Genomic DNA, 72,089 nt, shown 5'->3' on the forward strand with positions numbered 1-72,089 from the left:
CATGTCATGGCAGTTCCCTGGATTTCACCAGCAATGCATTAATGGGTGTGGTTTTCACTCGGGAGATGAGTCAGAGGAGAACCATCCAGAAGAAAAGGTGAACAGATAAAAGTCCATTCAGACAGGTTCTACGAGGAACAGCCGGTTCCGCTGCAACTTGGTGGGTAACAAAAGCCCCTTAAACTAATAAAATAGTATATCATTACTCCTATCTTCAGTTACCTTCCATCTGGTCCATATGTAACAGTTGTGGGTCATGGAACGAGACGACTCAAGTGATTGTTTTCAACATTTATTTATTGAAGACAAAATATCACCAATGAATTGCCTTCTGATCATTTTCTGCCCCTCTGCTCCCTCAGCAACGTGTGATTTAATTCATTTTCTTCAAATACACACTGACCAATCAGAGCTCGGTACGTGGACCGTTAATGAATATTACATACCGGTATGTGCCACCACCACAGAAACAATATAACGTTAGGTTTGGCCAACAAAACCAACGTTTGGTTTAGACAGCAAAACCACTTAGTTAGTTTCAGGAAAACATCATGGTTGGTCCTAGAAATAATTAGTTTCAGGCAACAAAAATAACGTTAGGGTTTAGGCAACAAGTTAGGTTTAAGAAAAACATCAAGGTTGGGCTTAAAATACGTACGGAACCTAAGTAACGACGTCACAAACGTAACTTTACAATAACTCAACAACACTTTGGTAGGTGACTAGTATCCTGTTTTCATAAAGTCCTGTGTTTGATCCGTCCACCTCCCCTCTCTCCCTCCATCCCGCCACCATAGTCTTTCTCACTGTTTGTACTGAATCAGTAGCTCTGAGCGTTGCCCATTCACATGCGTTTAATTTTTGTGTCTGCCATGACAAAGAATCCTAATTGATTTTCCATTGACATTGTTTCCGTGCTGCCAACATGCTGTTAGGAGCTTGTGGTCAGTTCACGTATTTCTGTGAACTCAGTCTATTTTGTCAAAGACTTGAATTTATAACCAAATACTATCATGCTATTGTACAGGGAAGCCAGTATATGTACCTCCCGTGTTCAAGGTGCACGTCTTTTTACGCACAAGACCTAATTATTGCAATAATTGCATTTAATATAACCTTTGATCTTGTTCCATTTCTCTCTTTCAAGGACAGAAAAGGAGGACACAAGAGGAAGTATAATGACAGTCATGAAGGCGACCTAGTTTGTTGCCTCTGGGCATTTATGGTTTGGTTGTCACCTACTTGGCACCTGCCTCCAAATCACCAGATAACACCCATTATGAACAGGGTGTAAGGGCTGATGGACACTAAAACCGACAGACCAATTTGTAACCACCTTGTTACTTTTACTGCTACCGGTTTTTACTGTAAATTCTCTGGAGCCTATTTTACGGATCGGTGTGAGTAAGGGTCCAATAAGCTGTGAAGATGAGTGCGCGTTTCCTCCGCTGTCACCCCGCTGTGATAAGGGATGCAGCTCCTGAAGTTTATTTATTACAGTGGGTTATCCTAATGTATGCGGCGTTTCTGCTCAGTGAGAGGGAGAGAGTCTTTGCACATGAAAACGCATCAAATGTTCAGTGAAAAGAGACAAAAGGTACAAAGAAAGTTTAGGTTCTGCACCACTTGGGTGGAACAGTGCAGGTATTTTGGCGGTGTGTGTGTCCGTGTGTGTGTTTGCGTGTAGGCGGTGCGCTGACTTGGGAGAGGGAGAGGGGGGGGGGGATTGCACTAGAGAGAGAGAGAGGGAGAGAGGAAGAGAGAGAGAGCGAGAGGGAGAGAGAGGGAGAGAGAGAGAGAGGGAGAGAGAGAGAGAGGGAGAGAGAGAGAGAGGTATATGACCTGACATGTCATTGGGAGAAGTTAAGTCTACTCAAAGAGCTAAATCAGTGATTCACCGAATGGTCACAGGTCATTGTTTGTATGCGGATTTGAGCTCATATATCAGAGGAAGTGGCTGTTGTTTGTTGTGGTGATTGTGGACTCTGTGACTGTTCTTCATTAAAGATTAGTTTCCCAAACTCCCAGACGAAGTGGCTGCAGGCCCATCTTTTTAACAAAATCATCCAACTGGAAAATAGTACATAATCCTTTTCATCTGATATGTAGGAAATGTGATTTAACATTAAGAACCGTTGAGAGCACAGAACATCTCCATTGTCGTCTGTGCTGCATGTGTCTTTGGTTACTTTTGGTTTCAGTTGAGAGTTTAGTGCCAAGAGAGTCAGTAGAGCAAAGAGCCAGCAGACAATTCAAAAAAGGTCAATCATCAAAGTGAAGAGTAGAAATCAAAAAAAGAAACTTAACGTTTTTGACAACTGTGATTTATGTTCATTTGTGAAAAATAGTGTAATTTATTACCAACTCTCAAACAGTGTCAATGTTGATATCTTATATTTTGATTCTTTATAAAATGCCTTTTATGTCGGGGATGATGTGAGTATAGAGTTAATATCTGTAATATTTGCTTCAACATTATTAAAGGTGCAATATGGATTCAGAGCATGAACATGCAAACAGTTATTTGCTATGTACAATATAGGAGCAGTGTCTATCTGTGTGTGGGTTGTAATCCGAGCTTCTACTTGCTTTGTTGACATAGCCCGCTGCTCGATAAGTTAAATAAATAATTATTACTCAGTTATAATCTTTGATTTTCTGTTCATATACAGTACAGAAGAGCGAGGAACTTTACTTTTAGGTAAATGTGCATTTAATCATTAAACTAAGTTTAGGTGATATTGCCCAGCCTTACGATATACTTTAACTTACCGCTAACAGAGCTTGAATAGGAAATGAATGCATGGAAACATGTCACATGGAAACATGTCATTCTGGAAAGGAACGACTCTCTAATGTCATGATTTCGATTCCAAATCAAAAATCGATTGAAATGAACATTTTATTTCGACCTTCAACCTTTTGAATCTTTGTATGTGTGAACAAACTGTACAGGTCTGAACTGTTGCTAATGATACCTCCGTTTCCTACAGGTGGTGCAGGCTGACAGGTGGGGAACGCCCGTCCTCCCCCATGAAGAGTCTGCTAAACATGACCGAGTGAGTTTGTGAGCGCTTTATAGGAGGTGCTTCATATTTAAACAAACAAAAATAGCTTTGAGGTGGATTCAGTTGTCCTAAAATGTTGAACTAGCTGGAGAAAACATAAATTTGTAGTGTACCAAAGTTGCTTTCTAAACACACACACACACACACACACACAGAGTGTAAGGTCTTTGCTGCTTATTTCTTCAGTCGTTCTGAAAGGAAGCATATCAGAGGCCAAGGCGCACACTCTCACACACACACAATCCCAAGTTCCTGAAGAAGTGCTTTGTCAGCAAAGGACTGCTGTTTACATTTACACACACACACACACACACACACACACACACACACACACACACACACACACACACACACACACACACACACACACACACACACAGACACACACACACACACACACACACACACACACACACACACACACATACAGCATCTTGGGCTTTCGGAGCAGCGAGATGATGTGAAGAAGACGATTTATATATTTAACACTTATTTACATGTGTTGAAGGAAAAGTTCAACATTTTGGGAAATCGAAGCAGCTATGGCTCAGTCCTGAGTAAAAAAGCACGAACAACGCTCACTAATTACCAAAAATGTAAAGGCAACAAGTTGCAAATCTTGTGGGAGTTGTTTGGCGTCTGTCTTGGCGAACAACAGCTGGACACAGTGACTCCTGGTGTTGTGTTGTCAGTGAAGTTGTCAGGTGTGGTACCAACATGTTTGTACAGACACACCTGTACCAAAACCTGTGCTCACAAACGAATCTAGCAAACTGTGTTACAGCCGGCGATGCTGCACGAATGTGATGAATTGATAAACGCCAAGTAATAGACTCTAGACATTTTATATTCCTCTAGACCTGCTCTGTATAAGAAGTGTCTGGAGATAACTTCTGTTATGATTTGACGCTATATAAACAAATTTAATTCAATTGAAAAATTGAATTTGAGTTTGAGGACGGATTAAACAAATAAGAGAAATCATGTTAATTAGTAATTAAGAGTTATTGGCAGGGCAGTTTTGAACTTTAGCATATATTTCCTAAAATGTTAAACTATTCTTTTAAAATTGGGATATGTGGAATATAAGGGTGTGGAAAGTCAAAGTTCTGCCCTACATTATTTAATTATCAGATGTTTATCTGGAGGATATTCTACTAAATAACTGGAACTTGGAACATGTTCATTCCATCACATCTGTGGCCTTTCCAGGATTCATTTCTCTGTTTTCCATCGTTTCCTCCTTACAGCTGCAGACGTCTTCACTCTAACATGCATCCTGCATTCATTATATTCCCTGCTGGTTAATTCTGGCAGCACAAAGACAAAAGCGGTCTGTGTCATCGCTCCAAACACACGACCAGGATCATGAATGTGAGCCACACAAGCTGGCACGTGCACACCCACGCAGTCACGCCCACATGCACGAAACACACAAGAGGCAGTGGAGCAGAGGCGAAGGTGGAGAAGCTGAGCCCCGAGTGGTGCAGAAAAGAGGAAATAAGATCAGGAGAGAGAGAATGCCACGCACGTCTTGGCATTTAAACAGAGGATTTCCTCTGTACCTCTTCTTCCCATCCGCTCTCTCTGTTTACATCAGGAGCGACTACTTCACACAGCTTGTATGAGGGCCTGGGAGTGCATTTGTGCATGTAGGGGTGTATGTTCTCTCAACAAACAGGACAGTAACAGCCATCATTTATCTGGAAAATAATGGAAGTGAGAATCATTCACTCTTTAGATATTCCCATTACACTTTCCCTTAAGTAACCTTTTTATGTTTTGTTTCTCTCTATTAATCAAATGTAATAAATAGTGATAAAGAAATGAAAGTGTTAAGACATTTTTGGAGCTGGTATACAGTATCTAAGCATTTTCATCTTCTCTTGTACTCTGCTGTGGTGTCAGCAGACTGTCTTCCTCTGGTGTTTCAGACAAAAGGTGATGGATGTCTCTGGCCACCTCTCAGCTCCCTCAGGGGAATTTCAAAGAACACTTGACACTGTCGGAGTCAGCAGGCCTAAGAGAAAAGATAATATTTTCTTATGTTTTCTTTTATCAGCTGTCTAATGTTTTAGACCTTGTAGAAAAAGTTGCTGGTTTGGTTATTTTATTGTTCGCAAAGTGTGGAATTATCTTTGGTAATTAGGACAAACATCAAGATCACAGCAAAGCAGATTTGTGTTTCTGGCCCCCTGACGAATGTTAAGTTCGATATTCATTGTCTTTCTGGTTCTGTTTTTGATCTCCATCAACTCCTGAGCCATATCTGGCTCTTTTTCTTTTTCGCTTTTTGACTGATAATAGCTGTCTGCTGCTGGAAACAAGCTTGATGAAAGTGGTGGGACTAAAAACTAAAGTTTCAGGCCAGAAAACACATTCATGACCTGAAAGAAGCTAAACATTTTGTTGAGCTGAGGGGATCTGCAGTATTGGGTGATCGTTTTGTATCGGTTAGTCCACGACCGATGCCCCTTCACATTACAAACAGTAATTTGATCCATTGTTAATACAAAAGCATTGATTACTGAAGCTTAAAATCTGAGCTGAGTAATGTTTCAAGTCCACAGCTGCGGTATTTATCCATATTTTAGCAGAAATATTGACAAAGTCACAATTGGGTAGAAAATAGTAAGGATGTGAATGGACAACAGAGAAGAGTATTTTGCTGCGGGAGGGGTTCGAGAAGTTTCTATGGATGTTTCACTGTTTCTCTGCAGTGAAAATTGGTCACCCTTCGAGTCCAACTGACTGGATTAAAGCTATAGCCACATACATAATCTCAGTCTTTGACAAAACTATATATATTTTACAACTTCATTTGTTTAGAATTTTTGACATTCAAACGACAGGTTTTTATGCAGAGTATACGCCTTTAAAGTTAAACAAGTACAGTGCAAACCTTGTGGATTCGAGCCACTGCATATAGAATTGATTGGAGAGTTTGTTTGAGGAAACAATGCTAATAATAGTGCTCCAATACCTGCAGACCACAGCACTTGGGGGAGTCTCGAGGGGCTGCTGCTCAGATTGAGGGTTCCTCTCCGTGGTGTGTGTGTGTGTGTGTGTGTGTGTGTGTGTGTGTGTGTGTCAGGGAGGGGTGGTGGTGGTTGTCAGTGTGCTTGGTCAGAATGTTGGCGATGTACTTTCGCAGAGTTTCAGAGCCGCACTGATCGATAAATGCTTTAAATAGGGACACAAATACCTGCACACAGCATTAATCTCAATAGCTGGATCCTATTTAAGAAGGAAGCATTTTGCTGAATATAGATTACCTGGATGGCAGCCACACAGAGGCACAGTAAGTGGTTCGAGAGGCCCAAACGCCGCGTTAATTAGCAATTGCTCAGGAGGGAAATCCAGACCACAAACACACACATGAAGTTGTATTGCGGTTTTTCCAGACACTGGCCCATGTTTTGGTTTTATTTAGTTTTAGATCACTTTATTCATCTCCAGCAGGTAAACTATAGTTTGGTTGCCCATGCAGCCACCATAGTAACACTAACACACAAACTACCACTTTTTCCAAGTGGATATTGTGTTACAGCCCTTATCGAACTGTGTATTTAATACAGTTGATCAGTCAAGAAATAAAAGACGACCATGAGGGATACACCTGAAACAGGAAAGTATTGGGTGTTATTTAAATGTGTCACGGGTTGACCCACTTTCAGGCCAAATGTTTGTTTCAACGTGATGTCACAGGAATTTGAGAAATGACCACAACCTCTTAAGGGCATTACTTGTTGGTGGCACAGAAACAATGGCAGTAGGAGGTCAATTAGGGTCCTGTTAAGTACCGGTATTTACTATTAAAGACATATTTCCAACTCTATGATTGAGCTATTGTCTTTTCCCATCATAAAAAAAGTGAGTTGTTTTTCTTTGATTGTCCTGCATCACTTAGCTTGATGTCTTTTGATTCACTGTCATTTTATTTTTTGTTTTAATCTCTATAGACTATACACTATTTTTAGAATTTAGTATTTTCCAAACAAAATGATGTAACACAACGAATGAGGGCCGGGTGTGATCAGGTCCAACCCCTTTGCTGCCGCACCAATCCTGATATATTGTGTTGGAGCTGTGTGATAAAGTCAAAGGTGGGGCCTGTTTCATGGTTCCCTAAAGTTGAGCTGGTAAAAGTGCTCATACACATGAACAACAAGAGGCCCGGGGAGCACAATGATTAGGATAAGACGATGGTATGATCAAGAAAAGCCACCGGCAATCTAAGAAAGTATCGACAAGTTGTGAACCCATTCAGGAATGTGTCGGCCTGTTTATCAACTGGAAGCAACTATAGATCGAGAGAAGGCTGTTGTTGGTTTGTGACTCCAAAGAATGTGTAGATTGCTTTTTCTAAGGACCTTTTTATGAGTTTGTCAGACAAGATGACAATTTTATACCAGTAATGGCAGCAGCAAAGAGTGCAAACTGCCAAGTAAGATAAAGAACTATTGAGTCACACTCCAGTCACTGATGGATTTAATCCTGACGAACAAAGTGTGCTACGTAAAACGGTATGAACCAGTGAAATACACAAACCTTTTACTTTTTATTGATGAAATCATTCAAATACAATATACTGTGCACAGATGCAGGTAAAACCATAGTCTCAAAACTTACATTACCATCAAATCAATCATCAATATAATCATCAAAACTATTTCAAACTGTACAGTTGGCGCTCATTCAGTGAATAACTTTGTATTGAAATCAGTGGAGTTGAACCGCAGTTAATCACGTGTAACTTCAGAGGTGACTCGTGCTGAAAGCTTTTATCACAAATGGAAACTTTACTGCAACCAGAACAGCTAAAGGGGATTGTTTCCTGTGTGGGTTCTCATGTGCTTCTGTAAATGTGAACGCTGGCAAAAAGATTTCTTACAGACTGAGCAGCTGAAAGGTTTTTCTCCTGTGTGGGTTCTCATGTGGTTCTGTAAATGTGAACGCTGCTTCAATGATTTCTTACAGACTGAGCAGCTGAAAGGTTTTTCTCCTGTGTGGGTTCTCATGTGGCTCTGGAAAGTTGAACGATCTTTAAATGATTTCTTACAGACTGAGCAGCTGAAAGGTTTTTCTCCTGTGTGGGTTCTCATGTGGCTCTGTAAATGTGAACGCTGGCTAAAAGATTTCTTACAGACTGAGCAGCTGAAAGGTTTTTCTCCTGTGTGGGTTCTCATGTGGCTCTGTAAATTTGAACGATGGCTAAAAGATTTCTTACAGACTGCGCAGCTTAAAGGTTTTTCTCCTGTGTGGGTTCTCATGTGGCTCTGTAAATGTGAACGCTGGCTAAAAGATTTCTTACAGACTGAGCAGCTGAAAGGTTTTTCTCCTGTGTGGGTTCTCATGTGGTTCTGTAAATGTGAACGCTGCTTCAATGATTTCTTACAGACTGAGCAGCTGAAAGGTTTTTCACCAGCGCTACATCTTGAATCACTGACACGGACTTCATCAGGTTTCAAATAGTTTAAACCTGACTGAGGTTCTCTGGTCTTCTTGCAATCACCACCCTCATTAGTGTCAGAAGAGTCTCCAGGCTTCTCATCAGTATCTGGTTCTGGATGTCTATCTGGATCCAAGTTTCTGTCTGGTTCTGGTCCTCCACAGTCTTCTCCATCAGCTTCTGTTTTCATCCGTTTAGTTTGTCTTTGATGAAGCTGTGAGGATTGAGCTTCCTCTTCTTCATCTTCACTCTTCACAGGAGTGAATGAGAACTTGACATCAGCCTCCTCCAGACCTTGAAGCTGCTCTCCTTCCTGACTGGTGCAGAGTTCCTCCTGTTCTTCTTTAATGTGTGGGGGTTCTGGGTCCTCCGGTTCTTCTTTAATGTGTGGGGGTTCTGGGTCCTCCTGTTCTTCTTTAATGTGTGGGGGTTCTGGGTCCTCCTGTTCTTTAACGTGTGGGGGTTCTGGGTCCTCCTGTTCTTTAATGTGTGGGGGTTCTGGGTCCTCCTGTTCCTCTTTAATGTGTGGGGGCTCTCGGTCCTCCTGTTCCTCTTTAATGTGTGGGGGTTCTGGGTCCTCCTGTTCTTCTTTAATGTGTGGGGGCTCTGGGTCCTCCTGTTCCTCTTTAATGTGTGGGGGCTCTGGGTCCTCCTGTTCCTCTTTAATGTGTGGGGGTTCTGGGTCCTCCTGTTCTTCTTTAATGTGTGGGGGTTCTGGGTCCTCCTGGTCCAGACTGGAGCTCCACTCCTGCTGCTCAGAGGGAACCTCTTCTTTAACCAACAACAGCTGCTGGATGTCTGCAGGAAACCAGTAAACACACACACAGAGGTGTTACAAAGACATTTTAGAATTGAGCAAATCGTCTCCTGGACCTAGACTTCCAGAGTATCAATAGAACCAGATAATACAATAATGTAATCAACTTATGTGACCATATGAACCATTTTAAGCTGCCAAATCCATGTGGTGTTATCAAAGAGAACACACTTGTACTTTAAGTTGAAATATTTCCTGTCATCTAGAAGCTGAGAACAAATCAGCATACCTGCAAACTCATAAGAGGTGAAAGAGGTGCCAAGCACCCGAAACCCTGGGGGGGGGGGGGGGGGGGTGACGGGACGGTACAGTAGCGATCTACAAGTATTACAATTTATAAAGTCAAGCATCAACATCACAATATCCCACCGACTAACCCGATTCACAACACAACGAGTTATAAGTTTTAAGCTACCACCTGTGTGTCAGAGCTCCCTCTTTGTATGAGAGTGCCTCACCTGGAGATTCAAACCTTTGCTCTATGACACACGCAACACTATTGCAAATGAGCACACACACACACAATACTGTTATGTTCAAAATTTCTCAAACAAAAGGTAAAGGAAAACGCAAATGCAGTTACAAACTGAAATACACTATCAATAGTAATATAGATAGCGTATATAATATAGTAATAGAAATAGAGGCCCCATCTGCACCACACGACAGACTGGTGTGTCCGCCTCATGGTCCAGATGAGGTCCGATTATCTCCGGGGATTCACAGGTTCTTTGTCCCTCAAGTCTCTGAAATGTCTCATATTACTCATTCCTCAGCCCATCGATCAGCTCAGTGATTGGCTGAACCCGGCGGACTTCAGTGGGACACTTCCTTGACCAATTCACCCCCTTTCTTGAAGGCTGTGCTCAGAAACTCTTCAGCAATATCCCCCTCTCTCTGACTTTATGGCAGTGTCATAAATTCTCTGGTTTCTATCACAGTGCACAACAAATTCAGTAACTCTCCCTTTAGTTTAAACCTTCTTCAAGCAAACCTATTGTAACACATAATATCCATCGCAAGGAGTGCTTTAAAACTTAAATTCCTCACAATACTTATACGTTTAATGCCTGTAAATACCGCTAGCATATTTCTACAGTAGTGAGAACCATCGCCTATACAAAATAAAGTGATTCGTTTTCATTTAACCCTGCTACTGTATGGCTTAATATTAACTTCCACTGTTACTGTAAAGCGGTTATAATTCTGGCCTATCTTCTATTTACAATTAATATGCATTCAATTCAGTTCAATTGTTGAAATCATGAAGGCTCAGGCTCCTTAATGCTCTCTCATTACTTCAGGGCCTTTGGGAGCAACTGCACGTGGGACTGTTGGGACCGGAAGTACACTTGCTGTGGTCATTACAGTGAACAGTGTCTGGCAGTGTGATGAGGGCACGTGAGCCCTTGTTGCTGTACTTCAACAAAAAAAAAACTGCAACCAGAACCGCCAGTGTTCCAGTTTAATGTTAATACGTGACCGCGTGTTCTGAACCGGAACACGGACACGTGTTCATGTTTCATCACGTTAAGCTTTTTCCTCCTAAATCTTGATAATGATGAGCGTTAGCAGTGGACAAAGTTCCGCATGCAGTGGACGTTAACTTAACCCAACAAGTCTGAACGGTAACGGAACTTAAACTTTAACGGAGGGAAATGAAGACGGTGTCGACATCTTAACGCTGATTAGCCAAGGCTCGAAATATGTTTTATTGCGAAGATCACGACATCACATGTTCTCTTCGTCTCACTCCAATCTGAGAAACGCTGGCTGGCCAGTTGACGACCCCCCCCCCCCCCCCCCGAAAAAAATAAAAACTACGGATCTACACTCACGTGGATGATATATTTTGATTCAACACGGCTTATTTCGCCGAAAAGCGACACGTTTGCATGTATTACGTCATGAAAAGACGGTAACGACGAATTGCAACAGAGTCTCACTCCAAACTACGTTAAGTCATCAGCCGGAGGATGAACAGAACTGAGAGAAGAAATAAAGTGAACCCACGTGCTCTTTGTATCCGGACTTCCGGGTTGAAAACAGCGTCCAGACATTCCCGTTGTCGCTTATTCTCCTCTTTTGAACGAGAGAGTTCCTCCTTGTACTCTGCTATCGTACTTTCAAACACACCAAATATCTCTTCATCAGCCGCAGTTAGTCGCCGGTTGACTAAAGATCTCAGCATTTCTAGTTTAGACATTTTCACTAAACCACAGAAAGTTTTCCTCCAGGCGAATTCCGGATAACTTCAATGGCTTTATAGGCTACCAGGAGATGAGTCCTCCTCTTCTTCTTCTTCTTCTTCTTCTTCTTCTTCTTCTTCTTCTTCTTCTTCTTCTTTCACTTTAATGGCGGACTACAACCCAATGTTACAGGCGCCACCTACTGGACCGGAGTGTGTAACATCATGACTTTATGACAGTTATCATTTAAACACAATAATAATGTTATTCATAAATACAATGAAAAAAATAGAAATAAACTTCATATAGCAGTTATATTCTGGCTTTTTAACCAGTTTCATTCAAAATATTAAATAAAGCCCTTTTAAGCTGAACTTGTTTGTCCCCTGTCTCTAACAGTCCTTTGATGCTCCGCTCCCTTCCTGTATCTACCACTCTGTTCTTCAGTCTTTCTCTTTCCACCCTGAACTTCCTCCACTCTATCAGCACATGTTCTACAGTTTCTTTACAGTTGCATATCTCACATTTATCCCACTCTGTCTTTTTCATGATGTGTATAATGTGTCATTGAGTCCTGTATGTCTGAAGCTTAATCTGAAAGTAACATCTTCTTTTCTACTTTTACTTCCATCACGTCTCACTCTGACTGATGTCTGAATTTTGTTGTAATTTCAACCCTTATTGTCATTATTCCAAATTTCCTGCCAAGATGTCCCATCCAAAGCTTTTACCAGAGAATGTCGAGTACTCCCAACCATTGTACAGGATAGTCAATGCTGTATTTCCGTTAAGTCCACCCTGAATACTAATCCAGTGTGATAGTGCTAACTCAGTTCTCCTCACATGTCATGGCAGTTCCCTGGATTTCACCAGCAATGCATTAATGGGTGTGGTTTTCACTCGGGAGATGAGTCAGAGGAGAACCATCCAGAAGAAAAGGTGAACAGATAAAAGTCCATTCAGACAGGTTCTACGAGGAACAGCCGGTTCCGCTGCAACTTGGTGGGTAACAAAAGCCCCTTAAACTAATAAAATAGTATATCATTACTCCTATCTTCAGTTACCTTCCATCTGGTCCATATGTAACAGTTGTGGGTCATGGAACGAGACGACTCAAGTGATTGTTTTCAACATTTATTTATTGAAGACAAAATATCACCAATGAATTGCCTTCTGATCATTTTCTGGCCCTCTGCTCCCTCAGCAACGTGTGATTTAATTCATTTTCTTCAAATACACACTGACCAATCAGAGCTCGGTACGTGGACCGTTAATGAATATTACATACCGGTATGTGCCACCACCACAGAAACAATATAACGTTAGGTTTGGCCAACAAAACCAACGTTTGGTTTAGACAACAAAACCACTTAGTTAGTTTCAGGAAAACATCATGGTTGGTCCTAGAAATAATTAGTTTCAGGCAACAAAAATAACGTTAGGGTTTAGGCAACAAGTTAGGTTTAAGAAAAACATCGAGGTTGGGCTTAAAATACGTACGGAACCTAAGTAACGACATCCCAAACGTAACTTTACAATAACTCAACAACACTTTGGTACGTGACTAGTATGCTGTTTTCATAAAGTCCTGTGTTTGATCCGTCCACCTCCCCTCTCTCCCTCCATCCCGCCACCATAGTCTTTCTCACTGTTTGTACTGAATCAGTAGCTCTGAGCGTTGCCCATTCACATGCGTTTCATTTTTGTGTCTGCCATGACAAAGAATCCTAATTGATTTTCCATTGACATTGTTTCCGTGCTGCCAACATGCTGTTAGGAGCTTGTGGTCAGTTCACGTATTTCTGTGAACTCAGTCTATTTTGTCAAAGACTTGAATTTATAACCAAATACCTGCAAACCTTAGCATGCTACATGCTACAAAGTAACCAAGATTGCAAACATAACATTATTTGCTACAATGTCAATGATAGCATGTGAGCGTGTTGATGTTAGCATTTAGTTTAGCGACAGATTTACAAAGACGCTGGCATGGTTGTCGACTCTTCAGCTGCGTTCGAAATCGCATACTTTTTATTTTTACTTTTATTATGTACTGCAGCTGCCCTTAGAAAGGACGTACAGTTGCATGTAGTATGCATTCGATTCGGACATACTACTTCCTAATAACCTAATACCTTACACCCTGATGCTCTTGCTCATATATCTGCTTCCTGAAGGATTGTGGGTTAGACTAGCCAGAAAAGCATGCTGGCTTGGATGCTGCAAAATGGGACCTGATGTAATATTTGACATATGTGTTGGGACTTACAAAATCTTTTTCTTGCACACTAAATAGTATGGTAGAATGGTATTGGAACGCATAGCCAATTTCACATCAACAAACTCCCAGATATGCTGAGGAAACAGTTACATTCTGCAGGTTTTAAAAAAATGAGAATTGGTGATGCTTCCTCCTGTTATAAAGGTCGATAATCAACTTCTTTCTCTTATAATCTGATGGTTAAGTTTATCACCTGTCTTCGGGACAAAAATCAGGGGTTTGTTGACCTACACTAACTAAACTCCGCGCGTGTCTGAGTGTGCGCGCGCAGCCTCCAGGGGATTTGTGTCCATGCCTCGGGGCGTGTGTAGTGGACAGCTTGCGGATGGATTGATACAGTGACGTCAGCGCGCCGCTACCTCTCCCCGAGGGCAGATTTAATCGGGAGCAGCAGAGACAGCGCTCCGGTAATCTCCCGGTAATACATGGGGGGAGACGGGCACGTTCGGAACTGCCGGTACCAAGTGACACGCAGGCCCCCTGAGAGTCCCGAGATTAGACTCCTGCGTTTGAGGCATGATGGGTCGCTTCGTGACACCGCAGCAAACCGACGCGGCCCGGGCAGGTAAACGCACCAGGTAAACTGTGGCGACGCAGGGTGAACTGGTCTCAGGAGGATTTATCTCGGCAGGGTGTTCACTGGCGGCATTGATTGTCAATAACTGCTGCTGTTATATGTGTGTCTGCACTACATGTGCGTGGGTTGCACTTGGGAGATCATTGGGTATTTGTTGACAACTTTCCAGTCCGTGCAAGATCTTTTTTTTGTGAAAAGACGCCAAGTTTACGTTTTGGTAAATGTTCTTTTCTCAAATGGAAAAGCTGGTTTGGCTTCACACACACAAACACCACAGAGTAGAGGTTCATTCAGTGTCGGCTACTTGGTACCAGTGATGCAGTGGAGGATCGCGAACCTTCTGTTGTTGACCGACAGACTGGTTAAATGTATCTAACGTTGCCAAATTTATAGAAAAAAAACATTAACGAAATTAATAATTAGAAATAAAATGTAAACTCGTCTACAACTGCTGGTTTAAAGTTAATATGTTTATATTTTGTGATTGGAGAACATTCCCCCTCACACCCAAGTTAGTGGGACACATTATGAAGCGAAACACGAAAGTAATTTGTGTTTGATCACCCTCTGAATGTCGAAGCGGATGTTCGGCTCTATTTCTTGACCGACTTACTCTGTTTATGTCATGCTATACTGAATCAGTAGCTCTGAGCGTTGCCCATTCACATGCGTTTCATTTTTGTGTCTGCCATGACAAAGAATCCTAATTGATTTTCCATTGACATTGTTTCCGTGCTGCCAACATGCTGTTAGGAGCTTGTGGTCAGTTCACGTAATTCTGTGAACTCAGTCTATTTTGTCAAAGACTTGAATTTATAACCAAATACTATCATGCTATTGTACAGGGAAGCCAGTATATGTACCTCCCGTGTTCAAGGTGCACGTCTTTTTACGCACAAGACCTAATTATTGCAATAATTGCATTTAATATAACCTTTGATCTTGTTCCATTTCTCTCTTTCAAGGACAGAGAAGGAGGGCACAAGAGGAAGTATAATGACAGTCATGAAGGCGACCTAGTTTGTTGCCTCTGGGCATTTATGGTTTGGTTGTCACCTACTTGGCACCTGCCTCCAAATCACCAGATAACACCCATTATGAACAGGGTATAAGGGCTGATGGACACTAAAACCGACAGACCAATTTGTAACCACCTTGTTACTTTTACTGCTACCGGTTTTTACTGTAAATTCTCTGGAGCCTATTTTACGGATCGGTGTGAGTAAGGGTCCAATAAGCTGTGAAGATCAGTGCGCGTTTCCTCCGCTGTCACCCCGCTGTGATAAGGGATGCAGCTCCTGAAGTTTATTGATTACAGTGGGTTATCCTAATGTATGCGTTTCTGCTCAGTGAGAGGGAGAGAGTCTTTGCACATGAAAACGCATCAAATGTTCAGTGAAAAGAGACAAAAGGTACAAAGAAAGTTTAGGTTCTGCACCACTTGGGTGGAACAGTGCAGGTATTTTGGCGGTGTGTGTGTCCGTGTGTGTGTTTGCGTGTAGGCGGTGCGCTGACTTGGGAGAGGGAGAGGGGGGGGGGATTGCACTACGCGAGAGAGTATGACACAGTCAGTGCTGGTTGGAAATATACGAGGCGGATGTTTCTCGTGAGCAGCAGACACACAGCCGTGCGTCTTTGCGCTCAGAGATCATACAGTCCAGATCCACTCATCGCGTCTTTCTCTTGTTTCTTTTCCCCCCGCAGCAGCCTCACCTGTGAAGCTACAGCGGAGGACAGCGGAGCGCCTCAGCGAACACTTTGCTGACTGACAGCCACCGGGACGGACGGACAGACGGACAACTCAGTGTACTTTTACCATGGAGGACAGCCGGGAAGATTAACTTGCAGCAGCCTACAGTATCCGCAACCAGACTGTCTTCGAGGAGAGCGGTCTTCGCAATGATCCGTTAAAAACGCTGCCGCCAATGCTTTCTTTGGAGAGTGGATAGACCATCTCCTAAGAACAGAGGAGACGAGCAGAGAGGCCTTTTGTTCGTTTATTTCAGTCCTCAGATGGACCGAGTGCCCTCGGCACTGGCCGCTAAGATGCGCTGGATCACGCTGGTGCTTGCCGGCTTGACTTTCTGGGGCAAAGTGACTATTTGTAACTGTTTCGACTACGAGGAGCCAGACTATGATTACTATGAGGAGGAGCGAGCGGAGACCATTGACTACAAAGACCCGTGCAAAGCTGGTGAGTCCTGTATTTACTCCGTTTTAGTTTGTAATCATAACGGTGAAAATAAGGCATTTTACGCGTCTGGTTGCGTTGATCCAACCGCTCTAGCGCGCGCGCTCTGAGGTGGGACGTGTACGTGTGTATGAGAAATGACAGCGTGTGTGTGTTTGCATGTGTGTGTGTGCACACTGGTCCAGATGCCCCGTTTTACCCACGTTGTACCCACGTTAAAACCACGTTTATCGTTATGATCACTCGGTGGTGCCACGTGCAGGTCGGCGACGGTCCTGCTAAGCCGGTGTCCTCCTGAAATACACGCGCACACATTCGGCGCGTGCATTACGTGTCGGCAGAATTTGGGTTCCTATTGTGCCCGAAATGTTGTTGATACAATCTGTGCATGTGCACCAAGTACACCGCTGTGTGTGTTTGCGCGTGCATCCAGACGTTACATCAACCATCAAGGAAGATGAGAAACAGCTGGACTCAACTGTACCAAAATGCCTGCGCTGATGCAGGCTCTCTCTCTCCTTTTCACACAACGGCACGCACACACACACAATTTTTGTTGGACCTTTAATGACGGTCTTGGAGCTGCTGTGGAACAACAGTGAAACCATGTTTGGTCTCATAAAATAGGCAGTAGATGTGTGTATACAATGAAAGAAAGAGCACGTATACAAATTGATCATACACTCGTTTTTAAATTGTGTCAACAAATTATTGTCCGTGATTTAATGCAAGGTATTAAAAATGCAAGTTAATAGGTGTCATGCCTGGTATCTATATGTGCTCCACCCATGTGAAATGGATATTAAGCTTGCGTGCAATCCCAGTTTTAAACTAAGCTCTCTGTCTTTCCTTCCTTCTTTCTTTTACAATATACATGTGTAGTATTTGTTGGTGTCTAGCCCATCTACCTATTGTGGTATTCATGCTTTAAAATTGTGTATTGAATATGATACATGAGTTTCAGTCATGACGCTGGCAAGGTACTTTTTTCCAATATCACAGATAAGTTCCTTGCATTTATATTCATTTCTTTGCATTTATCGTTACATTTGTTTCCCTATTTCACAAAATATGCTACAATACACGTAAGCAGTCATACAACTTTCCAGATGTAGGGAGATATATTGTCAAAAATAAGTAAACAAGACTAAAACCTCAACAAGCAAGTCAAGGCTCAATTGCCAGTCCTAAATCTGTCTTAATCTTGCACTTTATGTTCTTGTGTTTCGGTGTACGGACGTGTGTCAGTTATCTTTTAACATGAAGAACACTCTGTTCACTGCTCGTTGTCCAGACCATGTAGCAAAGCTCAGTAAGGATTGACTGGTAAGGATTATTGTTGCATGTTAACTCTACAGTATACGGATCATTCCTACGGAGCAGGTGGAGGAATCGGAAGATACCTGAGAGATGTTGCCGTGTTGTTCTTTTTCTAGATGTTTGCTTTGGTTACACCTGTCTGACTGTGTGTGTATATGCAGATGTGTTTGTGCACACAAATATGTTCAAATGTGTTTTAATGGCACCTTTGAGGCCTTAATGTTGTCTGTGATGACACATTGGACAGATATGGACTCCACCCAGAACACTGAGTGTCCACACGCTGACAAACACACATTCCTCACATACCAAATACACAAACCTGACAACCCTGGACACTTGCCACTGTGTGTGTGTGTGTGTGTGTGTCTATGTGCTTTTCATGTGCATGTTACACTGTTCTCTCTGTGGGTGATTTAATGTTGATACTGCAATCCCATGACTTTGTGGTTTTTAGTTATGCTGAGACCTGGCCGTGTGTTAGTGTTTGGATTGAAGCCCGGCAGGTTACAGGGAGACAGTCAGTCTACATATGTTTGAGTAACTGAGCGACTCTTGTAGGTTAAAATAACTGAGTGAGAAAACACAGGCAATGCTTTTATTCGCTGGAAATATCAGTGAACATAAAGAATGTATTCATACTTATACACTTCAATTTCTCACAGCAATCGCACACACGAGTATCCCGTTTCCCCTGTAAACCTCAACTGATACCTGTTTCTTCCGATATAATCATGTGTGCATTTTGAAGGCATTTTTTTTGCCTTCATTACATGTATGACAGCATAGATCAACCAATAATTCTGGGAAAGAGAGGTTAGAGGGTGAATGTGCGGAAAAGGTCCCTGTCTGGGAGGATCCCATTTACAAACATCGAACTCGCTTGATTCTGCTGGAGGGAAGTCCTTGTTTCTACTAATAATCAAGGGACAGTATGGACGTTTTCGGTATGTGTGTCAAATTTCAAAACTTTTATTCAAGCACTTTTAACTTTCATACCTTTCTGTACAATAATCACCAGTCATACACCTCAGGATAGCCGTCAATGTTTTGCTTAAGTTGAAATGTTTTCAAATCAAGTGGTTATGTCTGCATGACAATTAACACCAACCAGATCAAATCTTCATCCGTTTGCATCCTTACATTCACTTTTTATGCATCCGTGACATCTCAAATACGTTTTGGTTGTTGGAAAATACGACTACCGATTTCAAATCAAATTTTTTGGACAATCTTTAACCTCATAGATTACGTCGTGCTCAATTTTGACTGTTTCTGAGTGTTTTCTTACTTTTAGACTTGTCGACTAGACTAAGTTTGAACTACCGCTTAAACAGGGAATCAAGTCGTTCGGAACATCCCTGATACACAGATATACACATACAATGTGAGCACCAGGCGGAGTGGACACATGCGCGTGCACATAAGACAATTGTTGGTTGCACCCCGAGAGTGGACCCATTTAGTTGTCAGTGTGTGAAGAGTTGGTGGCTGCGTGTTTCTGTGTGTGCAGCTTGTAAGAAGTGGAAGCGCGGCTCATTCCAGTTCTGACCCTGTGGCATCGGTCTGAGTGGTTGGTATTCCGCCTCCTGTTTTTGCTGGGAAAACACAAGGGGGAATATTTGGCTGTCTGCTTATCTCCTCCGAGTCCCGCGCTGGTAGACAGGAGAACACACACTTCCAGGCCTTTGTGAAGTGATTTCCCGACGCGAACACACATGCACACAGACGCACACACTCGATACACACACACGCAGAGCTCCCTCCATTCACCCGTGCTTATCTCTTCCTGGTTGTCTGCATCCTGCTACTCAGCTGGAGATGACACACACACGCGCATGCACACACACACTCGTACGGACGTGCACAAGCTCCTACGCTCACTCAAGAGTCATTCATGCTTCCTTCCAAATCACTGTTCTCATAAAATGCTCACACAAACGGAGTGAAAGCTAAACAAACCACGATGTCGGAGTGAAGCTGTGGGTCATTTCTTCAGGAGTGACCCAAGAGACCAACTGCCTGTTCTTCAAATACAATAGCGGTGTATCACAGGAGTGTGCAACAGTATAGTACAATACATGATGTCCATTTTCTCATGGATGTACATCTCTGAACTCAGATGTTACAGTACAGGAATTACAATAAGAGTTCACTCTGCAACAGAGTGTAAACAAAACAAAATAAAACCTCCAAAAATAGCATTATGAGTTCTAAGAAAATAAAAAAAATGGAGAATAGTGGTTTTGCTCTCTTCATTGTGCACAATCTGAGCCATTCTGTTTAGAAGAAACAGCAAAGATGCAGCTTGACTGCAACAAAATTTCCCCAAATCCTGGAGTGAGGAGTTCTTTCTTTTTTTCGTCTCCACACAGGGATCAGAGGGCAGCGTCGGGTAAAAGAGTCTACGGTGATTTAAAGTCGAGTTTATGAGCACTTAAGTAACATGAATAGTTACGTCACAGTTTCCATGTGGAGCGTGAAGCAGGACCTTCCACTTGAGGGAAGATCTCCACCACGCTCTCTACAGTACATGAAGTGGTTCACGACGGCTGAAGCTCATTCTGTTGTTCAGATACAGTTAACGTCGCTTCAACCTTTTGTAGGGTCTGGATCGGGTACCTGCTATGCAGACCCATGAAAACCTCTGGTCCTGCTCAGACTCTCACTGATCTCAAAACTTACCAGGAACTCCAGGTCTTTCTGGGACTTTTCTCCAGACCGTCTGTTCTTTTCTCTTGTCTTTGTGAATTCAGGAAGTGAAGTCTTACATCTTCAGGTTAATTGTGAATTGTGAATCCTTTTCAACGTGCATGAACACATCTTTGCCGTCGTCCAAGCGACCAAGAGTGGATCTGTGTCTGTTTGCGTCAACTTATTTTTTTCCGAGTGCTTATATGCTCTCACTGCCAGTTACATGAACACAAGCTTTCAATGAGTCCGACAAATATAAATATAAAAACACACTTTTTGCATTTAGCCAGCGGGGAATCCCTACCTTAATATTATGCATGACGTCACTTGGGAATTCCCCGAAACACAAGTATGGGATTTCTTTTTTTATAGTTGTATACAGTCGTTTATTAGCCGCTGAGCAAATGCGTGGATACCAGTCCTCATACGCAGAGGTAGTAAACACATTGCCGAAATAAACATGAATATACACGGATTCACATTCTGTTGTTACTGTTTCGGTTCCACGGCTGAGAAACAGCTGATTAAATGTCAGGAACAGACTTAAACAGATGAATATCAGCTCAGGGGTTCAGTCATTGGTAACATAACAAGACATGAATATCTCTCCTGCATTGTTTTAACTTCCTGTGGATTCAAGAAGTGAAATAAATACCTGACAGCGCCACTCTGCCATGGTAACCCACATAGTGGTCAAAGGGGGTATCGAGAAAAATCCTGCAATCATGATTTCAGCACATCACCGAAATCACTTAAACACGCAGCGGCAATCCCGTCAAGTGAAACCAGCAACTTCTGCATTTCGGTCTTTTTCTGGGTTCAGGTGACATTTAGGTCTGTAAGTTTATTTGCAGCGACTGTGGCTAAGTGGCCTTCCTTCAATCAGAGGATCGGCGGTTCGATCCCCGGCTCCTGCTCCACTAGTCGCATGTCGATGTGTCCTTGAGCAAGACACGTAACCCTAAAAATTGCTCCCATTGCTGTGCCTACGGTATGAATGTGATGGAATCCGAATTGTAAGTCGCTTTGGATAAAAGCGTCTGCTAAATGACTGTAATGTAATCTGCCAGCCACTTTGGCCAGGAAGCCACAAAGTTCTTGGATCCTGCTCTTGTATTATATCAGTGCATCAGGTGTATCTTAAACAGAGTGTGTGTGTGTGTGTGCCCATGCCAATGGGAACTGTATGTGTGCTTTTGAGTTTTTTAGTCCGAGAGTGAAGCCCACCATGTCGTGACAGTGAGCTGCAGCTACTGTTCACCCCTTCCCCCATTTCTCAGTAGGAAGGAAGCTAGAGCAATGTGTGTATGTGTGTGTTTGACACTGAGGCTGCGTTGTGTGTGTGTGTGAGTGTGTGTGTGTGAACGAGCGGACGAGCGTTCTCACTCATATTATATGAAACAGGATTTTCCCGAGCAGAGTGCTCATGCCACTGAGCTTCCGAAGTCTTCTTCAGGATCCCCAGCTCAGCATAAACTCTGCGGCCGCGCTGAGAGCCGACTGTTTGTTTTGGAGCGTTATTGTTCTTGAGCTGCAGAAGCCATGAGTCAGCACCGCCATCACTCAGCTCACCTGCCACACGTTGCTCAATTATTAAATGCTTTTATGTCACCTAGCTTTTCCTGATGGTATTTATAGCAGCAAAGTCATTCGCATACACCCCGTTGTTGGTTGAGGAAAAGCCACCTTGCCTTGTTTTTCAGATGTCCCTAATATTGTAGGAACCCACCTGCGGTCACAGTTGCAGCCCCCGAGCGAACATGATGCACAGCTACACCCTCTAGGTCCGCTCGGTGGATATTTTTTGCCAGCAACAAGCCTTACTGTGTGCAAAGACAGTACTGCACGGTCAGTCATTTAGAAGTTCTACGTCCAGGGCAACTGGACTTTGGGTTCTTCAAGATGTTTCATCAGTCCAGTTGCCCTTGACCTTCCACTTCAAGGTATAAGCTACCATGACCTGGATGACAGGAAGTCTTTCCAGATACATGTACACTTGATGCACAACAACCAAACAGTGGCTAGTTTTATGCCACAATAAAGTATAATTTTAAACAAACACATCCATATTATTTCTACTCAGTAGCGAGGAGCAATGGTAGCCACATAACGTAGCTTGAACGCATCATAATGTAACGTAATGCAACCTCCATTAAAGTTAGTTGGTCCGTTATTTAGCCAAGCAGGACTGTGCTGCCCACCGGCTGTGAACAGTTTACGTTAACAGCTGACCTTACAACAAGGATTCGTTGTTCAATTCAACCTACGCACAGTTGATTAGTGACACCGCAAAACCGGCAGTGGTATGGACGGAGGGGGGGAATCAATGATTTACGATAATCCAGTTACTTGAGTTTCAGCCCCATAAACAATCAGTATTTATTCATAAGGCCAATATTCACTCTCTTTTAGCTGTTTTTTGTCTCTAGCAACGAAGAAAGTTGAAAATATTGACACTGAGAGCGTTTACAGGGAACTGAAACAGTAAAGTTGTAGGCCTTACCGCTAAACAATGAGCTGCAGTTCGCTACGAAGCTCCGTATAGCTGATCAAGATGCAGATTTGGGTGATGACTCTCTGTAGGTTCACCCCGACAATGGACCCTTTCGACATCGCTTTTTCAACAAAGACTTCTCGAATATTAGCCAGCTGTGTCTGATTTCATGCCTTAACTTGATTTAGTCATTGTAATCTGTTTACAAAACTCATTACTGAGCAATTCAACTGAAATCAATGTTACGTCACACCTCAAAGAGATTAGTCCTCCAATGAGTGAAGGTATGCAGTCACACTTGATGTACGAGACATACAGAGAGCGGGGCTATCCACCATCCTCACGAAAAATAACATTGTTCAGTGTTATATACATATATCTTTCAATTGATCTTTGTTCATGTGAACGCTTGCTGTCTGCCGGCTCCCTGGGTGCAGACCCAGGACACCCTGACCCGTCACAATGTCTGGCCAAACCCATGACCTGCTGGAGAAGAATCTCAGTGTCACAGTAATGTGATTAGGAGGTTACACCATGCTGTCTCTGTGTGTGTTTGTCATATGATATTATGTTATTTTGTCTCATACCAAACATGTCTTTGCTTGTTTTCACCTTCAGTTTATGTGGACTGCTCTTTAAGTGTGTGCTCTTTTAAAGTCGCAGATGTTCATTTTACTGAAAATAAATTAAGCGACAGTACATTGCTTTGTTTTTTAAAATAATAATTTCATACCTTTATTTACATTTTTACTCAAGTTATTTTAATTCTACTGTGACTTCAGGATTATATTTTGGTGCGCTCTCCGCTGCAATGCTTTTGGTCTCGTGCACTTTCATACAACAGCACACAGTTGCATTCATGTGGATCAAGCAGCTTGTACAACAATTCGTTTTAGAGAAAATCCTCAAACAGGGCCGAGATAATCTCTTTTTAATATCACAGTACGTTCACAGTCAGGTATATACAGTGTAATAATATCACACATGCACATGTGCACGCACACATCTTAGGCCCCCGACAGTGTGACCTTATATTTGCTTAATGAGGAGCTTAGCGAGATGTGTGTGTGTGTGTGTGTGTGTGTTTGTGTTAGATGCACAGCAGTGAGTACAGCATGAGTGCATAACTCAGCAGTGCATAATTCTCTACTGTATTGTACTGTAGTGTCTGTAGAATGTCAAAGATAAATCGCTTAACAACACTCATTAAATCAGCAATATCTGAATGGAAACAATATATTCATAGCAGTGGATTCTGGTGCCAGACTTAAGAGGATAGTTTGAGAGAAAACCATCAATCTTTATTGTCCGGATGTGAAAAAAAAACAAATGAAACAGCTGGTGTCATCTCCAAGATTGTCTTTTTTTTTTTTTTAACAAAAATAAAAACGTTTGTCATCAGAATAGTGAAAAGGTGCTATAATAACATAAATATTAAACATGTAACTAAGTAAGTAAATTTGATTTTTACAGCATGTTTTTTTAACAGTGGTCACAAAGTGCCTTACATCAACATCAGTGCAGAGTAAATAAAATCATCAAGTAAAGCAAAGGACTTACAAGAGAGAGAGAGAGAGCGAGAGAGAGAGAGAAAAAAAATCTAAAATACATACTAACATAACACTTGCAAACCCAGAAAGCATACAGAAATCAGTCACCATCCGGATCAATCATCATTATAGAAAAACCCACTTAAAGAAGTTGGTCCTCAGATGTTTTTGAAACAGTCAACAGACTCAGATGATCTAAAGGGAGTGGAGAGATTTTCCCAAAGTCTTTTTAGTTGTATCACGCATAGCCAACAGGTTTTGGTTGGATGACCGAAGTGACGTGTAAGGGTTTAGTAGCTTGTAGATGGTGGCAGGAGCTAGGCCATGTAGTGCCTTATAAGTGATGAAAATAATCTTAAAATCAATCTGAACTTCACTGGCAGCCAATGCAGCGAGGCTGAAATAGGAGTGACGGCCAGTTAAGATCAGAGCTGCTGTATTTTGTACAAGCTGAAAATTTTTCATGATCAGTTTTACCAAGGCAAGTGTTTGACGAAGCACATACTGTCACACCGTCACACAGAGCCACTATTGCGACATTTCTTAGCAGGCTGCGGAGTAAACTTGCAGAAAGCCGACAATCAGTCCTGTGTGCCTGAGAAGTTGATCGATACAACACAAACCGATCTGCTCGCTCTCCAAGCAGCCACCATGGTGTGAGCTGCTGGATGCATGTGAGGGAAGTCTGCCTCTCAGTTTGTGTTTGGTGCATTATTCCTGTGTGTGTGTGTGTGTGTGTGTGTGTGTTTGCTGCAGTGCCCCTGCTGAAGGGCGAACAGTAAGGCCCTGGTCAGCATGATGCAGGTCTCCTGGGGTTTTTGGATCAATACTTTTCCTCCTGCATCTCCCTGCCTCACCGTCCTCACCCCTCCTCACCCACTGGCTTGACTTTGGGCTATTTATGGTATCTCTATGGATTAACGAGACCCCAACAATCAATGGGCCAGACTTACTATCACTGTACCCTCCCTCCTCTTCTCGCTTTGTATCTCCTGCTTGCGTCAGCTCCTTTTCTCCTTATTTTCCTGAAAAATCCGAAACCATTAGGTGTGTCACAATCTCGCCGTCCCACAAATAGAAGCAAATGAACCGGGGAATATCATTTCAAGTGCAGTGCCATGTGATGCTGTCTGAAATGAGAATTGACACGGATGATGATCTTTTGCTGGTGATGTGCGAGTTTCTTTAGGTGTTGACTGGATTCCTTTTGCACCCATTTGGTAGTTTTTGTGGCTCGCTATGACACCACTTTGGCAGAGTTGGCAGTAGACGGGAGTGTCAGTAGAAAATAAATTGTGTCGCCCACAATGCAATTTGTACAGTGCCTGTTCAGACCACATCTTAGCACCAGGAATGGTGTAATTGTGTTATTTGTGTGGCTTTATATGGCAGAGTCACACCAACATCAAGCTCTACAGAATCAAATAAACCTCTTTTATAGATGTTGAGTTTGATTGCTTTACTTTTCAACTCGTGTCTCACTAAATGCAGCTTTTTTTTAACAGTAAAATACATTTTATTGCACTACAAAGTTTGTTACATCTGCACATTTCATTGTTGTAAAAATACAAGTTTTCCAGCTGTAGCCACATTACCAAGCACTATAGATACAGTATAATTAATTGATAACAACAAAACACTTGTTTTGAATCAGATGAATTATAGAGTGACAGAAAATTCATCAGCAACTATTGACGTCATCAATTAATATTCAAGTCATTTTTCAAACAAAAATGCCATTTCAAGGTTTCAGTATCTCAGATAAGAACATTTGATGCTTTTAATTGTCTGTTATTATAGTAAACTGAATATTTTGGGGGGATTTAGAGTACGATTAAGAGTTAGAGTAAGTTATACTTAGTGTTGTCTACATGAGAGATACATGATATATCATAATAAATACATATAATACAGGAGATTCTTCACAGCAGCTCTATCCTGCAGACCAGACGCTATCCTCATATTCAGCTCACCAACATATCATATACCAGCAATCGGCAGCACACACTCCCAGTCTGTATCTGATGTGATTTGTAAACCATCTGTGGTCATTGTGGTTTGCTCCTCTCTTCAACAATAGCTCGGAGTCAAGCACAATGGCACCCTGACCCCCCATTTCCTTTAGTGGCAATCCTGATTAGCTAAGTGACAAGCTTTTCTCCCATGCCATTGTTAATGTATTAGTGTCTTGAATCCCTGTGGAGGGCAGTAACTCCGCTCAGCTAATCATTTTGCGATGGTTATCATTCAGTTGCTCATTGTTGAAGGCTGATAGATGTGTTGGGGGTATGGAGGGAGAAGGAGAGAAGAAAGAAATACACTGAGTGAGTCACAAAAGGATGAGGTAGGATGGGGATTGAAGTGGGAGCAATGGGGAAGGTTTTTGTGATTGAGACATTTCCAAACATTTGTTTTAAATCTATCGATCTATCTATCTATCTATCTATCTATCTATCTATCTATCTATCCATCCATCCATCCATCCATCCATCCGTCCGTCCATCCGTCCGTCCGTCCGTCCGTCCGTCCAAATATTTGTTTAGGTGTATCTTCCAAAGTTTTTTTTTTCTCCGTTTTTCCACAGTTCTTCACGTTCTTGCTGAGTTGCAGTGCAGTGAGTGTTAGTAACAAAAAGAGGGACTACCTACTAAAAAAGGCTGACATGTGTTGCCCAAGGCTAAGCCAATCAGAGGCCGATTAGGGCAGTTCCGGATTTAAAAAAATCGCCGCCTGAATAAATTAGCTTTGCGGCTAGCCGGCTTACTCTTCTACTCTCACTTGTTTTAAGTCACTTCATTCCCCATGTTTTATTTCAGCCTAACATTGTCAGAACAACAGAGCAGCTAATTCTGGGAGCAGGAGCAAAGAGTTTAAGGGACGACAGAGTATTTGAACGCTGCCTCTCTGCTCTCGCACAATGTTTGCAAAAGCCCCGCCCTCGGTGAAACAGAGAAGAGGAGAGAATGGAAACGAGCGCGGTAGTAAATTACAGCACAATGCATTTAAGACTCTCACACTGGGCTGAAATAAAACGAGCGCACGTAAATGAGTGAATAACATTCTAAACACAACTTTACAGGTATTTGATTGGAGTACCGGGTGTGTGATTGGAGGGAGTGAAACTGCGATGACTCTGTACTGTGGTATGACAGTGTTGCTGTAACTCAGAGAATCAATAACCGGAGGATTCAATTTATGTGATGACTTCCCCTCTAAAGAAAACACCTGAGCTCCTTCCTTGTGCGTGTTGGTGTGTCAAGCTACTGTAACCTACTGCCCAGCATAGAAGTGCACCCAATCAAAGGCTCGTGGAGCTCTGCTGCACTGCTTTTCTGAGCGGGTCAAACTGTTAGAACTCGAATTGAAGCCTTACACAAAACACACAAAACAAAACAGGGCATCATTCTGAAAAACACCCTTGTTAGATGGATCCGATTTTGTTTGGGTCCAGTGATGTTAATACCCACATACGGAACAAAAGTGGTCAATGTGCACTACTTATTTGCCAACTTATTTCAAGCCCTTGTAGAGTTTTTGTTATTGCTTCCATTTCTGACTCAAACCATGGTAGTAGGAATGCCCTGTCCACACTCGCAGTAATACTCACACACCTGGGAGCTGCAATAGTACGACCACGGTCTGATTCGTTGACCACTGAGTAGCTCCACTGTTGTGACTGTTTGGGGCTTAAAGGCCGTGCTCGAGCACACCTAAGCCAAGGTAATAAATCACTCTACACACTTATCCTGAGTCACTTCCTCTTTGTCAAGCTCCAATTCCCAGTTTGCAGTTTGAAAGATAATGTCGGCAACGTTTTGAGCCTACCTGGATTTTTAACATTTATCCCTTCCAGGGATACTGATAATATGTCTGTGATTCTGCTGTTGATTGTGACTGTTACAGGTGTTTTTCTCTTAACTTCCAGCTGCATTCTGGGGCGACATCGCTTTAGACGAAGAGGACCTGCGCATGTTCCAGATTGACCGGACGATAGACCTCACACAGCACACGCACATGCACACACACTCCCGGCAGGGGCACACGTCTGGTAAGTGGACTCAACATGTCACTCTCACTCAGTAATCATCATTTCATGATCTCTCTCATGTTTCCTCTGAAACTCTCTCCCTCATTACCCATCAGCTGCAGAGTAAAGCAGCGTGAATAGGAAGGAAGTAGACAGGGGCCACCTGATATCAGCATTGTTCGTGTTTTGATTCTTGGCTCTTGTGTGTGTCAGGTGGCCTGGAGGAACATGCAGTTTCTAAGAAGAGCGGATCTTTATATCTACTGCTTGATCGAATACGCAGGTTTGGCTTCGGTAAGGACCCTAAACTTCACTTCTCACTCTAATGATGGAGGTTTTAAATGTGTTTGCCAAGAAACTACAAAGCCTATATCCTTTACCTTACTACTGACGTACCATAATGGCATCCTAGATCTTCTGGTTTCCATATATTTCCATACAGTATGAAAGCCAACTTTTCCGCAAAGCTTGGAGTTTTGATTCGACTTCTAAAAACCCAGCTGTCTGAAACACTTTGAGCACACTACGACTAAGAATTTCGAATGCAAGTTAATAAAATGTTCACAATGTCAAGCAAGTTTAAAATATCTGTAAGTACATTTTTTTGTCAAAGTGAAATAAATGGAACTAAATGAAGGTCCTTGCTTGGATCAGTACTGAACAGAAAGTGGTTTTCTCAGCCTTCAGCTGCAATTAAAGATGGCGGACAGATCAATATTTAGGAATATATCAATACAATAAAAAGTAATAATGGGAGACCAAGCTAAAAAAACATTTGCTTACATTTTAGCCTTCTAATTTAGCTACCAGGTTGTATTGCAAGGTTTGATTGATCTACAGTCATTATAACAATTTTCACATTGTTGCCAGTATCCTTTTTGTAATTTTGGCTCATTATAGCAAGCGAGGAACATCCAAAAATATCAGCCTCAACTTTCCCCCTCAAGAATCCTACGCAACGCAAAGCGCCATGCTTTATTCTCCACTTTAATGTGAATACAGTTTATATCATGCAAACCGCTGGTCCTTTTAGACTTCTTTCAATGAAGAATCTCCTTTTTCACTCTTCTGACTCAGATTGTTTTTGTGATGAGAAAGACGGGCACCTCTGAATACAATCACACCTGATGGAGGCTGCAGGCTGAAATGCAGTTTCATAATAATGCAGTTTTTAACACTTGTTTTCATTCTTTATGCTCTTTGCAAAGAGCAAGTTGATGCACGATCAGATCCAGAACTACAGAATGTTTGAGTTACCTTTTTTAGCACAAATTTGATGTTTAATAAAACAGTATATTGCACAGCCAGAGCTATCTGACTTTTATTACCCTCTGATCTGAGAACAAACTCTGAAAGATCACGTATTAAAAAGAAAGAGTGTGATCCAATAATCTCACAGCACATTTATGAACTGATATTCATAATAATAGACCAGTCATTTATTCAGTTTGAACACACATAACAAGCACTTGTGCTAAAGGTAGATTTAACTGTTGTTTCTTGCTCGGTTAGACTATCTCCCCAAGAACTCCAGCAAGGGAGCTGCCAATCACAAGAGCCAAACTGGGAAAGGTGGGAAGACTGGGAACTTTGTGAAGAGCCGTATTCGTCGAGCGGCCACATCCCGAGCTGAGAGGATATGGCCTGGAGGAGTCATTCCCTACATCATAGGAGGAAACTTCACTGGTAAGCAACTCTACTGGACCGATGCCCGCACGGTTCAACAGTAAATTACACACCGACGTGTGATTGTGTAAAAAGTAGGATGTGAAATGCGTGTGTTTCAGGTAGTCAGAGGGCCATGTTCAAGCAGGCCATGCGTCACTGGGAGAAACAGACGTGCGTAACTTTCATTGAGAAGACAGATGAGGAAAGCTACATCGTGTTCACCTACAGACCCTGCGGGTGAGTAGGCTGAACCTCCGCGTGTGGTTGTGTATGAGTGTGTACCTAGAGTTCAGCAGTGACCTTGTCACAGCGAGAGACGATATGGTCACTCAACAATGGCTCCACTTTCCTTCCTGTCCTGCCGCGGTTTCCCCATCCCACCAATCACGCTGCTCACTCGATGTTTTTGTATGTTTGTGCAGTTTTTTTTCGCTCGTACACTGCAGAAGTGCATTGTTCTGTCGAGTGGCAGCACGGTGGGGTCATAGTGTGTTTGTACAGAGTGGCTCGTAAGTTGTGAGGTTTTAGAACGGCTGAAATCTGAACGTTTTGGTTTGTCTCTCCAAGCTGTTGTTGTGGAGGTTGTAGGAGTATGACATGTAGGATATTAATATGACACATTCATAAATCGATTCGTTGACTATCATTTTCTATCAAATGTCTTTTTGCATTCAGCAGCATTCAGACATTTTTAATATCTTTGGAAACCTTGATATCGTGGCTATAAGTTAACAAGGCTGGTAGCAAACCTCTGTGCTGTTTTGGTATTTCAGTATCGATATGGAAACTCAGTTGTTGTATTGTATCGCTTCTAGTATGATACCCAGAGCTACATTTGTTCCAGACTTCTGTGGACTGATCAATAATTGTAAGGCAAAGAGGAGTCTGCAGCAATCTGCATGCTGTTCCTTTGCCCTCAAATAAAATAAATGTAATGCCCGCTGAAGATTTTGAACAATCAAAGTGTTGCATTGTTACGGTGCAAGAAGCAGATTCTACTGCGTTTATCTTAATATTTCTTGTTTGGTCCAGCACAGTTACCCAAGACACAAAAGTCCATTTCAAATATATCAGATTTTTAAATGTCATTTAGATGAGTGAAAGATCTGCATGTTAACAGATGATGCCATTTTTCTCCTGCTCTGGGTTTGTCTGGCTGCATCAGAGATTAGACACTTTAATCTGATGTATAAATACCCTACAGCTTGGATGTGTGACAGAAACAGACAGAGAGTAATGCATTAAAAAAGTTTTTTTTTTTTACAACACAACCACAGTAAATTTGGTGCACCTGTTTTGTGTGACGTGCTGATACTAGAGCTGCAATGCTGGAAGAAAAGACTCTATATCTACTCCAGTGACTCCTGATCCTTACCCTGCAATCAGCTCTTTGGATAACTTTAATCCGATTTGTCAGCCTGGCACGGATGTCTCGGCTAACCAGAGAAAAAGATGTGTGGATGCTTTTTTTGTGTGTGTGTTTGTCCTGTAAGCAGAAAATATGTAAATTCTTACAGCTTATTCACATTTGGTTATGAAAGTGCAGCATTATCGCAGCACTGTATGTAAATAAATCGCTTTCCTTCTGGTCGACGTAGTACGGGGCAGGAAATCCTGAAAAGACTGTGTGTGTGCCTTTGTGTGTGTGCCTTTGTGTGTGTGTGTGTGTGTGTGGGGGCCTTTGTGTGTGTGCCTGTGTGTGTGTGTGTGTGTGTGTGTGTTCATACAGCACTGCTGATGCTTTTTTTCAACTGCCAAATGTGTAGTAAATATCCTCTGCCTGTCTCCCCGCCCTCAACTTCTTACTGGTCCTTACTAGGTGTTGCTCCTATGTGGGTCGTCGAGGCAACGGGCCCCAGGCTATCTCCATAGGCAAGAACTGTGACAAGTTCGGCATCGTTGTGCACGAACTGGGCCACGTCATCGGCTTCTGGCACGAGCACACGCGGCCTGACCGCGACGATCATGTGACCATCATCCGCGACAACATCCAACCAGGTGAGACGAAGGACCCACGATGCACCTGGGTCTCTTGTTAGAGTCATTCAGGGTTGTTTCTAGCTGCAGTCAAGTGAGGACGTTTCGGGACAACGTGTGTGTGTGTGTGTGTGTGTGTTTATTGTTAAATTCACACTAGTGTCCGACTCTGTGTGAGTGTGAATGAGGCTTTTAATGACTGTGAAGTCACCTCGGCCCCCAGAGACCTTTTCCTCCCACACACTCCTCTGCACCGCACCACAGTCTGACAGGTGTTAAATCAAATTACGCAGCAGTGAATCAGACCTGACACAAGTTTTTATACCGGAGCTCTGCACTACTCTGCTCTGTGGGACTACAAGTATTTTGATAAATACCCGAACCAAAGCAGACGTAATCATTTCAATTATGCTTTGTGTGTTCAGGGTTGTGTAAAGAATATATTTGTGTATTATTTTATTGTTGCACTCTATTTTGTTGATCAAACTAAAACCTTCTACCGCTGCTGTCCTTCCGTGTGTGCGTAATGTGTGTGTGTCTGTACGTCCGGTTCGCAGGCCAGGAGTATAACTTCCTCAAGATGGAGCCAGGGGAGGTGAACTCTCTCGGGGAGCCGTATGATTTTGATAGCATCATGCACTACGCCAGGAACACCTTCTCACGGTAACCAGTGGCGCAATCTCAGAAACTTGTCAGCATCATGGAATCCCTTCCTATGTTTTCTCCACCATCCAAAATCAGCCAGCTATTTGGTAGAAAGAGCAGTCGTGGGTTCACTTTCTATGCTTTCCATGTGAGGATGCTTTTTAATCTCTGCAATACCTTCTCTTATAACCCCGCCTATTCCCTACTCAGCTCCAATTCACACATTATAAGAAAACGCAAAACACAGCATGGTGGGGGTGGGAGGGGGATAAGATCTGCTCTTTAGACACAAGTGATATAGTTTTGAGGGTACGTGGCAGTGTGTTTACATCTCTGATTTGATTTCTTTGAAATCAGAACATAATATGTGCTCATTCCCTCTTCTCCTTCCTGAAGAGGGATGTTCCTCGACACCATCCTTCCATCCAGAGATGAAAACGGAGTCCGGCCAGCTATTGGCCAGCGAACCAGGCTCAGTAAAGGAGACATTGCACAGGCAAGGAAGCTGTATAGATGTCCAGGTAAGTACTGATATATTTACTATGAGACCACAGTGTGTGTGTGAGTGTGTGTGTCATTCTAGCTCGGACACAAAGCAAAACATGGCCTCTGTTTATCTGCTCGCATCTTTGGCGCAAACATGTCCCCTCCATTCGCCAAGGCACAGAGGTGAAGTTGAGTAATTTGTTTTTCCATGTGATGCTTCCCTCTCTGTTTTTTTGGGTCTCACACACATCACACACATTCTTCCCATCAGTTCTTGCGCACAACTGTGTTGTTTGGGACGTCCCTCTGGTCACGGTTGCACGCTTCTTACGAGATCTGGATCTGCTTTCAAGCCGAGCTGTGTGGTAATGACGCAACGGTTAATGATTGCAAATGCTGCCATCCCCAGGACAGGTTCACGCTTTAGGTCACACACAATGTACTGTATCTGAAACAGATGAAATAATATTTGTTGCCATTCTTATTATTGAATTTACCAAAGTCTCTGTTTCATAGTGCTTTTGTATTCTGTATTTATTTATTTTGACTAATTTTGTTCTGGTAAAATCCAATTCATCTGACAACATGCAAGTATAGCATTTATTTTATTCGGTAATGTTAATAACTCCACATATATTACAGGATATGTGTCGTTCTACCAAATTAATTTTGATACTGGGGCGAGAACACGACTGTGTTTGCGTGTCCCAGCTGGAAATAGATACAACGTCAACCTTATAAGGTCATAAGTGATACCATATTCACTGACAGATGAACAGAGCCCCAGGGCATTGTGGGGGAAAACAGCATGCATGATGGGATAGGAGGGGCACATTTGGCTAACCTCCTTTTGAGAGGGAGTGACGGCATTAAACTCAGAATGAAGAGAGCAATATTGTCTTGATCATTTTCCATGCATTCCCATCCAGCTGTAACATTTCTCTTTTCTTTTCGATATTTTTGATGAATTCAAAGTCTGTCAGTCTTGTTCACTTACAGTAAATGACTCTGTTTAATTCTGCTAAAGTGTGACCAGTTAATGACTGTGGTCGGACCCCACATGTATACAAAAATAAACATACTGCAGACTCCAACATGCCAAACCGAAACAAGCCAAACATGAAACACGAGTTTGTTTGGGACGGTAACTTTATTTCCTTTACTGTTTTCCCAATCCGAAATACACATCTAACTGTTTCTGTATGGACAGATCACATGTTGTAGAATGAGGCTGTTGTTTTGTCAAAAAAGCCTGTCGTATGTATATTTTGTTTATTGGCAGTAAAAGATTGAGAATAATAATAGCTATGAGAGTCATGTGTTCTTAAGCAATGTACTAACCACAAGTATTGGTACACAGCTGAAAGGATTACTCATAACAGCAGGACTCACCACGAAAATGTAACTCCATCTGTGTGTGTGTGTGTGTGTGTGTGTGTGTGTGTGTTGGTTGCAGCGTGCGGAGAGACGCTCCAAGAGTCAACGGGCAACTTCTCGTCTCCTGGTTACCCCAACGGATACCCTTCTTACACACACTGTGTCTGGAGAATATCTGTTACACCCGGAGAAAAGGTGCACACACATACACACACACACACACACTCAGTAGCACCCTGCAGTGCAGTGAATGTACATGCACTAACAATAAGAGACTGCTGAGAGAATGATGATGTCCTCACAATAAAGGAACACTCTTCCTCTCTTCCGCCTCTCCTCGTCTGGTCTCCGAGGTTCAAGCGTCTGCATCAAATACGTTGTAAATATTTACTTTTGTTCCTCCAGATTGTTCTTAACTTCACCACCATGGATCTGTATAAAAGCAGTCTGTGTTGGTACGACTACATTGAGGTTCGGGATGGCTACTGGAGGAAAGCTCCACTGCTCGGTAAGATCAAGGGACAGTCAGCCAGAGGAGCACTGGTTACCTTTTCATAAACCGGCTTTTCTTATTCGCTTAGTCTTTCATTCGCTTTTTAATTCTGCTGAAATCACAAACTGAAATCCCCTCACATGATTGATGCTGTGACTGTAAAGCCACGTTCAGACTGACAACAGCACGATATAAAAATATATGTATGTGTTGTCATCATGTTTTTCTTTTTTGAGATTTCCTTTTTATTTAGAAAAGTTAATATTCCAGTATGCAATTTATTTTGATATTTTCCAGTTTTTTTATATACGTTAATATATGCACATACACCGTATTTAGTCCTCAGTATAAATTTCAGTCCTCAATCTTCTCTTCCAGGAGAATATATCCATGTGTACCCTTCCTTATATACTGGTTTACACTCATCTACACACACATACACATCTATATTCACCTTCATATCCACATGTATACAGCCGACATACAAGAAATGTGTCATGATCCGAAGCACACCACATCTTTTGTCAAACATGGTGGAGGCTGTGTTATGGCACGGGCATGTATGGAACTGGGTCACTGGTGTTTATCGTTGATGTCACAGCTGATGAGTTTTGAGGTCTTTCGGGCTAAAATATCTGCTCAGATTCAGCCAAATGCTGCAAAACTGATTGGGCGGCGCTTCACAGTGCAAATGGATAATGACCCAAAACATACTGGGAAAACAACCCAAGAGCTCCTCAAGGCAAAGAAATGGAATATTCTTCAATGGCCAAGTCAGTCACCTGATCTTAACCCAATTGAGCATGTTTGTCATTCACTTAAGATAAAACTGAAGGCAGAAAGCCCTACAAACAAGCAGCAGCTGAAGGAGGCTGCAGTAAAAGGCCTGGCAAAGCATCTCAAGGGAGGAAACTCAGCGTTTGGTGATGTCTATGGGTGCAAGACTTCAGGCAATTATTGACTGCAAAGGATTTTCCTCCAAGTATTAAAAATGATCATTATATCCACAATTATGTTAGTTTGTCCAATTACTTCGGAACCTCTGAAAATGTGGGGGACTGTGTGAAAATGGCGGTAATTCCTAAACAGTTAATGTGATACTTTTGTCATATCCATTGAATTAAAGCTGAAAGTCGACACTTCCAGCACATATTGACTGCTTCATTTCAAATCCATTGCGGCCGTGTAAAGAGGCAACATTTGAAAAATGGTGTCACAGTCCAAATACTTATGGCCCTGACTGTACCGATGTGTACTTCTACTTCGATCTGTCAGCATTTTGTTGTGGTTAACTTTCAGACATATGTCCAAGGGTCCAAGTTTAGGGGTATTTGAGTCTTAAATACTGTGCTTATTAATGTTTTGTGAATGCCATTCCAATATAAACTCAGTTTGAGACTCCAAAAACATGAGAATGATTTGCCTCCATTGAGCCACATTGTCTCCGGCACATCAAAGTCGTATTCTTGTGTTTTTCCTGGTGTGGGGTCTTAAACGATCTTATACTATTTTTCAAGCAGTCTCCAATTCATGGCGTTTCACATCACATTTCAAAGGCTATATTTCATCAACAATCATTGGACACGACAAGTTATGATTGTGACATCGTTTGTTTTTATGTGTGTGTGTTTTTAACAGGCAGGTTTTGTGGCGATAAAGTTCCTGAAGTCTTGATCTCCACTGACAGCAGGATGTGGATTGAGTTTCGCAGCAGCAGCAACTGGGTGGGGAAAGGCTTCGCTGCCATTTATGAAGGTAACTCTTCTACCTTAGAAACATGTGTGTTCACATCAATAAGTATGTATAAATACACCGATTTTAAATCCACTCCACACGATGAGGTTTCAAATTTAAAAAATGACTGACTTTTGTGAGAAGTTTGCCTTATTCATACCTACACGTGTTCAGATGTTGTTGGCCTGTGCACTTAATGCTAATCTGTCCAGTTTCTCTCTCTCTCTCTCTCTCTCTCTCTCTCTCTCTCTCTCTCTCTCTCTCTCTCTCTCTCTCTCTCTCTCTCTCTCATCTGTGCAGCGATCTGTGGAGGGGAAATCACCAAGGACTCAGGACAGATTCAGTCCCCCAACTACCCTGATGACTACAGACCATCCAAAGAGTGTGTGTGGAGGATCACTGTGTCTCAGGGATACAACGTCGGGCTCAGCTTCCAGGCCTTCGAGGTGAGTCACTCCGTGCGTGTGTGTGATCATCTTTGTGTGTGTGCTTCTCTCTCTCTCTTCCTCTCCCTCCGTGTGTGTGTGTGTATGTGTGTGTGTGTGTGCTCAGGAATGTCTGGGTCACATTTCACGCTCGTATAACTGCGAGGAAGTTAATAATGTCAGTGGTGCATGTGTTGTGTGTGAGTGTACAGAGCCACAGAGCCGTAAAAATGTCAGTGTGCTAAAGGAGTCAATCTGACCCGAACCTCACTTCACTCTTGTAAGGTCAAAGTTCACCGTTACACAGGAGCAAAGATTAACCTAATTTTTCTTGAATGAAACTACGCACATAAGACCGAGGTTTTAAGAAGATTACATTTTCCTTATGATACCAGATATTTGATGGTGACAGGATGGATGTTGATATTCACAGCAGTGTCATGTATCTCACTCTGTGTGTGTGTGTGTGAACCTGCATGGATGTTTTTCGCAGATTGAGAGGCACGACAGCTGCGCTTACGACTACCTGGAGGTTCGAGATGGCCCTCTGGAGACGAGTCCTCTGATTGGTCGATTTTGCGGCTACGACAAGCCTGAGGACATGCGCTCCACCTCGCACACACTGTGGATGAAGTTCGTCTCAGACGGGACGGTTAACAAAGCCGGCTTTGCTGCGAACTTCTTCAAAGGTGTGTGTGTGCATTTTAGCAAGAGCATTTCAGCAAGAGCATTCTTAATGTGTGTGAAAATAAATGTGCGCTGACGTGTGTGTGTGTTTTTCAGAGGAGGATGAGTGTGCCAAGCCAGACAATGGAGGATGTGAACAGAGGTGTGTCAACACTCTCGGCAGTTTCAAGTGTGCCTGTGATCCGGGCTACGAACTAGCTCCTGACAAGAAGAGCTGTGAAGGTAACTGTATGTGTGTGTGTGTGAGATGCTAAACTCATGTTCGTATGTGCATTTCTTTGTATGCTACTGTGTGTTTCTACAGTCTCACAAAAAAAACATCCGAACCGCCTCCATCAACAGGAAAAAACATCTTCCTGACACAAAGCCACATTCCTCGCTGCTCCAATGCCACAAATGCTGTGAAGGTCCTTTAATCCCACAAAATAGATTCACTACCTGTAATGACCCACATAATGAAACAACGGAACAAACTACTTCTGAGGAGAGAAAAAGCCATGCTGGTGAAATATCCAAATTGTGGTTTTGCTGTATTTCTTTGGAAAGCAGCAGTTACTTTGGCAGTGATTTAATGTGTGGAAAAAAATCATAGAGAAAGTGTAAGAATATATATCAAACATCTGTCGGCTGTATTTACAATTACAGTGATGTTTAGGCTCATTTCACCATGTCCACCTCCAATTTAAGAACAACAGCAATAAATATGGTCAGGAGGATGAACGGGCAACGCAATAATTGAGTTGCGGTCTGAGGAAAATGCTGTTGTGAACTGTACAGGTATTATAGCTTGAGGTTACGAGACCGACTTAAAATGAGCAAACATCAGCAGTAATGACTTTCCATACACATTACACGTTTCCTCTTGAGCTGAATCTGGTGGCAGAAACCCTTTTGGGACTGAAATAAATGCAGTAGGCCTATACAAGTCTGCAAAGCCTCCTCATGTCTAAGTTATTGTTTGTGTGTGTGTGTACAGCGGCATGCGGCGGTCTCCTCTCTAAGTTGAACGGGACCATCAGCACTCCCGGTTGGCCGAAAGAGTATCCGCCCAACAAGAATTGTGTGTGGCAGGTGGTCGCTCCCACTCAGTACCGCATCTCCATGCAGTTTGAGGCCTTCGAGCTGGAGGGAAATGAGGTGTGTTGTCTTTTAATAACAGGGAGATGCGAAGCATAGCAGAACATTTCTTCTATACGTGTTACGAGGGCCTTATTTGTGTGTTTAGGTGTGTAAATACGACTTTGTGGAGGTGCGCAGCGGCCTTTCATCCGACTCTAAGCTGCATGGTAAATACTGCGGCACCGAGGTCCCTGAGGTCATCACCTCTCAGTATAACAACATGAGGATTGAGTTCAAATCCGACAACACGGTCTCCAAGAAAGGCTTCAAGGCTCACTTCTTCTCAGGTAGGATACATGTGTTAAACCTGTGTATGTGTGTGTGTGTGTGTGTGTGTGTGTGTGTGTGTGTGTTTGTCGGGGGTGGGCATAGCAGTGCATTTTGTTTCGAACATATGAAGAAGTTAAATTGGGTTGATATTCATTTATAATTGAATCAGCTACTGATGACACATCGAGTGGTGTCTCATTTCCTAGGTAGAGACTTCAAACCCTACCCCTTGTGGCTTTGTTCCTTCAGGGCCACTACTCCTTCAAGGGCGCTCCAAAAGGGGTAGGGCCAAGGGAAGGGAATTAGGATCGGGCCCAAAATGTAGTTAAGATTAGAAAAAAATCATTGTCATGGTAAAATATCAAAAAACAATGAAAGCTAACTGATGGTGTAAGATGGAAACCAGGGTCTTTACCTGCCCATTTAACCCCCACCCACTACCTCCGTACCTTTACCTTTTACTGTGCTACATCAACACCACACGCATTTCTTCCATTCCTGATTCCTGATCGGCCCACCTCCATTGCGTGTTCATTTGTGTGTGTGTGTCTGCTTGCACGGTTTTAGTATGTGTGGAATCATCCATCTGTCATGCGTTACACCCTCTCTGTTCCTCTGTCTGTCTACATGTGTCTGTCTGTCATGCTGTGTCTCCTGAGCCTCCGCCGGCTCTCAGGCCTCCTGCACACATCACCCTGCACTCTGCCCTCTCTCCCTCAGACAGGCTGGCTCTGTGTCAAGAGCGTATGATTGTGTTTGAGTCATGCCAGGACATTAGGCGCAGCCGCTCTCCCACCCGTGGCCATTTCAACAGCAAGCTGGCAACCTCACCAAAGGTCAGAGGTAACATGACCTCACAATCGGAATCTCTGATTGGCTCTGGTCTCTCCTGTGATGAGGGAATGGATGGATCCCGTCTGAATGGAAGGGATCATCGTTTGAATCCATTCTCCTCCAGAGGGAAACATGTGCTTTGTCCCAATTTAATATTAGTACAACACAATACAACATTAACATTTAGCCACTTTAGCATTCCATGCAAGCTGCCATTAAAAACATATAAGTAACATTGTTATTGGAGCTTTGTTTTACGCTTACAAAAAATGTCGTCTTATTTTATTTGACTTTGCAAGTGTGAGATATAGGTGTGTCTATATTTTTATACTGGCTAGACATAGATATTTTCAAACTGCAGCTGCAATTGCCAGTCGCAAATTATTACATTTTTATTGTCTGACGTGTTCTAGAAATGTCACAACTGCCCACTGGTTATTTATATTTCAAATTCAATTTAGTTTTAATTTGTTGGAGATGTGAGATGGTGCTTCTTCTCTGTTGTGCATTGGACATAATCATCATCATCAGTACCACACTTAAAAATATATATATATTCAGTGAATATAAAAAGTATGCATGTCTTAATTTTGTTGCTTTCCAAGCATGAACACACTACATACTGGAAAGAGTTTGGACGTAGTATTGAATTGGGACACAGCTATGATTCCCCAGTAACAACAAAACAAATATCCTCTACTCGCTGGGATAAATTTGTTGGATTTTAATTCTATTTAACAATTTTAGGAAGTTCTCCTGAAGAAAAATCTCTTTTCATACTCTCGCATAACTCAAAACGGAAATGGCAAAACCGCTCCAAAAAAGCCTCCTCCTCCTCCGTCAGAGGAAGCAAAGCTGTCATTTGGATGAGCTCATCAAACTGAAACTCCAGAACACCTGGAAGTTAAAGCGCTCAGTGGAGAGTTGCTTCAAAGGGAAATTACTTACTCAGATATATAATGTGTGTGTGTGTGTGTGTGTGTGTGTGTGTTAAAAGTTGCCACATGAGTCTCTTTGCTATTGTCAGAAGCTTTTGTTTGGCAAAGATCCAGCAGCTTTCGGGAGGTCCCTCCGGCCTACCACACACTACTAATCCATGTGAGTGTGCACGTGTGGTGTGTGTGCGTGTGTGTGTGTGTGTGTGCATGTGGACATTGTGTGCTTAACCTGAAGAAAGCCACAATGCACACTGTGTAACATCTACCGCAAAGCTTCTTAGCCCGCGTTAGGGTGAGACTGAGCCCACAATAGCACCGTAATACCACATCAGACACAGACAAACACACAGTCACACCGGGAGAGGAGGATTTAGTGGTTTCATTAAAAGCAGATCTAGTTTGATTCGCAGGGTCTTGAGTTGAGGTGAGACTCTCCGTCTGTGTCTAATCTCACATCTCTTTATAGGAATCTGTCTCTCACTGCCAGTCACAAACACGCTCTGCTCTATTTCCCACACTCACATGCTCTGTCTTCCTGCGCAGTCATCTGTAGATCCCCCACATCTCTGTCTCTGACACCATCACTGTTGTCAACATGGCAGCCCCACACACAGCGAGTCTTTCCCTGCTCCTTCCACCTCCACCCTGTGAGCTTTCAGTGTTCAGCTCCATTAAAATGGGCTTTGTCATCACCCAGTCCTAGTCAGGAGAAGCCGTGTGTTTAGAGGAAGCCACAACTTGGAGGATGAGGGAGAGAAAGCACCTCAGTTGTGTTCTTTGTTCTTGTCTTAACGCTTTGACCTTGATGATGTCCCGGACAAAGAGTCAGCATCCTCACAACCTGTAGAAGATAGAGGTGCAGCATTGTTTGTTGCAAGCGTCATTGAGATTTATTATGCTTTATTGTTTCTTGTAAAATGTATATTTCACGTTTACAAGAGAAAGGCCGGTGAGGATTTGGATTCGCCAATGACTTTGGCAAAAGTAACGCTATGTTACGTAATGGAGTGCAAACTTCCCAAAATCCAATTATGTGCAGGACAGAGCCGCTAACACTCTGATATACAGTCGTAGTATCCAGGACCAGTTTTCACAAAATGGGTTATATCAAAGAGTGTCAGTACTTTACAGTAGAGTACATAAGCCCACAAAATGATGTAGACAACAAATGAAAGGGAAAAAACGCTCAATTACGTAGTTATGTAGTAAGCTAGTCAAGCAGGCATGCTAATGTTCGCAGCTTATTTTAGAGCAGATTAGCACAAAGTTGAACTCATTCATTACATATTTGCTCTCATGCTTTTGGTTCAAGTGAAAAAAATCCCAACTTGACAGTGAAGCTGTTTTAGGAACGAATTGTGCATTGACCATTTCTCTTGGCTTTAACTCTTTACAGGTGAATTATGAACAGTATCTTGCAGTCTTACAGCTCATTTGGTTGATCATGTTTGCCTACCGGGATTGCTGGATATAAATGTTCATGTTTCTCTTCATTTATCACTTTCTCTTATAAGTACTGAACCTTTTTTAACTTGTTTGAGTTCCGTCGAGTCTTTCCTTTATGTCACTGTTTATTCCTCCACCTGTGCTGTCCTCCTGTACTGCTTTTCCTTTTCAAAAACCCTCCTCCCCTTCCTAAAGCTCTCATCTTTCCACTCCTGTCCCCTGCTTGACCTCTTGCTTCCCTCCACCCTCCATCTTTTTTGCTGTTCCCACATGAATGATGTGTCGCATGTGTATCTCTCACAGACAAAGATGAATGCAGCAAGGACAACGGCGGCTGCCAGCACGAGTGCACCAACACAGTGGGCTCTTACGTTTGTCAGTGTCGCCATGGCTTTGTGCTGCATGAGAACAAACATGACTGTAAGGAAGGTGGGTTTCACGTTCATTCACATCAGCACACACACTGGCATAAAAGCATCGGAGTGCATATGCACGTGCTGCCACGTTCACACAAGCATCGTCCAGCATACGACCCTTCCTTTGTTTACCCACATCGGAGTCCACAGGACAACAGACCGGTCGTTTCCATTTGAGGACAGTGTTTTCGTCACATACGTTTCCACAGTTGGTGCCTGCAAGCAGAGCTGTTGACGTCGGCATGTGTCACATTAGGTTACAGAGGTGAAGACGAGAGTCATGACCACTGAGCCTGGACTTGCACTGAAGTACTTGAGACTCACTCTTCAAGACTCAAGACTTGACTTTTCTCAAATGACTTGAGACTGGAGTTGCACTGGTCTCATATGACTTGCTTGACTTGGACTAGCCTTAAAGGGCTTGAGACTTAAAGACTTGTCTTGACTTGTCTCAAATGACTTGAGACTGGACATGAACTTGTCTTAAAAACAGCTCTGCCTGCAAGTCACTAAAGCTGTTTGTGTGTGAGAAACAGACTCACAGAGAGGGAAGAAGGTTTCAGTTTGACAGAAAACATTGTTTATTAGAAGCTATTAGCAAATTCCCCCGCAAATCACACACACATGCGCACACACACACAACACTTTTGAATTGACATGTTATACTCGTCTCTTTGAAGTTGAACTTTTGATCGTGTGCACACACACCACATCAACGCACACATGCTCACCTCACTAAAGGCTCCCTGTGCTGCTCATAAAAACACTCGTGTTTCAAACATCTGGGAGCTTAACAGCTTTGTGTGTAGCGCTGTCTTCCTGTGCGTATATGTGTGTGTGTTTACGTGCGCATTAGACCAGCCTGAGCCGGTAACCTTGCAGAGTCATGTCAATCCATATTCCCATCACACAGCTTGTGTCCGTGTGTGTGTGTGTGTGTGTGTGGTTACATGCATACATGTAGTATTGTGCGTGTGAAACTTTCAACATCACATTTTAATGATCGTCACCTGACAGAAGTGTTTGACACTATGAGACACCAGCCTTTTTTATGAAAGGAAGACAACTGGTAAACTTGAAGCTGTCGGTTTATTTACTTGAATTCTGGTAATATTATGATGCTGTGGCATTATAAACTACTCCTGTTAATGTGAAAAGAGTTTCCTATGTCAGACAACTCGGTTATCATTGTCAGAGCTTAAATCTGTGTATTGTAAGTAACTAAATTGTTTACGGGTGTGAGGGTCTTCTGTAACAATAGTGTGTGTGGCGTATGACGTCTATATTTAATACTTTGCCTGTTAGAAGACTCCCCTTCATTTACATTGGTCTTGTGAATTCATCCATCTCATTCTGTACCTGGGTTCAGTTTGTCTGACTCAATAAAAAATGTCACTCTGGAATACATTCTGTTGTCTTGTGCATGCCTCCTGCCTCCCATCACCTTCATTAAAGGCGTTCATTTAACTCACACACACACACACACACACACACACACACACACACACACACACACACACACACACACACACACACACACACACACACACACACACTGTGACTGTGAGGGCTGCCTTCATAGCTTTGGTTGCATTTTTTTTTAAACTGAAACTTTCCAGGAGGAAAGCAGTCACAGTTATTAGCATGCTGCAATATTTGCCTGCAGCTGACGTGTTATGTAAAGTATGAAGAGTTATAGTTGGTCAGTGTTCAGCGAATTATGCTCTTATTTTTTTGGCAGTGCAGAGCTTAAGAGTAACTAACAAAGTAATAACAGACCAGTTGAACACAGATGAAAAATTGGCTTTGGGCTAACTCTGGCATATTTACAGCAATATTTATTAATGTGCACTGTCCCTGTTACATAGACTAATAAATACATAAATAAAATTGTCTACTGAGCAACAGTTTCTGTAACATTAAAAAGAAGCAGTGTCGGCAAAGCTGCAGTTCCCAGAGATATGTTGTCTTCCTTGACTTGAACTTGCAAAGCTTCACATTACAGAGTTTTTTTAAATTTTAATTCGTTACAGAAACTAAGTTTTGTTTCTTTGGAGAAAACCACAGCCAGAGATGTCGTGTTCAATTGGGTTGAGATCTGGAGACTGTGAAGGCCAAATTGTGTGACTCGCATAATTTGTCCCGGAGAATCTATGGAAGCATCTTGATTCATTACGTGTTTCCATCTCCGCATCTCTTCCTTGTCTTTGTTCCTCATTCATGAACTCATCCAGAATGGATCCTGGATCTTAAAAAGAATTAGATTGAAACTGCTGGATGCACCAACAATCTCGTACAAGTCTTGTATGTGTGAGGATCAGAATTTAATGCTCAGTAATCGGATGTTTAGTATCCAATCCTTCACATCCTGTGTTTGAAGGATACATTTCCTAAACATCCAATCAGAAAGGGCTTAGATTTTAGACAGCAGTAAGTGCTGTGTTTTGGTTAAAACAGTCTAACTATAAGCAGTGTAACTATAAGCACAAAGAAATGATCTTTTCTCCTAATTAGATCCATCCTATGGGCTTTTGCTTCTATAAATACAAATTCAAGGTTCAAATGACATCCAGGATAATAACCTTAATTTCACCTGTACGTATTGTAGGTAATGTGTGACTTGTCCTACTACTAATAGAGATACTCCATCCAGACAAAGTGTGCTGGTTTAAAGCATGCGTGCATGCATCCATGTGAAATCCACACTGAACTTGTCATCAGGATGTGTTCCTTTGAAATCTTTTCTCTCTCTTTCGGTTCTCTTGTTTCTCTCCTTCCTCTCCTTCCTGTTCCCTTTCCATTTCCTCTGACCTTTTCCTGTGCAGCTATGATTTTAACTTCCTCTCTGTGTGTGTGCTTGTGTGTTTCTGTGTGTGTGTGTGTGTGTGTGTGTTCAGCTGAGTGTGAGCATAAGATCCACAGCCCCAGTGGGACCCTGAGCAGCCCTAACTGGCCAGACAAGTATCCCAGCCGTAAGGAGTGCACCTGGGACATCACAGCCACGCCAGGACACCGAGTCAAGATAGTAAGTGTGTTGAAATCGAGAAGACTTCGAGGGCTTGTGAAGCCTCTTTAAACCCTTTACTTTAGCATTATTGGCCACAACAATGCATGATTCTGTCTGTGGGGTCATATCTTATGTTAAACCCTCAGGCTGCCCTCCCCCCATCTTTCTCTATGATCTCTCCTCCCATGTTCCACTTATGAAACCCAAATGTGAACGGTGGAGAAAGTGCACGGTTGTATATTCAGGCTAACTGCAAGCGTGTGCTCATGCGTTAGAAAGAGGCCTTGGGCAGTGGCCATCTGTGTCCTGGTGGCTTTCTGCGTGTGTGTGTGTGTGTGTGTGTGTGTGTGTGTGTGTGTATGTGTGTGTGTGTGTGTGTGTGTGTGCATGCCTGCATGCGTACACACACATGCATTTGTGCATGTAAGCATTAATGTGTCACCACAAAGAGTCATCTCCACATTTTTCGAGTTACTGCAGCTACATATTTAGGAATAAACCACAGACGTTGTTATTCTCTGCCGTATGCATCTTGGATTGAAGATAGCCGAGGCTGAACGTATAAAGTGTGATGTGTGTGTGGTAATTTGTCCAGTAAGAGACACACAGAGAGAGAGAGAGCGAGAGAGAAAGCAGAGGAGATGATGTGACGGAAGACAAATGGCGTTCAGCTAACAGTGTTAGCTTTGATGCAGATGGAGTTTCTCCCGACTCAGGTGGATTCACAGAAGATGCTTAAGACTGTTTGCAAGAGGTGATTGAGTGGTCAAGACTCACATTAATAGTCTAACCGTGACGTAAACGTAAACATTGTGACTCTTGAGGTTGTTGCATTGCTAGCGTTTGGATCAGGACAGAAAATGCATCAGTGGCGACATGCTAACCTTACTTCACATCCTGATATATCGCTGCCACTGTTCATGTGCTTAATTGGTTCTTGCCAACAAGTAACATTCATTTCTGAGGCTGCATCCAAACAGGAACATGATATGTGTAGTTAAAAGTAATCACGATCGATTAACCATTTTATCTATAAAACATAAGAAAGTAGGGAAGAATTTAAACTCACAATTCAATAAAGCCAGAGGCTACATCTTCAAACTGCATGTTTTGTTCGATCAGCAGTCCAAAACCTAAAGATATTCAGTTTATCATCACATAACACAAAGGAAATGTGCAAATCACCATTTACACCATTTTCAGTCAAAATGGTCATCAACTGTCATTTCGTATTGATAATCTCTTTTCGCCACTTACGTAACTGAAATCACATGACATCGTCTGCTATGATAAAACATTTACTGTCGTAGTTTTTGCACCTATTTTTAATGTGTGAATACATGGGATTTTCACACAAATATATGCAAATTGGGAAATTTGTTTGTGTGTGTGTGTGTGTTGAGATTGTGCTCTCTGTTTCCATCGTAATGACATCTCAGTGAGATATATTTAATGCCAGGAATATGAGCATCGACGTGAAGGTCATTGTGTTATTTGCCTCTTCAGTCTCACAAAATTCTCGTGGGAGTAGAGAACAGATCCCCAAACCAGTGTCTCACCCGAGCTACAGTTAGAAACATCTGGAAGCCATCACGACCCCTCAGAATCAAACACTTCCCCTCTCAGTAACGACATCCTCACACCAGCCCACCTTCGCCCCTCTCTCTCCTCTCGCCTGGTTGGTTCAAAACCAATGCGGTGCTTGTGGTGGCGTGATGGAGCACGGCTCAGGAGACAATCAGAGAAGTGTGTGTGTGTGTGTGTCTGTGTGGGAGAGAGGCCTGCAAGGTGTTGTGACTCAGCTCACGGTGACTTGATTCGATTAGGAATCGTGACACTGTGTACAATGCACATGCATGTCGGTGTGTAAGCAATGTGTAGGCAAAGAGGCAGGGAGGCAGGCAGTCTGTTCTGAAGATATGTCAAAGAATATGAAATGCAAATATATTTATATTGGCTTGAAAGAGTTTTAAAGGGATGTGACACTGACGGAAGAGCCTTAGAAATATTCATAGCCTTCTCAGCATCTCGACCAAAGGTGCATTATTGGTGACATTTGGGTTAAAGTAGGTTTGATATTGTTTTTTGTACAATAACAACAGATCACATGACTGTGTGTTCCTTTATAGCAACTTTCAGCTCATTGTTGTGGTTTCTGGTCCGAACTTTACTGTCACCGTTGACATTTGTTTGTTTTTGGCCAAAACAGGCCAATGTTTCCGGATGAAACGCTGTAAAACAAAATCACTGTACACTACCGTCACAGCACCAAGCTACTAACTGGTGACTAAAGTGGAGCATAAAAAAATCCTGATATTTCTCAGGAGTTGATGGAGACCAAAAGAGAGCTAAAATAAGAGCTAATAATGGACTTTCATTCATCAGGTGGCCAGAAACACAACCCAAAATAAATGATAATGTTGCTCTATATTGCAGTTTAACTTTGCAACTGTTTACTAACAAGTTCAGCAACCTATCAACTTAAAAGGCGGTAGTAATATGTCAGCGTTTCTTTCCACTGCCCCCAAGTTGCCAAAAAATCTGTTATTGCATGTTTAATTATAGACTGTTTTCTAGCTTCTTCATCCAGCTACATGAACTCAGTTTTGCCTTATTTTTAATGAAATGATTGGATTCCAATTCATGAAATGACTCACACAGTTTAATGAAGGCTCTGACAAAGTATACACTCTTGTCATTATTCTCTGTCTAATTCTCTAATTTCCTTCTGAACGACGTTCATTGTCGTTGCTGTCTGACATTGTGCACCATTCTGAAGTTATGCATACGTGTGTATACTGTAGGACATAGATTTGTGGTTTTGTTATAATTCCTGTTAACAAATAAGAACATCACCAAGTGCAAGTTTATCTCAATATAAAACTATCTTAGGCTGCTTACTATTGGCTTCCTTTCTTCAAAGACTCACCCACATTTTAAGAACAAACAAATGTATGTTTTCAGGTGTCAGAAAAATTGTAAAATGCCTTTCTAGAAACAGAGTCCTGTTGATTTTCGGATAATCTCGGTAATCTATCTTGAAAACGTTTCACTGGTAATACTTTCTATCAAAGAAATAGTCCCTGTTAAACTGTGAGCAGGGTCTTTCAGCACTCGCTCACATCACACCCAGCAGTCTCTCATCCTCTCTGCTTCTACCTCTCCAGGCCTTCAATGAGTTTGAGATCGAGCAGCATCAGGAATGTGCATACGACCACCTGGAGGCCTTCGACGGGGACAGTGACACGGCAACCATCTTGGGTCGATTGTGTGGCAGCAAGATCCCGGAGCAGCTGGTCTCCACCGGCAACAAGATGTACCTTCGCTTCATTTCTGACGCCTCGGTACAAAGAAAGGGCTTCCAAGCTACACACTCCACAGGTGTGTGTGGAAGCGTGTTTAAGTGTTTATGTGTGTCAGTGATAATATCTCACTTCATGTGCAACACTGTGTGTGAGTGTGTGTCTGCAAAGAGCATCACTCACAGTCACCAACGTTGATTTCTCAAGTTTAAATGGATTTTTAAGAGTTATACTTCCCTCTAGTGGTTCACAACAGCACATGCGAGATGAAAATCATTCACGAAATCTGACGAGAGTTTCTTGACAATATTGGACCAAACTAAATCAAACAAATGCCTGATTTATCAGAGTAATGTGTCCCTCTTTCCTGATCCTGTGTCTGTGCAGAGTGTGGAGGTCGTCTAAAAGCAGAAGCTCGTCAGAAGAACCTTTACTCTCACTCCCAGTTTGGAGACAACAATTATCCGGGTCACACTGACTGCGAGTGGCTGCTGATGGCCGAGCAGGGCTACGGCATCGAGCTGAGCTTCATCACGTTTGAGGTAGAGGAGGAAGCGGACTGTGGTTATGACTACATCGAGCTCTACAACGGGTACGACGCCAACTCACATCGACTCGGCCGCTTCTGCGGTTCAGGGGTAAGATTTGATGTTCCTTTTAAAGGCTCAATTTTCATCTTCGACGTGAAAACTCAGCCAGGTTTAGGGGACTGTTACACCAACAATGTATTGATTTCACGAAGAAGTATTTATTGTATAACCAAACCCTGAAATATGTTATTCCTCTTTCCTACACAGCTCCATTGTTGTCCCAAAAACCATATAAAAACACACGTTTGACACTGGGTGACATGTTCCTTCATTATAGGCATTGTACTTTATTTGTGTCGATCACACATGCCCCACCCTGCTGCTGTAAATACTCAAAGCACCTGCATGTGAATTTAGTCCCCAGCAAGTGTGCCATTTAGTAAAAACGACTGTGTCCATATGAAAATAAAAAACCTAATTATATGTCTGTGAACCGGTTGGGAAGTCAGAAGGTATTGAGAGAGGTTTAGGTCTTTTAATACATAATCAGATAAATATATAATAACATCAGCCTCATCTTTAACCACAAACAATTTACACTCTGTCCATTTTTGAAAGCATGCTGCACTATTTTAGATGCTTCCTATCATTACAGGCAGCCTGACTTGCTTGAGCTGTGTAACCCATCACAGTAGACATCAACAGATATTTAAGTTATTGCACAGTTGATTGTGTGGTATTGAAAAATTGATTCATACACCTAAATTGTAACTTCTGTAAAAATGTAAAAATTCTGTAAATGTTAACATGCTTGAAGTATTAAAAATGAAAGTACTCTTGTGGAAAAATGGACCCTGTAAGTGATACTCAATACAGTACAAGTACCTCAAATTAGTAAGTACAGTATTTGTACCTTGTTATGTTCCACAAATGAGGATGACACAAGTTTCAAAAGTTTCTAATTGACACCTGAGCTGTAATGTAAAGTATATTAATAATAATAATATTACATTAAAACCACAGTTATGAACCTCTAAATGTCTGACAAAGTCTGATATGCTTCATGTGTCCCTCCATCTTCCCTTCCTCAGCCCAGGGAGGGCATCTACTCGCCCGGAGGTGCTATGCTGATCCGTTTCCACAGTGACGACACAATCAGCAAGAAGGGCTTCCACATCCGCTACACGAGCACCGAGTTCCAGGAGAGCCTTCACACCAGGAAATGACCTCACACGCAGCCCGTGACCTCTGACCTTTGTGCAGCCCCGCGCCACTGTCACCCTGACCTTCACCATTGGCAATGAGAAAAGTACAGCCTGTCCCCTCTTCTCTGACCCGACAGACAGACGTGGACGTTTGTGGACGCTCGCCAGCCGCGGGGAGGAAGACGACACTTTCATGTGAACATTGGTCTCCCTCTGTGGCTCCACACAGGTCATCGCACTCTTGATAGGAGACCGGAAAAACTATGAGACATCCGCAAAAGCTTCAACAAACGTGACGACTGAGCGAGCCATTTCTGTGGAGGAGATGGTTTTCATTACTGCACACCGAGCTACGCTCGCTATGGATGCTCACGTCGCAAAACAAAAGAGTACAAACAAACGCATAAACACACGAGATTCATATTCAGAATTATAAACTACGGATGCGTGAGGAGCTTCGACCTAAAACAAAATGCATCCAACCAGGGAGTTTAGAGACTTTTCCGACTCCTTGAACTGTGACTTACTGCGATCAGACGGCTTCTCAAACCCACAGTAACTGAGAGGAAACTCTAAATCGACATTTTTATTGCCTTTGATGCCTGGGAACTGGTCTCTTCAGCCCAGCTCAGAACGGCTGCAGATGATTTTATTTCATGTCTTATTGTAAAACCCATTGTGTTTACTGTATGTGTGTACAGAGAAAAAGAAAAACTTAAATTCTGGAGTCCGTCATTTGCCCTTTTTGCTTAAAGCTTATGCAGACGACCATCGTGGAATGGGGAAAAAATATTAAAAAATTGCAAATGGTGAATTTCCAAATGATCTGTGATGTTATTGTTAAGCCTTGCAGTATGTTGTGTGAGTGTGTGTGTGTGTGTGTGTGTGTGTGTGTGTGTGTGTGTGTGTGTGTGTGTGTGTGTGTGTGTGTGTGTGTGTGTGTGTGTGTGTGTGCGTGTGTGTGTGTCCATGCTGTTTTTGAGTTTGCACCGTCTTGTAGCAAACTTTCATGGATGTTTCCGGTTTTCCACCTCACCCCAAAATAAAAAGTGGATATCGGAAGGGAATATTTTCATAGCTGTCTCTCGGAGTGATGCCATTCTGATTGAAGGAGCGATTCCCATGGTGCTAAAAATAAAAAATGCATTGAACGACAGACGCGTTTGGTTGGAAGATCAGGTTTTGGAAACAGTCAGCGTGCAAACAGCACACTGCATCAACAGCACTAGTCCTGTGGAACTACAATATTGCCTTACAACCAAAATGTATGCTGCAGAAGGTCGCTCCGATGCTCTTGTGGCAGCGTATTGCATTTCTTTGGAGAGCTTGAATGGTTTTATTGTCAAAAAAAAAGCAACAATGAAAAACATGGGAAATGTAGTCTGTGTGTGTGAGATCGAGTCTCAATGGTGCATGTGTGTCATTTGTGTAGCTGCTCTCAGAGATACACACACGCTTACACGTCCAAAAAAACAATTTGTGTGCGTTTTCCCAAACATCTCAACACACACTTTCCCCCTTCTGTATATTTGGAGCGTGGAGAGCAAAGAGATGTAAAGTTGAAGGAACATCAAGGTGCATACAGGATGCATCATCTGTTTTGTGAAATGAAAACGTGTAAGTGTGTGTTATAGGTGATTATAGAGAAAAGAATGTGTGTGTATGTCTGTAAACTATGTTTTTAAGTTGAATCATTCATCGCTGTACGTGCCAAGCTCCAGGTGACCCTGATCCACTGTAGCTTTTGTTTCATCATTCCACCTCTGTGTCTGTAGGGACACTGACATGACGTCCTCCGCATCAGTCATTAAAATACACACAGGTAAAAACCACAAGCAGCTGTGTTTCGTGGATTATTGCTGTGTTTGGTGAATGGCTTTATGTTCTTTTGACCTGCTGATTATATTATACTTATAAAACACATTTGATCGTGTCTAATGGCTCAGATTAGGTCTGTTGTAATCTATTACTCTGTTTGCCACTGTTAGTCCATGGCAAAGGTTTAGTAAAAGAAGTGACGCTAAAATAATCTGTCAGCCCACTTTGAGTGTTGTTGTTAGACCTTTTTCAAGGTTTTATGGCAAGGAAATGCATTAGAAAGGTTAATATATCCAGCATCCAGCAGCAGAAGTGAGCAGAGGGCTGTAAAGACCCGCTGACGACATCATCAACTGTCTGAAGAGACCTGAAGCCCCGCCCACGCTGCTGCACAGAGCGCCAACGCTTGTATTGTGTTAATTACCGTTAATATTATTTATTTATTCAGATGCATCGATACCGAAACATATTTCTGATATCAGTCCAAAACTGACTCAAATAGCTGAATCCGGTATTGGATACCAAGATTTAAATAAATAACAATTCAGTACATTTTTATCTCTGTATTTATTTGTCTAATTTTGTTTTTCAAAGTTAGGAAAGCAATGTTTAAGTCAAGCCTGATTTTGCCTCAGACATAAAATAATGATCATAGGAACTTCCACACAGTGAGGCATACAGTTAATTAATAACACCGGTATCAGATCGGCACTCGGTATCGGCCGATACACAAAACCCAGGTTTCATTATCGGTATAGGGACGGAAAAAGTCAGATCCTTGTATCTGTATTTATTCATTTGTGTATTTCATGTATTTATTTATTACTGTGTTTATTTATACATTCATGTTTACATACGTAGATTTAAAAACTTAGGTATCATATACTGTGTATATATATATACATACAACTGTGACTCAAGTATTATAGTGGTTGATCTGCTGTTCAGAGGCAGTTTACAGGATAACAGCGGCAGTGAATTAAAATCACTGGCAGTCAGAAGTGAGATCTGAAGCCACGCCTCCATACAAACAAACATGATGAGAAGTAATCCAAATAAAAACCTCGTCACTGTGGCCTTCTTCTTTAAATCCTCGTGTGCGTTTTCAGCAGCTTCTAAGGTCTTCTTCAGTCGATCCAGTTCAGCGTTCTCAATCTCTGCTTCAACCTTTATAGACAAAAAATGATACCTCGGCCTTCTGTATTAGACTGTGGTATGAACATGACTTTTCCTTCTGAGATGAGCGATCTATGTGTATCACCTGAAATAGCTGGACTTCTTCAGTTCTCCTCGACAGCTCGGCTGTGAGTTCCTCCACTCTGAGTTCAGTGGTTTCATTCGTAGCCTTCATGGACTCAACGGATTTGGATTCTCTCGCCTAAGAACAAGGAAAGCCTACGATGAGTGCCTTCAAGTTCTCGTCCTTTGTGTTCGAGCTATGACGACTGGTTGAGAAACAAACTAAAATCCACCCTACCAGTTTATCTTCAAATTCATTTAAATCAAGATTGAAGACCTTTCTGTTTGCTGCTGCCTTTAATTGAACCACATTCAATTAATATATTAATCAATTTCTGCATTTTACGACTGCATTTTATTTCTTACACTGTTTTTTAAATGTTTTAATGAATGTTCTTAATTGTTTTTAAATCTCCTTTTCTTTTGCCTTATGTTTTGATGCTTTTAATGGTTTTATGTGAAGCACTTTGAATTACCTTGTTGTTGAAATGTGCCATACAAATAAACTTGCCTTGCCTTCAAGGATTTTGATCTGCTCATCTTTGTCTGCACTCTGCTCTCACCTGTTGAGTAAAACATATTTATATATTAGTGTATTTATTAGCGTGAAAGAGCAGCAAATAAAATATCTCCACACTTCCCTCAGTGAGGCTTACCTAAAAGTGTGTTTCTCCTTTCAAGTTCTTTGCCGTAAGATTCTCCTCCAGGTCCATGGTCCTTTAAAGTGGGTCATGACAGCAACAAAGTGGTATGAGGAGAAACTGTTTGGTCAGTAAAATGCTCTGAATTGACACGAGTTATTTCTACCTCTGTATCTCTGCTGCTTGTGAACTCTGGAGATCCTGAAGGGTTGTCTGAATCTCCTTGTCTGCTTGCTGGTGTTTAACTCGAGTGAGCTCCTGCAAGCTCAGGTCTTTGTTTTCAATCATCTGTCCATATTCCTCTTTGCTTTGGGCCAGCATCGCAGCAATAGCTTCACGATTTTTCTGAGGGATACGACTCATTTTTAAACAAAGCAGATAACGCACGAGAGAGCCAAGTTTCAGTGAAAATGGCAAGAATGTGAACGCACTCACCTCCGTGTCTTTAGAGCGCTGCTCTGCAGCGTTCAGTCTTTGAAGAAGGGATTCTTGTTCCTGTGTTGAGCTCTTTCGAAGTTCATCTTGTTCATCTGTAAGTCAGTAAATACTTATTGATCACATCTTTAGGATCCTTCTCGAGTGATCCTTCAAATAACAAAGTGTACTAATACTAACAAGTACTAGAGTGAGTTCAATATGTATAATTATGTTATGAGTAGAGTAAAAAAAACAACCAAAATGCGTCAAGGCTCCAATCATTTCAGTGGTGAAACATCAATGTAGCTCTACAACAGATTAACGTTTGACCCATTTTAAACACAACAGCTTGGCGGTATCTTGAGGATAAGCCACTTACCTTTATAGGATCAGTTTGACGAGCTTCAGGTGACACACACACACACACACACACACACACACACACACACACACACACACACACACACACACACACATAGAGAGAAAGAGTTTGGTGCCACTGTTATACAGCCAGTCAACCACTAGAGAGCGCTCAGTTTGAGCTTTTCAAAGGTCAGTGATCCGATCTGCTCGAATGTTTTGACTCCATCTACAGTTCCTCCAGAGAACTGTAGTGGCATCACTGTATGTTCAGGGCCAAGCTTTGAGGAACAGGTCACCCAAATTAGAAGAACACTTTTCTCTCTTGCCCCTAATGGTATTTACCTTTTCCGATACATTCATGTGACTTCCACCAACCCAATACAATACATATTAAGTTGAAAAGAGTTTTGATTGTGCTGCTCAAAGCATTGAAACATGAACCAAAAGCAAACTTGAGTTACTAATGCATATAGGAGCAGGATGTGGAATTTAAAATAATGTCTTTATTTTGCCCCTCATGAAAGGTGTTTAATAAATCCCACATTGGTTATTTCTGCTCCTGTAAAAGTGAGTGTCTGAAGTTATTTGTCTGAAGAAAACCACAGAACCATTTAAAACTAATTGGGTGCATCATAAGACTTTCTGGAGTTTCACTGCAAAATAGTTTAGAGCTGCAACTGACAATTATTTTCAATCATCTGCTTGTTATTTTTGTGGTAAACAGATTCATCTTTTTGTCCACAACCTATAAGAGAATAGTGAAAATACCAATCACAATTCCCCTCAGCCTAAGGTTACATATTCAGATATCTTTCTTTGTAAGTTAAAAAAGGCAAAAGTGTTCAGTTTACTTACAAGACAAAGAAAAGCAGCAAATGTGCACATTTCAGAAGCTGGAACTATGCAATGCGTGTAATTGTTGCTTTAAAAATGACACAACAATCTCCTGATTATCAAAATAGTTGCTGATCAATAAACTAATCATTTCAGATCTGAAATGATTATTTTCTAGAAACAACAGTTTATTGTTTCTTATTATAGATTATCTATTATTATAGAGAATACACGGATAGAGCCGGTGTCAGTTCACAACCACAACTGCTGAATCGACGGCAGTAGTAGCAACTGAAGTCACAAATTGTCATCATTCTGCCTACAATTCTTAATGAATCTACTGATTACATTCTCCATTAATCATATGGTCTATATGCTCAAGTTTCCAAAGTGCATGGTGATGTGCAGAGTGTCTTGTTTTGTCTGATCAGTTTACTATCATAGATGAGTAAGAAAAGTTGAAAATATTCACATTTGAGAAGCTGAAAGAAGTCAGTTTATGCCTTTTCTTTTTTTTATGCATATTTTGTATCTCAACTATTACGCTTAAATATGGACTACACATTTTTCTGATAACTTGGCGAACTCGATCTACAGAGGAAGATCATGTGATGGTATCAAAAGCTCCAGATCAGACGCTGAATGAACCTCTCGGTGGGATTGTTAGGCTGGATTTTTTAGGCTGGCGTTTGAGTAAAAACCCATGTCCTAGACCTGCTCTTAAATATGTTTTAATTTTTTATTTATTTATTCATTTCTCTGTGTATGAAATTTATTGACCCTAGAGTCACATTATTTTTTTTTTATGCTTTTAAATTTCTGCTCTGTTGAAGCACTTTGTGATTTCTTTGTCTGTGAAAAGCGCTCTATAAATACATTTTATTGTTATTATTATATTGTTTTGGTGAGGTATCTGGGATGTACATGTGCGTGTGTTGGGGTGCAGCTCATTTTGTCCAGACATCATTTTTGGTCACATAGCATCTTTAATACCACCATTATAATAATTAGGATATCAAAAGTATCGAGTATACATACATCATTTGCATTGCGGTACACAAATCTGAGCTGATTTATGTTTTTATATCTTTCATTCGTTGTTCTCAGGATCAACTTTTATTGTCTCGACATTGTGCTGACATTGAATTGTCCTGAAGAACTTGACGCTATTTCAGGAAGGAGAACATTTAATTGGACATGTATTGTTAAGTAATATAAAAAGTTTTTTTTTGATATTTCCAAATGTAACTTGAATCCTATAGTCTACTACTTTCCAATACCAATAGTCAATAATCTTGATATAAGCCAAACTAGAGTCCATGTCACCAAAAATCAAAGTACTTCAGGTAGGTTTCTTCACCTACGTTGGTCTTGATATTCTGTAGTTTTTCTTCTCTTTTTTGCAGTAAAGTTCTTGAAGCTGTGGGAACAGTCTCTTGAAGCCATGCCTGTTTATATAACAGTCCCAGTAAATGGATTCTCAGGAGTCTGAAGATGTGTGTGTGTGTTTGTGTGTATTGGTTGAGGAAAGTGAGGGTCAAAATGGTGAAACACCTCACTTCCTCCTCCACCACCACCTTTCATGGTCTCGGTCTGTGCTGCCTGTCAGACGCTGGTGATGGAGGCCAGGCAGTTCGATGACTTCTGGAGTTTCTCAGGCTGTGTGGTGGGGGGTTCTGGGATGGCGCGAAAGCTGAATGGCAGTCCGATGTGGCCGGGGCTCAGCGCTGGATTCTGCCGTCTATTGCTTTCCACGATGCTGGATGTGTTGGATGCAAGGCTCTCACGCGTTCTGCACAAGAGACAACAAGAAGTCAAGTGTTTGCTTTCAAAACGCACCACAAATCTCACATTGTGTATCTCAGAAGGTGTGCTTGGCCAGAAAGAAGAATATCAGTGAAATAAATGGAAGCAATTTGCAGTAGATTTTGCAGGTTTCCTCCCATTATAATCCCAAAAGTTTTCAGTCATTCATCCAGGAAAAAACCTAAAAAATCAAATGTAATAAAGTCTGAGTAGAAGGCATAACCATATGAAGTTGATCATTAATTAAATCATATTTCTATTCAGCACATGCTTCATGTTGTGTAAATTCCAAATTATATACATTATTTATTCCTCATATTAAATATATTTTAGCCCAATATTTATCTTTGAAGAGTAATCTTTCTTAGGAGCTTACATATGTGTCATTGTCTACAATTAATTCTATTAATTTTCCACATGAAGATTAGCCGGTGGAAAGCCTGTATCATGTCTTCTGTGGCTCTGATGGAGGCGTTCTAAAACCCAGATGATGTCATCAGGGTTATTTTCCCTCAACTCCAACTGAGAATTTGACAGAAATCTTGTGTTACAAAAAGGAGAGTCTAAGGACAAGACGCTATTTAGTTGCATTGTGGGAAGTGTCTCATTCAGCGTATTGCGAGCTTAATCCAAACTAGGCAATATAAGTCAGGATACCTCTGCCTCTGCTGCTTTGATTTGACTTTTCTTTTTATTAAATCTGCCCAACAACTTTCTGGAAGTGCAGTATTCAACTGGTGGAGTTATCTCTCTGGCAACTGGTTGATCGTGTTTTTAAATGGTTTACAAGTGATTCACCAATGTTAAACGGCAGCAGTGAGTTTGTGTTTTACTCAAGGAGCAGCTAGCTGGTACGTCTGATAAACAGATGTTTGCAGATGTTGGTATGAAGCTTCAACAATTCATTTCATGTTGATGCATTTTATGGATCATAAATTCAGCAGTTTTTTCAGTACATAACAAAAAACTGTGTCTGTCATCTGAAGTTGGTAAGCCATTTGTTGCCATCAAGATGAAGGAAATAAAACAAAGACACTGCAGTGTCACAGCTGTGTGATGCAAGTAAATATGATTCCAGTTATCCATACACCAACCAGCAGAATTAATATAATTAATAAATGATTGGTAAACCAAAGAGGTATTTATTGTTCAGCATGAAAGTGGTTATGGTGTTTTTTTTGTGCATATTTTGACATTTGTAATAAAAGAATAGGTCAGTACGTGCTCTACACATGTCAGCTAACCCCACAGCAAAGTTCAGGGTCGAAACTAATGAAGTGTGCGAATGACAACACTGAACACTTCTTATCGAAAACAATTTGTTCTGTTTTAGCTGGATTTCACAACAACGAGCAACAAATGTTACGAGACTGTTTGTTAAAGTAGGAAACTGGTCCTTCACACGGTTTTAAATAGCAGCATTGGGACACATCACGGAGAGCTGCTCTTAAACTAGCCCAAAAAATATAACATAAATATAGAATTTATATTATATACACTCAGCGTCCACTTTTTTAGGTCCACCTGTACAATGTGGTGTAACCTCAACAATGAACATATCAAATGTATCCTTTCACCAAAAACATGAGCTTCTGATAGATTGTATTGGATTCAATTATATTCAACAGGTGTACCCAATAAAGTGGTGTGTAGATGTAAAGACCTGAATTTGTTTGTAAATGCATAAACCTCTATAGTTCAATCTACATCCAGTTTGACAGCAATCCAGATGTTTGTGTTCTTCTTCATTTTTACCTCCCCCGCTCAGACTTAACATTTTAAGAGCAAACTGTAAAGAAAATGGTGTCAGACGATGGTACATTCACGACTGTTCATTTGAGCACATACCTGGGGGAGTTGAATCCACTGTCCACCGTGACACTGCTGCTGTCCATGCTGTCCAAACGGGCAGAGTGGGCTGACTTCTGGCTGCTGCTGTTCTCCGTCTCCTTGGGGCTGAGTAAGGTCAGATTGGTCTCCAGTTTCCGCTGCAGATCATGGTCCTTCTGCCGCTCCAGTAACCACTGCATGGTTCCCTCCCCACCACCACCGCCACCACCACTGCCTCCGCCATTACCGCCCACTTCCCCATGGTCCTTGTCCTCTGCTGTCGCCAACTCTTTGTGCGAGTCATCCTCTGCCTCTTCCTCTTCCTCATCATCTGATACATTATAATAGTCAAAGGAGGCGGAGGGGACTGTTGGCTCTAAGCAGCTCTGTAGAACTGCCGGTGACGCTGAGGAAGTGGCTGAATTGGAAGGCTGCTGGGGCTCAGGATTGTCTAGGGCCTCTGTTGGTTTGGCATGTGAGGCTTTCCGCAATGTGCCGGACTTGGTGTAGCTGCTGTCCACGTAGCCTGTGGACAAGGCATTGTGTGGAGGTTTGAACAAAGTGTCCTTGCTGAAGATCTCCTTCCTCTTGATCACCATACTGCCTCCTCCCCCTCCCGGATCTACATTGTGTTGGTGTGGCGTCAAACGGGCATTTTGCACCGGCTCGGGCGTCTGGCTTGGCGTCAGTCGCACTGAGCCGTTCTGTCCCTTTGCTCCCGACAAGTCCTCTTTGTACTCCATCGTGTGAGGAGAGGTGAGGTGAGGCGTTTGGCGGTCAGCCGGAGAGCCCTTTCGGAGTCCCCCTGATGAGGTTAATGTGTCATATTCTGATTTTGCCTGAGGCGAAGGGGCAGTTAGGATTGTTTCATTTGACGTATTGCACTGGAAGTACTCATCTGCTGAGGGCTTAGGAGAAAGTCCCATTAGCTCATTGTACGATGGCAAGCTGTCTCTGCTTTTGTTCCTCTCCATCGTACTCCGGATCCTTGACTCGTCCAAACTCCCTTTCCCCAAATCAGGCACATTAAAATCAGAGTGGAACTTAGCAGCAGACAACATGATCCTTGAGTAGTGGGAGGACTTCTGCGTGGCGCGCAGGGTGCCGTCATCAGTGTAGTAATGACTACGCTCCTCCAGAGTGGGGTCAAAGTCTTCTGGCACCCCCAGTATCGGGCCCTTGAGGGAGTTGTCCATGGACCGAGAGCGTTCCTTAGCTTGATCTGACCTATCGTGACGCGACTTCCTGTCCTGATTGTGACTGTGACTTCTTTGCACTCTTGACTGGCACGTCCCGCGCGACGGCTCTGGGAAGGGCATCTCCGTCCGTCTCTTGGCGAGCTCCCCAGACACGTCCCACTCGGGAGTAACCGGGCAGTACGATTCGGTAATGTTGGGGTTGCTATGGACCAGGTACGTTGCGCCTCCACTTCGTCTGCGCTCCACGGTGTACATGGCCTCCCGAGGCGAGCGAACTAACGAGTGGCTAAAGAAGCGGAAATCCCTTTCCATGAACAAAAGGTCCCAGTTCGAACCCTCAGACGGGTCTCCCCTGGAGGTTCGGGGCTTGCTGTGTGAGCGGGACTTCCCATGTAGGGCCCTCCTGTGGCCCCTCCCCCTCCTGCTCCGTGCACTGTGCTGGGCTGAGGAGCCCGCCTTGTTCTTTTGCGTACGCTCCTCCTCCAGCCTCTTCATCACAGCCGTGTGCCTTGCCACATTCTCCACCGATAGGTCAGGGTTGATTCGGCGGATTATCTCCATCTCCACCTCGCGGGGAATGGCCGTGGTTGGCACCTCCTCGTCACGAAGAGGCCACTCCTCTGGGGGGAACTGGCCTGAGAAGGTGGCCAGCTGTCGCATTTTGTCCTTCTTGAAACTCAGCCTGAAGAGCCTGAGGCCGAACCTTTTGGATTGCTTCTCGCTGCTTCCACCGCCTCCACTTCCTTCTTTCTTTTTGGTCAGAGTGTCACTTTTATAAGGGAAAGAAGTGATGCTTTTGCTCTTATCAGCGGGCTCTTGAGGCGGCGGTTGCTGTGCAGGAGGGGAAGTGGGAAGAGGGGGATAAGGGTACGACGGAGGTTCTCCTCGGTGCTCCTTGGTTGCCGTGCTTGGTGGAGGTTCCACACCATTGTGATCCTTGGGGGGCTTACTTTGATAAGAATCTCCCCTGTGCTCCTTTGGTGACTTACTACTGTGAAGTCTGGACGAGTCTTCGCGATAGGAGTTGTATGAGTCACTGTGATTCTTGCGAGGAGGCCTCTCTCTCAGGCAGCCAGGTGTAGATGGTGTTACGTTGCCAGACTGAGGCGAAGTGCATTGCTGTTGCTGCTGCTGCGACGGTTGCGTTTGGCGCTCTTGCAGCCGATCATCCAGGTGATACCACTTGTTGTTGGTTCTGATGAGGGAAGGAGTAATAAAGTAGGTCTGGGGGGTGACAATGAAGTAGCCCTCTGGAGTTGGGTAGATCTTCCTCTCTCGCACCAGCATGTTCAGGGTATGTCGCAGAACCTCTGAGCTGGGTGTAGGCACGCCTGCAGGAGACACGGATCAGAAGCACAAATACATTTCAGATACATTTTGCATGTACAATAAATTTGTTCAAACACAGGACATTTTGAATAATGTTTCTGAGCATAGAGACCATTTGGAGACGGTTAAATAATCAAAATTAAAAGATTATAGATGAAGAAAAAATGTGGAACTTCCATGATATTTCAGTCACCCAATGCATGTGTTAAGATGGGACCGCGTGAGGATCATGAGTGTTCATTTGTTTCAGAACTTTAAAAAAAGGCAAATAATTAAGACATTTTTTGAAGATCCAACTACATTGAATTGTTTCCCATAAATTCCTCATCTTAATAAATAAAATTGAATATTCTGCATCTTCTTATTAAAAGAATGTCTTTCACGTTTTATATAATGTTCATGTGGAGTGACATTTTCAAACCAAAGTCGCCTCGTTTTTCATGGATGCACCATCTCAGAGATATATTGTAGATGTATTGTGCCACATGTCTCTAAAACTAAGCTTGACATATTCATATTCATGTTTGGAAACATTATGATCTCACTAGAAGTTAAGCTAAACTTGCATTGGTTTGAATTTAGCTTGGCAGCACATGAATGAATGAATAAATGAACAGACACAATGGTGGTACCTACCATTGTGTCTGTTCATTTATTCATCAGAGTTTTAACAGCTATTCATTGTTTGAATGTTTCCTTATATTTTTAAACAAACAATTCAATTAATAACAATAAAAATGTCATGTTTTTAATTCTCTAGAAAATTATAAAAATGCTTGCAGGTATTTTCTGCATCTCTTTAAAAACCTGTAGGTGAGTTTTACATTTTTATTTTTTATAATTTGTTAACGAACCAGATTTTTCTAAAATTGACAATTACCACAGCTCACACAAATCCCCAGACATCTTAAGTAATGTCCGTGACTTGTATACTATGAAACTGATGCCACGATCTAAGATTGAATGTCTAAAAACAAACTGAATAAACTTAACACTCATTCCTAGAGGACTCCTGAGGATATTTTAATCAGTCACCGCAAGAGCTTAGCTTGTATAAATGACCAAATCGACATTACAAGTCGTCAATTTTCAACATCATTCATTACCTTTGTCTAGCACGGTCTTGTGTTGCCTGACATTACATCACCCCTGTGTGTTTTTTCACAGCAATGACGCAACCGATAAGATCGACTCCTTTTCACTGAGGCGTCATATCGAAATAGAGATAAATTTGAGGGACATGCTTCCCATTCCCAAATTTGACCGACAACTCGGTTACACAGTGGTAAAAGCTGTGCTTTTAAACATAGTGTTTGGATAGATTTTAGGATTTCATTTTTTTTATACATTTTAGTGAAGTAAATAACTATAATTTTAAAACATTACATATATTCAACCCATTAACCCATTGGAACGAGGCAACAATTTGGAGTCAGTATAAAACAGATCACAGTATTTTTTTTAAACCTGGGAAATCTTTGTTTTGTGCTTTTAGAATTTGCCAAAAGATAGTTTGAATTTTTTTGCAGTGGGGTTGTATGAGGTATTCATCCATAGTCGGCCTATTACCTACAGCAGATGGTGGTCAGCACGGCTGAAGTTTGAAGAAGCAGACAAGAGTAGCAGCACGGGAGCAGAGCAATGTACTGCTAAAACACATTTTAACTTCTTAAAAGAAAGGCCTACCTAATAGAACAACCTCAGCTGAAGTGTATGCTATATTTAGAATATTTTCAGACGGGGAACTGAACTGAAAGGGAAATTTATCGAGCCTGTTTTTGTCAACAGAGTCTCGTGATTTTGAAGTTCAATTTCCCATCAAACAGGGCTGTCTGACAGCAAGATAAAGCTGAGATAATATTCTAAACACAGCATTTACATTAACAAATATTCATTAATTTTAAAGTTTTTAAAGTGGGCCTTTCTTTTGGGTTGTTAAATTTGTGTTGCTGCTGCCCCCGTCCACAGCAGTGTATTGGTTTGCTCCCGTGCGGGACGACCGCCGTCTACTGTAGATAACACACTGACCATGGATAAGTACCTCATGCAACCCCACTTCAAATAATATTAACTATGCCTTCATGGAGAGATAATAATAATATGATGATTAGATTTTTTATTTATAATAAGAGGAAATGTGCTACTTCCATGATGTCACTGAATTAATATTTAAAAATGAATACTGGTCTGGTTGAGGTTCTTCAAATCACTCTAACAACATAATGTGTTCATAGACAAAGTCCAATAAATAAATGTGTATTATATCGCTTGTGAATAAAACCGAACACCGAATATGAGTAGAGAAAACGAAGAGGAGAATGGCACTGGGAGCTGAAGTGTTTTTCTACATTTGAGACCTGTATTTATTATTCAGGTTTCGGGCTGCATGTCTTTTTTAAAAAATAAAATGTAGGAAAATAGTGAAAAATGTCCGCTAGCTTTCCTCAACAGGACATCTTCAAATGTATTATTTTGCCGACACAGAAGTCCAAATTCCAAAGGTATTCTGTTTACACATATAGTAGAGAAAAGCAGCAAATCCTCACATCTGAAAAGCTGCTTGAAAAATGACTTCAAATAAGTCGATTATTAAAATATGGGCAGATTTATTGATTGCTTACTTGACTAATTGTTTCATACCTATCCCCGTTGAAACATTGATGTTGCTTGCAAGATTTTACAGGATGAAATATCTCAATAATCAATCAATCACTGAAATGCGTCAGAGCCTTGAGGTGAGATCAATAGATGTTTAATGCCTTTATATATGTGTATATATATATATATATATATATATATATATATATATATATATATATATACATATATATATATATACATACCATTACTTTGCTCTTTGAATCTGGCGTGGATAAAATGAAATTGATTTTAATAAAAAACAAATCAGGAGATAATAAACCAGATATGACACATGCACAGATGTATATGTATTAAAAAATCCGTTTCTGCATGCTTTGTGCGGTTCTATATTTTTTTAAGAAGGTCAGAGGAGCGTACCTGGGAAGCTGGCAGTGAGGTGCTCCACCAGAGCCTCCTGGTTAACCGGCTTGTGGGCAGAGTTCATAGCAGAGATGGCCAGGCACAAGATCTCCCCCAGCGGGATGAACTGTGACTGGCTGATAGGTGACATGCTGATCGGAGACACGTCACCTGCAGGAGGAGGAGGAGGAGGAGGAGGAGGCGCAACTGTTAGATCATGAATGAACAGCAGGCGCAGCGTGTGAAGCTATGATGTAATGGTCAAACAGCAGCAGTTTGCATGCTGCCTTCGAACAGCTCCACCCCTCCTCTCTGTGCTTCCTTTAGCCCCTCGTAGGTTAGCATAACGAAGCAGCTGCTGCTGCTGCAGCGGCCGTAGCGTGAGATCACCTGAGTCTTCGCAAACGTCGCAATTCATTTCACATGATCTCACGCACGGGTAAAGGGTGCTTACACAATCAAACCCAGCACATTTTGATTTGAGCGGCTTACACACAGACGTTCTCTGTAGCCTTTGTTGAATTAAGCTGGCTTTGCCGTCAGCAGGAGTGAGTAGTGAGATCATCCTACAACCAGACCGCCCGGCTTCAAGTCCCTCTGAGAGCAAACATCTGCCCTGCTTAAAGGCTGTCAAGCAGCACACTGAATCCATCGCTGCAGCACCTTTGCTGTCGCTGACCCTGCCCTCTGACCTAAACCTGGTGATCGATAAAGGGTTCAAATGAGAAAATATACTACCGAAGCCTCCGTCTTTGATTTTTAACCTTACATTATGTCTTCCGACGTGGACGGATAAACAGACGAATTAATGCCGCCTCATTGATCGCCGTTTTAAGTGTTGTGATCATTTTACTCGCTCCACTTCTTTTACCTGAGCTGAAATGTGTGCAGGGCCCTGCCTCCTCGCCACACTCAACGGAACGGTCAGTGAAGCAACACGATGACGTTATCTCTGCTTAGTATCTCAGCCCCTTAAGCTTCATGTGGCTTTACGAGGCTTTGCTCCTTTTAGTCAACATGAGGACAGCTGGATCCCCGTCCTGTGCTTGTGTAGTGTGGGAATGAGTTGTCGTATTTATTCCACATCTTACAATGAAGCAACAAAGACGGCAGACAGATATGTGACATATCTATAATAAAAAGGGACAGAACCGATAAGATTCTCTCGGTAAAGATATTAGTTTATGACACAAAATATGAACCTGACACTAAATTTGGCACAAGGGGTGATGCCCCTGATGTACAATGACTGAAGTTTTTTGACGGTATACAAAATTTATAGGTGACGAAACATAGGTCAGTAAATATGAAGGATATGGGAATAATATGTCAGGAAGTAAAATGGTTATTTGGACCCACAGAAATACAGTTTTGAATTTTAAAATAAGCCAAATGAGTGTCCAGTATCCAAAGTATTTCTTCTCTATTTCAGTTTGACCTCACTTGATACATTAGACATTACAAGTAATGAAGTTGCCATCATTTCCTACTTGATAGAACATTTTAGTCCATTTCCAACTCTGCCTTTTGCCCCCAAATCAAACTGTCTTTGCTCTGCGTAGCGAGAGGGTGGAGCCTCAGTTGGTGGGAGTGTCAAAGACTCACCTGGCGCACGATAACTCGGTGGGGACGGAGAGAAATGAGGAGCAGGAGGGGGAGGAAGATGCTGCTTCTGCACACGGATGTCTTTCTCACCACGGGAGAGATTGTGCTCCAGCGGGCGCTCGGTATGCTCCGAGCTGGGCCAGGGCCGCCGCAGATTGCTGCTGCGGTTCTTCTTCATCGTGACCCCTTTACCAGGTGGCCTTCACCCCCCGGGGGATGGGATAAGGTGGAGGGAGGGGGGTGGGAGAAGGGGGAAGGGGAGGGAAGGGGGGAGGGGGGTGTGTGCAGGGGGAGGTCGACCAACCTCAGGCTCAGTGCCTCCCCCGCATCAGTAAGAACGTCCCGCTAGAGCGATCACACACCAGACATGGCAGGAACCAGTGTGCGCCTTCACACACATACACACGTCTCATTTACATCCACGAGCAAGCTACAAACGACCGTGTTCGCACTGTGGGTGCTTGTCATAGGCTGCTGGGCTCTCCCAGGCTGATCCGGAGCGATGGCAGCAGCGGCTAAGGTGCAGGTGATTGCGCGAGGCATCACCCTTTCATCGGCATCAGTCCCAGCCACCATTTGTAGCATCCCCATTTGCATGCGTAGGGAGGCACATTACGTAGCCGCTCTGATGTGGGAGGAGGGAGCGGGAGAGAGGTGGGGGGGGCAGGGGTAGAGATGAGGGAAATGGGGCATTGGAAGCAAGGAGGACGGTGTGGAGAGATTTCAGTGGAGGTTTTGGGATCCGCTTGTTCCTTTTGAGTAGTCTGTAACAGGGCAAGAAAGGAGGGGATAGATGGATGGTCAAATGTTCAAAGCTTAAGAGGCCCAGTCTTCGACAACAGCTCAATTCACCACAGGAGTGCTCGGCCGATCCCCGGAACACAAAAGAGCCCACTTAAAAAAATAAAATAAAAGCTCCATTCACCCTAATGGGCAGTGAAACCTCAACAGTATGCAAAGCACCGGAGACGCCACGTTCACCTCCATCTTTATCCGATCAAGCACAAGACCCCATCGTCCTTTCGACAACAGCACACCAGGAGAGGGTGGGGAGAAACAAATGGAGAGCATAGAAATAAATAAATAAAATTTCAAGAATAGAAATCCACCGTTTCCCGCAATCCAACGGAAGAAGCTCCCGATTCTATCGCCGTAGCATCCATTCATTAACAGGGGGGGATGCAAACTCCAGTCAACGGCAAATCTCTTTCAACGCTAATGCTGCAGCTGCTCCCAGCACCTCCAGGAAGGGTGTGTGAGTATGTGTGTGTGTGTGTGTGTGTGTGTGTGAGAAAGTGTGTATGCGCGCATCCGCCTGCTGCGCGCGATTCTGCGTGAGTATGCATGCGTCTGTCTGGGTGATTGAGGCTGAGGGGAGGGGAGGAGAGGATGCAAGAGAGAGAGAGAGAGAGAGAGAGAGAGAGAGAGAGAGAGAGAGATTGAGGACATGCATACGGCAGAGAGGAGAGCAAATATCAACAGCTCGAAAAACACACACAGGAACAAAATAAATATATATATGTTCAGCCCTCAGATGTTGTCCGGGGAATAGCTCAGCCTCTGAATCTTTGGCTGAATTTCCATCCTCACCCTCCTTTCTCTCGTGTTCCCTCACCCTCTGCTCTTGAAAGATGAGGGGCCCCTTAAACCACCATCCGTCCTCTTTTTGTGTCTCACCTGAAGCTAAAGACTTGACAGGGCCACAACCAAAGGGAACCATTTTACAGCGTCCTGATTTTGTGTGTGTGCGTGATCAGTGCTTTCCACCGGTTGATTCAGTAACTTAATACCGTGCGGAGCTGTCAGTGAAAAAGAAAAACCCCAAAGCATCCCCTTAATCACATCCAGAGTGGCAGCTCCTGCTAGCTGCAGACCTCTGCTGACTCACATGTGTGGAGTGTGAATGGACAGTTGGAGGGACAGAATAAGGAGCAAAGTGAGAGGGCAGGACGGGCCACGGGTGGAGGAGGAGGAGGAGGAGGAGGAGGGGGGGGGTGGCGGTGTCACAACCAATCTGCTCCAGTTCACTGATACCAAAGAGAAAGAGGAGAGGAAGGGAAGGAGGAGTGAGGAGGAGGAGGAGGAGGGAGAGCGACGCCACGCCAGCCATTTTATTTCTCAGTAGTACTGCAACAGCCTTTGTTGCCATGACGACGCAAGCCGATGATCTCATAGCTGTTACCTTTTTGAGTGCTGTTCCCTTAAAGAGCCAGTTACTCCAGATAGAAGCAGACAGACGCCACACAGACGTAAAATACTCCGGCATTGCTGCTCGACACATTCAGGTCCTTCCAACAATTGTCTGACAACAACTATTACACTGGCTGCGAGAAATAAATGGCAAGATGTCCTGATAATAAGAAGGCATTCTATGAGGCCACGTATCCACAGTGACGACAAGATATCCTATAAAATGTCCGAATCACTCCAAATGTGAAGCGATGAGTCGGGACGATTAATCGATTACTTTGTTCGTCTTTGTTAACTGATTAATTGTTCAAGCGACAATGCCTAAAACATCCACTGGTCATATGTGAGGATCTAATACTTTTTCGGGGTGAATATAGAAAAACATTTGAAGAACTACAATGGAGATTTTTCACTATTTTCTTACATCTTGCTGACAAAAAGATGTAATTGAGGAAATATCAGAAAATGTATCAAAAACAGACTTAAGTTAGCTCAATAGGCATTTAGCTAATGCATGTTATTAACGTGTAGCATTATTGTAAGCGTGTTAACATAGCACTTTGATGTTTAACAGGTATGTTTGCCATGTTGACCGTTTTTCGCATGTTAACAGTCGCCAATAAGTACTGAACACAAAGTGCAGCTGAGTTGGTTACTTTTAGCAGGTGTATGGTGAAAAGTATGAGAAAAAAATGTGAATTGTGTCCCGATGATGGTGTTAAATGAAAAGTCAGTGGATTGTAACATCCATAGAGCCGTCGCTAACAATGTTACACGGTATTGGAATCTCATTAAAGGTTGTTCCAGCTGTGTGTTGAATGTCTTTTAGGTGAAGTACATCAACTCATCGCAAGACTGGATTTGTCTGAAGGCATGCGTTACCAATAAATGATCAATAGAATGTCATTGCTGTAAATGTAACACTGCACGCAGGATAAATCCAACACAGATGTCGCATTGATAGTACTATCCTGCTGTACAACACACTAGTTCTGAGCTTTAAAGGATTTGTGGCCTGCTACAAATCCATCCAACTTCCTTGCAAACGGGACCATTTTTGCCGGTGGTCTGCCCTCCAGTGGAACATGTAGGACAACACACGTCTTTTTCGCAGTAAGCTCTTAAGGCCAGACACCGAACAAAGAGACAAAAGACGTTTCACCACAGCCCGCAGCCTACATAACACATCTGACATTAAGATATACGGTAACAAATCTCTCCGCAGCGTTGAACATTTCCCCCAAATTCTCCACTGGGTCCCTCCCTTTCCTTCCAGAGGAGACCTCTGCTACAGCAGGGAATGCGGTGCCGTAGTCGGTGCTTTCCTGCACAAATGCTCCACTTTTCCTTCCTTAAGAGCGCACGCACTCCTCCCAGTCCACTGTTTGTTTCCTGCTAACGGATACAAAGTCCCTCGGTTAATCAGATTGAATTGTCGGTATTAAAAACCACTTTGTTTCCACACAGCTGAAAATCCACAACTTTAGTCTAAATGTTGTAATCCAGCTACTTTTCGGCTCTAATCAAACACTCGCGGGCAGTTTGGTGGATAATCTGCATCATATAAACATGTAGCACTCGTATGTGAGTAATGTGCACAACTGTATACGTTTATCCCACATCAAAATAGCATTTCACAACAGCTGTAAGACTTCAGCCATAAAGAAAATTTGATTTATTCGATTTATTTCTTAAATAATGGAGATTTTAATCCATTCCTGTTTCCCTCCAGCCTGTCTGTTAGTTTTTATCCTACAGACAAGAAACTTTTCAGATGCATTCAAGTGTCCAAAATCTTGTTAATAAATGACATCGTTGCATGATTTTGCAAGCATACACTATTCCAAATGCTGACCATCTACACTCAGCTAATGAACAGCATCATTTGTCTGAACTTGTCTCGTAAAGTCAAATGAGTCACGCAGCAACTTGCAGCCCATACTAGAAAATCAACACTGCAGCCGTTTTTTTTAATCTGTATACTATTATCATCACTCATAGACATAAAAAATAAACATTGTTGCATGCTAGAGTTCTTTTAGGTGATCTCAAAGAGGCCAGATGGTTGAAATGTGACTCTTGCTTGAATTCAAATGAGCTTACTATTAAACTAAAGATTGATTCTGATGACCGGTAATGTGGTGGCCACTTCCCCGTTGCATGCAGCGCAACTACACAACGAAATGACTTTTCACCGTTTGGTCCCGTTCCAAGTTAATTATCCGATAGGCCGTGGGTTTATTGGGTCGTGGGCCGTGGGTGTGTTGGTTGTGGCATTATAGAGTCTGGTGAGTTATTAGCTATAAGACAAACATTCCACAGCTTATCTGTGTTTGCTCCAGTGGTGTCAGTGAAGCTGCGTCACTTCCTGTGACAGACGGACTCGGAAAATAAGCGTCTTTAAGATTTACCTCTTGGACTATAACGTACCTTTTTCAGTCAATACAAACAATGTCTAGCAGCTCAATGTAGACACTTGATAACATGAAAGGAGCTGAAGTGTTTGAACGGACAATACACACTAAAATCAACCGTTCAATCGGAACAATGGAGAGTCTGGTCAGTGTTGAGCCGGAGCAGTAGGTGCTGCAGGCTGACT

The 72,089-nt window shown here is 42.5% G+C and overlaps 3 protein-coding genes across 4 annotated transcripts in view; 1 reads left to right on the plus strand and 2 right to left on the minus strand.

Moving 5' to 3' along the window:
- Positions 1-7,677: 7,677 nt before the first annotated feature.
- Positions 7,678-11,543, minus strand: LOC306785047 (uncharacterized protein; the record flags this gene model as incomplete). Its single annotated transcript, XM_079279273.1, has 2 exons — positions 7,678-9,318; positions 11,351-11,543. The coding sequence occupies 2 exons, from the start codon at positions 11,541-11,543 to the stop codon at positions 7,889-7,891; spliced, it is 1,623 nt and encodes a 540-aa protein (XP_079135399.1). The 3' UTR covers positions 7,678-7,888.
- Positions 11,544-16,221: 4,678 nt separating this feature from the next.
- Positions 16,222-52,204, plus strand: tll1 (tolloid-like 1). The gene is made up of 21 exons (XM_079278704.1): positions 16,222-16,578; positions 28,559-28,681; positions 28,874-28,954; positions 30,173-30,346; positions 30,448-30,565; positions 32,148-32,326; positions 32,863-32,968; positions 33,347-33,471; positions 34,893-35,008; positions 35,219-35,321; positions 36,945-37,061; positions 37,341-37,486; positions 37,959-38,154; positions 38,249-38,374; positions 39,129-39,289; positions 39,378-39,558; positions 43,063-43,188; positions 46,073-46,200; positions 49,350-49,563; positions 49,872-50,122; positions 51,106-52,204. The coding sequence occupies exons 1-21, from the start codon at positions 16,398-16,400 to the stop codon at positions 51,238-51,240; spliced, it is 3,087 nt and encodes a 1,028-aa protein (XP_079134830.1). The 5' UTR covers positions 16,222-16,397; the 3' UTR covers positions 51,241-52,204.
- A 5,876-nt stretch (positions 52,205-58,080) lies between these two features.
- The window catches only part of stox2a (storkhead box 2a), a gene marked incomplete at its 5' end in the record, with an annotated part of 16,840 nt that continues 2,831 nt past the window's right edge, over positions 58,081-72,089 (minus strand). Inside the window, 4 exons of one of the 2 annotated variants that reach the window (XM_079278697.1) lie at positions 58,081-58,323; positions 60,186-62,697; positions 65,714-65,866; positions 67,301-67,478. In XM_079278697.1, the coding sequence (XP_079134823.1) occupies positions 58,137-58,323; positions 60,186-62,697; positions 65,714-65,866; positions 67,301-67,478 (3,030 nt within the window). In that variant the 3' untranslated portion in view covers positions 58,081-58,136. Of the gene's footprint in view, positions 58,324-60,185; positions 62,698-65,713; positions 65,867-67,300; positions 67,479-72,089 lie in introns of those variants that run through there. The other variant, XM_079278696.1, reaches the window with a different exon arrangement.

The sequence above is a fragment of the Melanostigma gelatinosum genome, assembly GCF_949748355.1.
Source record: "Melanostigma gelatinosum genome assembly, chromosome: 11".
NCBI classification, from domain to species: domain Eukaryota; kingdom Metazoa; phylum Chordata; class Actinopteri; order Perciformes; family Zoarcidae; genus Melanostigma; species Melanostigma gelatinosum.

Excerpts from the sequence above, each read along its gene's own strand:
- tll1 (XM_079278704.1), top strand. The coding sequence starts at position 16,398 with ATGGACCGAGTGCCCTCGGCACTGGCCGCTAAGATGCGCTGGATCACG. Across the intron at positions 28,955-30,172 it reads AATACGCAGGTTTGGCTTCG|ACTATCTCCCCAAGAACTCC; the intron begins GTAAGGACCCTA and ends TTGCTCGGTTAG. Across the intron at positions 30,347-30,447 it reads CATAGGAGGAAACTTCACTG|GTAGTCAGAGGGCCATGTTC; the intron begins GTAAGCAACTCT and ends CGTGTGTTTCAG.